A 72,089-nucleotide genomic window follows, 5' to 3' on the forward strand; every position below is an offset into this window, starting at 1 on the left:
GAGTGTTCAGATCTGCTCAATCAAAAGTATGGTTTAACTCTGTTAGCTGAATGCACAGATCAGAAAGAAGTTTCACAGAATGATTCTGTGTAGTTTATATTTGGAGACATTCCTTTTTCCACTATTACCCTCTTAGCGCTCAGAATGTCCACTTGCATTTTCTACAGAAAGAGTGTTCAGAACTGCGCAATCAAAAGTATGGTTTAACTCTGTTAGCTTAATGAACATATCAGAAATAAGTTTCACACAATGCTTCTGTGTAGTTTTTATTTGAAGATATTATTTTTCCCAACAGAGGCCTCTTAGCACTCAGAATGTCCAATTGCAGTTTCTACAGAAAAAGTGTTTCAGAAAGGCTCAATCAAAAGTAAGGTTCAACTCTGTTAGTTGAATGCACAGAACAGAAAGAAGTTTCATACAATGCTTCTGTGTAGTTTATATTTGAACATATTCTTTTTTCCACTATTAGCCACTTAGCGCTACGAATGTCCAGTTGCATTTTCTACAGACAGAGTGTTTCAAAACTGCTCAATCAAAAGTATGGTTTAACTCTGTTAGCTGAATGCTCAGATCAGAAAAAGTTTCACAGAATGCTTCTGTGTAGTTTATATTTGAATATATTCCTTTTTCCACTACTACGCTCATAGAGCTCCAAATGTCCAGTTGCATTTTCTACAGAAAGAGTGTTCAGATCTGCTCAATCAAAAGTATGGTTTAACTCTGTGAGCTGAATGCACAGATCAGAAAGAAGTTTCACCGAATGATTCTGTGTAGTTTATATTTGAAGACATTCCTTTTTCCACTATTACCCTCTTAGCGCTCCGAATCTCCACTTGCATTTTCTACAAAAAGAGTGTTTCATAACTGCTCAATCAAAAATATGTTTTATCTCTGTTAACTGAATTTACAGATCAGAAATAAGTTTCACAGAATGCATCTGTGTAGTTTTTATTTGAAGATATTCTTTTTCCCAATGTAGGCCTCTTAGCGCTTAGCATGTCCAATTGCAGTTTCTACAGAAAGAGTGTTTCAGAACGGCTCAATCAAAAGTAAGGTTCAACTCTGTTATTTGAATGCACAGAACAGAAAGAATTTTCACAGAATGCTACTGTGTAGTTTATATTTGAATATATTCCTTTTTCCACTATTACCCTCTTAGCGCTCCGAATGTCCACTTGCATTTTCTACAGAAAGAGTGTTCAGAACTGCGCAATCAAAAGTATGGTTTAACTCTGTTAGCTTAATGAACATATCAGAAATAAGTTTCACACAATGCTTCTGTGTAGTTTTTATTTGAAGATATTATTTTTCCCAATAGAGGAGTCTTAGCGCTCAGAATGTCCAATTGCAGTTTCTACAGAAAGAGTGTTTCAGAAAGGCTCAATCAAAAGTAAGGTTCAACTCTGTTACTTGAATGCACAGAACAGAAAGAAGTTTCATACAATGCTTCTGTGTAGTTTATATTTGAACATATTCTTTTTTCCACTATTAGCCACTTAGCGCTACGAATGTCCAGTTGCATTTTCTACAGACAGAGTGTTTCAAAACTGCTCAATAAAATGTATGGTTTAACTCTGTTAGCTGAATGCTCAGATCAGAAAGAAGTTTCACAGAATACTTCTGTGTAGTTTATATTTGAATATATTCCTTTTTCCACTACTACTCTCTTAGCGCTCCAAATGTCCAGTTGCATTTTCTACAGAAAGAGTGTTCAGATCTGCTCAATCAAAAGTATGGTTTAACCCTGTTAGCTGAATGCACAGATCAGAAAGAAGTTTCACAGAATTATTCTGTGTAGTTTATATTTGGAGACATTCCTTTTTACACTATTACCCTCTTAGCGCTCAGAATCTCCACTTGCATTTTCTACAGAAAGAGGGTTTCAGAACGGCTCAATCAAAACTAACGTTCAACTCTTTTAGTTGAACAAACAGAACAGAAAGAAGTTTCACACAATTCTTCTGTGTAGTTTTTATTTGTAGACATTCCTTTTCCCAATATAGGCCTCTTAGCGCTCAGAATATCCAATTGCAGTTTCTACAGAAAGAGTGTTTCAAAACGGCTCAATCAAAAGTAAGGTTCAACTCTGTTAGTTGAATGCACAGAACAGAAAGAAGTTTCATACAATGCTTCTGTGTAGTTTATATTTGAACATATTCTTTTTTCCACTATTACCCACTTAGCGCTACGAATGTCCAGTTGCATTTTCTACAGACAGAGTGTTTCAAAACTGCTCAATCAAAAGTATGGTTTAACTCTGTTAGCTGAATGCTCAGATCAGAAAGAAGTTTTACAGAATGCTTCTGTGTAGTTTATATTTGAATATATTCCTTTTTCCACTACTACGCTCTTAGCGCTCCAAATGTCCAGTTGCATTTTCTACAGAAAGAGTGTTCAGATCTGCTCAATCAAAAGTATGGTTTAACTCTGTTAGCTGAATGCACAGATCAGAAAGAAGTTTCACCGAATGATTCTGTGTAGTTTATATTTGAAGACATTCCTTTTTCCACTATTACCCTCTTAGCGCTCCGAATCTCCACTTGCATTTTCTACAAAAAGAGTGTTTCATAACTGCTCAATCAAAAATATGTTTTATCTCTGTTAACTGAATTTACAGATCAGAAATAAGTTTCACAGAATGCATCTGTGTAGTATTTATTTGAAGATATTCTTTTTCCCAATGTAGGCCTCTTAGCGCTTAGCATGTCCAATTGCAGTTTCTACAGAAAGAGTGTTTCAGAACGGCTCAATCAAAAGTAAGGTCCAACTCTGTTAGTTGAATGCACAGAACAGAAAGAATTTTCACAGAATGCTACTGTGTAGTTTATATTTGAATATATTCCTTTTTCCACTATTACCCTCTTAGCGCTCCGAATGTCCACTTGCATTTTCTACAGAAAGAGTGTTCAGAACTGCGCAATCAAAAGTATGGTTTAACTCTGTTAGGTTAATGAACATATCAGAAATAAGTTTTACACAATGCTTCTGTGTAGTTTTTATTTGAAGATACTATTTTTCCCAATAGATGCCTCTTAGCGCTCAGAATGTCCAATTGCAGTTTCTACAGAAAGACTGTTTCAGAAAGGCTCAATCAAAAGTAAGTTTCAACTCTGTTAGTTGAATGCACAGAACAGAAAGAAGTTTCATACAATGCTTCTGTGTAGTTTATATTTGAACGTATTCTTTTTTCCACTATTACCCACTTAGCGCTACGAATGTCCAGTTGCATTTTCTACAGACAGAGTGTTTCAAAACTGCTCAATCAAAAGTATGGATTAACTCTGTTAGCTGAATGCTCAGATCAGAAAGAAGTTTCACAGAATGCTTCTGTGTAGTTTATATTTGAATATATTCCTTTTTCCACTACTACTCTCTTAGCGCTCCAAATGTCCAGTTGCATTTTCTACAGAAAGAGTGTTCAGATCTGCTCAATCAAAAGTATGGTTTAACTCTGTTAGCTGAATGCACAGATCAGAAAGAAGTTTCACAGAATGATTCTGTGTAGTTTATATTTGGAGACATTCCTTTTTCCACTATTACCCTCTTAGCGCTCCGAATCTCCACTTGCATTTTCTACAGAAAGAGTGTTTCAGAACTGCTCAATCAAAACTAAGGTTCAACTCTTTTAGTTGAACAAACAGAACAGAAAGATGATTCACACAATTCTTCTGTGTAGTTTTTATTTGTAGACATTCTTTTTCCCAATATAGGCCTCTTAGCGCTCAGAATGTCCAATTGCAGTTTCTACAGAAAGAGTGTTTCAGAACGGCTCAATCAAAAGTAAGGTTCAACTCTGTTAGTTGAATGCACAGAACAGAAAGAAGTTTCATACAATGCTTCTGTGTAGTTTATATTTGAACATATTCTTTTTTCCACTATTACCCACTTAGCGCTACGAATGTCCAGTTGCATTTTCTACAGACAGAGTGTTTCAAAACTGCTCAATCAAAAGTATGGTTTAAATCTGTTAGCTGAATGCTCAGATCAGAAAGAAGTTTCACAGAATGCTTCTGTGTAGTTTATATTTGAATATATTCCTTTTTCCACTACTACGCTCTTAGCGCTCCAAATGTCCAGTTGCATTTTCAACAGAAAGAGTGTTCAGATCTGCTCAATCAAAAGTATGGTTTAACTCTGTTAGCTGAATGCACAGATCAGAAAGAAGTTTCACCGAATGATTCTGTGTAGTTTATATTTGAAGACATTCCTTTTTCCACTATTACTCTCTTAGCGCTCCGAATCTCCACTTGCATTTTCTACAAAAAGAGAGTTTCATAACTGCTCAATCAAAAATATATTTTATCTCTGTTAACTGAATTTACAGATCAGAAATAAGTTTCACAGAATGCATCTGTGTAGTTTTTATTTGAAGATATTCTTTTTCCCAATGTAGGCCTCTTAGCGCTTAGCATGTCCAATTGCAGTTTCTACAGAAAGAGTGTTTCAGAACGGCTCAATCAAAAGTAAGGTTCAACTATGTTAGTTGAATGCACAGAACAGAAAGAATTTTCACAGAATGCTACTGTGTAGTTTATATTTGAATATATTCCTTTTTCCACTATTACCCTCTTAGCGCTCCGAATGTCCACTTGCATTTTCTACAGAAAGAGTGTTCAGAACTGCGCAATCAAATGTATGGTTTAACTCTGTTAGCTTAATGAACATATCAGAAATAAGTTACACAAAATGCTTCTGTGTAGTTTTTATTTGAAGATATTATTTTTCCCAATAGAGGCCTCTTAGCGCTCAGAATGTCCAATTGCAGTTTCTACAGAAAGAGTGTTTCAGAAAGGCTCAATAAAATGTAAGGTTCAACTCTGTTATTTGAATGCACAGAACAGAAAGAAGTTTCATACAATGCTTCTGTGTAGTTTATATTTGAACATATTCTTTTTTCCACTATTACCCACTGAGCGCTACGAATGTCCAGTTGCATTTTCTACAGACAGAGTGTTTCAAAACTGCTCAATCAAAAGTATGGTTTAACTCTGTTAGCTGAATGCTCAGATCAGAAAGAAGTTTCACAGAATGCTTCTCTGTAGTTTATATTTGAATATATTCCTTTTTCCACTACTACTCTCTTATCGCTCCAAATGTCCAGTTGCATTTTCTACAGAAAGAGAGTTCAGATCTGCTCAATCAAAAGTATGGTTTAACTCTGTTAGCTGAATGCACAGATCAGAAAGAAGTTTCACAGAATGATTCTGTGTAGTTTATATTTGGAGAAATTCCTTTTTCCACTATTACCCTCTTAGCGCTCAGAATCTCCACTTGCATTTTCTACAGAAAGAGTGTTTCAGAACGGCTCAATCAAAACTAAGGTTCAACTCTTTTAGTTGAACAAACAGAACAGAAAGAAGTTTCACACAATTCTTCTGTGTAGTTTTTATTTGTAGACATTCTTTTTCCCAATATAGGCCTCTTAGCGCTCAGAATGTCCAATTGCAGTTTCTACAGAAAGAGTGTTTCAGAACGGCTCAATCAAAAGTAAGGTTCAACTCTGTTAGTTGAATGCACAGAACAGAAAGAAGTTTCATACAATGCTTCTGTGTAGTTTATATTTGAACATATTCTTTTTTCCACTATTACCCACTTAGCGCTACGAATGTCCAGTTGCATTTTCTACAGACAGAGTGTTTCAAAACTGCTCAATCAAAAGTATGGTTTAAATCTGTTAGCTGAATGCTCAGATCAGAAAGAAGTTTCACAGAATGCTTCTGTGTAGTTTATATTTGAATATATTCCTTTTTCCACTACTACTCTCTTAGCGCTCCAAATGTCCAGTTGCATTTTCAACAGAAAGAGTGTTCAGATCTGCTCAATCAAAAGTATGGTTTAACTCTGTTAGCTGAATGCACAGATCAGAAAGAAGTTTCACCGAATATTTCTGTGTAGTTTATATTTGAAGACATTCCTTTTTCCACTATTACCCTCTTAGCGCTCCGAATCTCCACTTGCATTTTCTACAAAAAGAGTGTTTCATAACTGCTCAAGCAAAAATATGTTTTATCTCTGTTAACTGAATTTACAGATCAGAAATAAGTTTCACAGAATGCATCTGTGTAGTTTTTATTTGAAGATATTCTTTTTCCCAATGTAGGCCTCTTAGCGCTTAGCATGTCCAATTGCAGTTTCTACAGAAAGAGTGTTTCAGAACGGCTCAATCAAAAGTAAGGTTCAACTCTGTTAGTTGAATGCACAGAACAGAAAGAATTTTCACAGAATGCTACTGTGTAGTTTATATTTGAATATATTCCTTTTTCCACTATTACCCTATTAGCGCTCGGAATGTCCACTTGCATTTTCTACAGAAAGAGTGTTCAGAACTGCGCAATCAAAAGTATGGTTTAACTCTGTTAGCTTAATGAACATATCAGAAATAAGTTTCACACAATGCTTCTGTGTAGTTTTTATTTGAAGATATTATTTTTCCCAATATAGGCCTCTTAGCGCTCAGAATGTCCAATTGCAGTTTCTACAGAAAGAGTGTTTCAGAAAGGCTCAATCAAAAGTAAGGTTCAACTCTGTTAGTTGAATGCACAGAACAGAAAGAAGTTTCATACAATGCTTCTGTGTAGTTTATATTTGAACATATTCTTTTTTCCACTATTACCCACATAACGCTACGAATGTCCAGTTGCATTTTCTACAGACAGAGTGTTTCAAAACTGCTCAATCAAAAGTATGGTTTAACTCTGTTAGCTGAATGCTCAGATCAGAAAGAAGTTTCACAGAATGCTTCTGTGTAGTTTATATTTGAATATATTCCTTTTTCCACTACTACTCTCTTAGCGCTCCAAATGTCCAGTTGCATTTTCTACAGAAAGAGAGTTCAGATCTGCTCAATCAAAAGTATGGTTTAACTCTGTTAGCTGAATGCACAGATCAGAAAGAAGTTTCACAGAATGATTCTTTGTAGTTTATATGTGGAGACATTCCTTTTTCCACTATTACCCTCTTAGCGCTCCGAATCTCCACTTGCATTTTCTACAGAAAGTGTGTTTCAGAACGGCTCAATCAAAACTAAGGTTCAACTCTTTTAGTTGAACAAACAGAACAGAAAGAAGTTTCACACAATTCTTCTGTGTAGTTTTTATTTGTAGACATTCTTTTTCCCAATATAGGCCTCTTAGCGCTCAGAATGTCCAATTGCAGTTTCTACAGAAAGAGTGTTTCAGAACGGCTCAATCAAAAGTAAGGTTCAACTCTGTTAGTTGAATGCACAGAACAGAAAGAAGTTTCATACAATGCTTCTGTGTTGTTTATATTTGAACATATTCTTTTTTCCACTATTACCCACTTAGCGCTACGAATGTCCAGTTGCATATTCTACAGACAGAGTGTTTCAAAACTGCTCAATCAAAAGTATGGTTTAACTCTGTTAGCTGAATGCTCAGATCAGAAAGAAGTTTTACAGAATGCTTCTGTGTAGTTTATATTTGAATATATTCCTTTTTCCACTACTACGCTCTTAGCGCTCCAAATGTCCAGTTGCATTTTCTACAGAAAGAGTGTTCAGATCTGCTCAATCAAAAGTATGGTTTAACTCTGTTAGCTGAATGCACAGATCAGAAAGAAGTTTCACCGAATGATTCTGTGTAGTTTATATTTGAAGACATTCCTTTTTCCACTATTACCCTCTTAGCGCTCCGAATCTCCACTTGCATTTTCTACAAAAAGAGTGTTTCATAACTGCTCAATCAAAAATACGTTTTATCTCTGTTAACTGAATTTACAGATCAGAAATAAGTTTCACAGAATGCATCTGTGTAGTTTTTATTTGAAGATATTCTTTTTCCCAATGTAGGCCTCTTAGCGCTTAGCATGTCCAATTGCAGTTTCTACAGAAAGAGTGTTTCAGAACGGCTCAATCAAAAGTAAGGTCCAACTCTGTTAGTTGAATGCACAGAACAGAAAGAATTTTCACAGAATGCTACTGTGTAGTTTATATTTGAATATATTCCTTTTTCCACTATTACCCTCTTAGCGCTCCGAATGTCCACTTGCATTTTCTACAGAAAGAGTGTTCAGAACTGCGCAATCAAAAGTATGGTTTAACTCTGTTACCTTAATGAACATATCAGAAATAAGTTTTACACAATGCTTCTGTGTAGTTTTTATTTGAAGATATTATTTTTCCCAATAGATGCCTCTTAGCGCTCAGAATGTCCAATTGCAGTTTCTACAGAAAGAGTGTTTCAGAAAGGCTCAATCAAAAGTAAGTTTCAACTCTGTTAGTTGAATGCACAGAACAGAAAGTAGTTTCATACAATGCTTCTGTGTAGTTTATATTTGAACATATTCTTTTTTCCACTCTTACCCACATAGCGCTACGAATGTCCAGTTGCATTTTCTACAGACAGAGAGTTTCAAAACTGCTCAATCAAAAGTATGGTTTAACTCTGTTAGCTGAATGCTCAGATCAGAAAGAAGTTTCACAGAATGCTTCTGTGTAGTTTATATTTGAATATATTCCTTTTTCCACTACTACTCTCTTAGCGCTCCAAATGTCCAGTTGCATTTACTACAGAAAGAGTGTTCAGATCTGCTCAATCAAAAGTATGGTTTAACTCTGTTAGCTGAATGCACAGATCAGAAAGAAGTTTCACAGAATGATTCTGTGTAGTTTATATTTGGAGACATTCCTTTTTCCACTATTACCCTCTTAGCGCTCCGAATCTCCACTTGCATTTTCTACAGAAAGAGTGTTTCAGAACTGCTCAATCAAAACTAAGGTTCAACTCTTTTAGTTGAACAAACAGAACAGAAAGATGATTCACACAATTCTTCTGTGTAGTTTTTATTTGTAGACATTCTTTTTCCCAATATAGGCCTCTTAGCGCTCAGAATGTCCAATTGCAGTTTCTACAGAAAGAGTGTTTCAGAACGGCTCAATCAAAAGTAAGGTTCAACTCTGTTAGCTGAATGCACAGAACAGAAAGAAGTTTCATACAATGCTTCTGTGTAGTTTATATTTGAACATATTCTTTTTTCCACTATTACCCACTTAGCGCTACGAATGTCCAGTTGCATTTTCTACAGACAGAGTGTTTCAAAACTGCTCAATCAAAAGTATGGTTTAAATCTGTTAGCTGAATGCTCAGATCAGAAAGAAGTTTCACAGAATGCTTCTGTGTAGTTTATATTTGAATATATTCCTTTTTCCACTACTACGCTCTTAGCGCTCCAAATGTCCAGTTGCATTTTCAACAGAAAGAGTGTTCAGATCTGCTCAATCAAAAGTATGGTTTAAATCTGTTAGCTGAATGCACAGATCAGAAAGAAGTTTCACCGAATGATTCTGTGTAGTTTATATTTGAAGACATTCCTTTTTCCACTATTACTCTCTTAGCGCTCCGAATCTCCACTTGCATTTTCTACAAAAAGAGAGTTTCATAACTGCTCAATCAAAAATATGTTTTATCTCTGTTAACTGAATTTACAGATCAGAAATAAGTTTCACAGAATGCATCTGTGTAGTTTTTATTTGAAGATATTGTTTTTCCCAATGTAGGCCTCTTAGCGCTTAGCATGTCCAATTGCAGTTTCTACAGAAAGAGTGTTTCAGAACGGCTCAATCAAAAGTAAGGTTCAACTCTGTTAGTTGAATGCACAGAACAGAAAGTATTTTCACAGAATGCTACTGTGTAGTTTATATTTGAATATATTCCTTTTTCCACTATTACCCTCTTAGCGCTCCGAATGTCCACTTGCATTTTCTACAGAAAGAGTGTTCAGAACTGCGCAATCAAAAGTATGGTTTAACTCTGTTAGCTTAATGAACATATCAGAAATAAGTTTCACACAATGCTTCTGTGTAGTTTTTATTTGAAGATATTATTTTTCCCAATAGAGGCCTCTTAGCGCTCAGAATGTCCAATTGCAGTTTCTACAGAAAGAGTGTTTCAGAAAGGCTCAATCAAAAGTAAGGTTCAACTCTGTTAGTTGAATGCACAGAACAGAAAGAAGTTTCATACAATGCTTCTGTGTAGTTTATATTTGAACATATTCTTTTTTCCACTATTACCCACTGAGCGCTACGAATGTCCAGTTGCATTTTCTACAGACAGAGTGTTTCAAAACTGCTCAATCAAAAGAATGGTTTAACTCTGTTAGCTGAATGCTCAGATCAGAAAGAAGTTTCACAGAATGCTTCTGTGTAGTTTATATTTGAATATATTCCTTTTTCCACTACTACTCTCTTAGCGCTCCAAATGTCCAGTTGCATTTTCTACAGAAAGAGTGTTCAGATCTGCTCAATCAAAAGTATGGTTTAACTCTGTTAGCTGAATGCACAGATCAGAAAGAAGTTTCACAGAATTATTCTGTGTAGTTTATATTTGGAGACATTCCTTTTTCCACTATTACCCTCTTAGCGCTCCGAATGTCCACTTGCATTTTCTACAGAAAGAGTGTTCAGAACTGCGCAATCAAAAGTATGGTTTAACTCTGTTAGCTTAATGAACATATCAGAAATAAGTTTCACACAATTCTTCTGTGTAGTTTTTATTTGAAGATATTATTTTTCCCAACAGAGGCCTCTTAGCGCTCAGAATGTCCAATTGCAGTTTCTACAGAAAAAGTGTTTCAGAAAGGCTCAATCAAAAGTAAGGTTCAACTCTGTTAGTTGAATGCACAGAACAGAAAGAAGTTTCATACAATGCTTCTGTGTAGTTTATATTTGAACATATACTTTTTTCCACTATTAGCCACTTAGCGCTACGAATGTCCAGTTGCATTTTCTACAGACAGAGTGTTTCAAAACTGCTCAATCAAAAGTATGGTTTAACTCTGTTAGCTGAATGCTCAGATCAGAAAGAAGTTTCACAGAATGCTTCTGTGTGGTTTATATTTGAATATATTCCTTTTTCCACTACTACGCTCTTAGCGCTCCAAATGTCCAGTTGCATTTTCTACAGAAATAGTGTTCAGATCTGCTCAATCAAAAGTATGGTTTAACTCTGTGAGCTGAATGCACAGATCAGAAAGAAGTTTCACCGAATGATTCTGTGTAGTTTATATTTGAAGACATTCCTTTTTCCACTATTACCCTCTTAGCGCTCTGAATCTCCACTTGCATTTTCTACAAAAAGAGTGTTTCATAACTGCTCAATCAAAAATATGTTTTATCTCTGTTAACTGAATTTACAGATCAGAAATAAGTTTCACAGAATGCATCTGTGTAGTTTTTATTTGAAGATATTCTTTTTCCCAATGTAGGCCTCTTAGCGCTTAGCATGTCCAATTGCAGTTTCTACAGAAAGAGTGTTTCAGAACGGCTCAATCAAAAGTAAGGTTCAACTCTGTTAGTTGAATGCACAGAACAGAAAGAATTTTCACAGAATGCTACTGTGTAGTTTATATTTGAATATATTGCTTTTTCCACTATTACCCTCTTAGCGCTCCGAATGTCCACTTGCATTTTCTACAGAAAGAGTGTTCAGAACTGCGCAATCAAAAGTATGGTTTAACTCTGTTAGCTTAATGAACATATCAGAAATAAGTTTCACACAATGCTTCTGTGTAGTTTTTATTTGAAGATATTATTTTTCCCAATAGAGGCCTCTTAGCGCTCAGAATGTCCAATTGCAGTTTCTACAGAAAGAGTGTTTCAGAAAGGCTCAATCAAAAGTAAGGTTCAACTCTGTTACTTGAATGCACAGACCAGAAAGAAGTTTCATACAATGCTTCTGTGTAGTTTATATTTGAACATATTCTTTTTTCCACTGTTAGCCACTTAGCGCTACGAATGTCCAGTTGCATTTTCTACAGACAGAGTGTTTCAAAACTGCTCAATCAAAAGTATGGTTTAACTCTGTTAGCTGAATGCTCAGATCAGAAAGAAGTTTCACAGAATGCTTCTGTGTAGTTTATATTTGAATATATTCCTTTTTCCACTACTACGCTCTTAGCGCTCCAAATGTCCAGTTGCATTTTCTACAGAAAGAGTGTTCAGATCTGCTCAATCAAAAGTATGGTTTAACTCTGTTAGCTGAATGCACAGATCAGAAAGAAGTTTCACAGAATGATTCTGTGTAGTTTATATTTGGAGACATTCCTTTTTCCACTATTACCCTCTTAGCGCTCCGAATCTCCGCTTGCATTTTCTACAAAAAGAGTGTTTCATAACTGCTCAATCAAAAATATGTTTTATCTCTGTTAACTGAATTTACAGATCAGAAATAAGTTTCACAGAATGCATCTGTGTAGTTTTTATTTGAAGATATTCTTTTTCCCAACGTAGGCCTCTTATCGCTTAGCATGTCCAATTGCAGTTTCTACAGAAAGAGTGTTTCAGAACGGCTCAATCAAAAGTAAGGTTCAACTCTGTTAGTTGAATGCACAGAACAGAAAGAATTTTCACTGAATGCTACTGTGTAGTTTATATTTGAATATATTCCTTTTTCCACTATTACCCTCTTAGCGCTCCGAATGTCCACTTGCAATTTCTACAGAAAGAGTGTTCAGAACTGCGCAATCAAAAGTATGGTTTAACTCTGTTAGCTTAATGAACATATCAGAAATAAGTTTCACACAATGCTTCTTTGTAGTTTTTATTTGAAGTTATTATTTTTCCCAATAGAGGCCTCTTAGCGCTCAGAATGTCCAATTGCAGTTTCTACAGAAAGAGTATTTCAGAAAGGCTCAATCAAAAGTAAGGTTCAACTCTGTTAGTTGAATGCACAGAACAGAAAGTAGTTTCATACAATGCTTCTGTGTAGTTTATATTTGAACATATTCTTTTTTCCACTATTACCCACTTAGCGCTACGAATGTCCAGTTGCATTTTCTACAGACAGAGTGTTTCAAAACTGCTCAATCAAAAGTATGGTTTAACTCTGTTAGCTGAATGCTCAGATCAGAAAGAAGTTTCACAGAATGCTTCTGTGTAGTTTATATTTGAATATATTCCTTTTTCCACTACTACTCTCTTAGCGCTCCAAATGTCCAGTTGCATTTTCTACAGAAAGAGTGTTCAGATCTGCTCAATCAAAAGTATGGTTTAACTCTGTTAGCTGAATGCACAGATCAGAAAGAAGTTTCACAGAATGATTCTGTGTAGTTTATATTTGGAGACATTCCTTTTTCCACTATTACCCTCTTAGCGCTCCGAATGTCCACTTGCATTTTCTACAGAAAGAGTGTTCAGAACTGCGCAATCAAAAGTATGGTTTAACTCTGTTAGCTTAATGAACATATCAGAAATAAGTTTCACACAATGCTTCTGTGTAGTTTTTATTTGAAGATATTATTTTTCCCAACAGAGGCCTCTTAGCGCTCAGAATGTCCAATTGCAGTTTCTACAGAAAAAGTGTTTCAGAAAGGCTCAATCAAAAGTAAGGTTCAACTCTGTTAGTTGAATGCACAGAACAGAAAGAAGTTTCATACAATGCTTCTGTGTAGTTTATATTTGAACATATACTTTTTTCCACTATTAGCCACTTAGCGCTACGAATGTCCAGTTGCATTTTCTACAGACAGAGTGTTTCAAAACTGCTCAATCAAAAGTATGGTTTAACTCTGTTAGCTGAATGCTCAGATCAGAAAGAAGTTTCACAGAATGCTTCTGTGTAGTTTATAATTGAATATATTCCTTTTTCCACTACTACGCTCTTAGCGCTCCAAATGTCCAGTTGCATTTTCTACAGAAATAGTGTTCAGATCTGCTCAATCAAAAGTATGGTTTAACTCTGTGAGCTGAATGCACAGATCAGAAAGAAGTTTCACCGAATGATTCTGTGTAGTTTATATTTGAAGACATTCCTTTTTCCACTATTACCCTCTTAGCGCTCCGAATCTCCACTTGCATTTTCTACAAAAAGAGTGTTTCATAACTGCTCAATCAAAAATATGTTTTATCTCTGTTAACTGAATTTACAGATCAGAAATAAGTTTCACAGAATGCATCTGTGTAGTTTTTATTTGAAGATATTCTTTTTCCCAATGTAGGCCTCTTAGCGCTTAGCATGTCCAATTGCAGTTTCTACAGAAAGAGTGTTTCAGAACGGCTCAATCAAAAGTAAGGTTCAACTCTGTTAGTTGAATGCACAGAACAGAAAGAATTTTCACAGAATGCTACTGTGTAGTTTATATTTGAATATATTCCTTTTTCCACTATTACCCTCTTAGCGCTCCGAATGTCCACTTGCATTTTCTACAGAAAGAGTGTTCAGAACTGCGCAATCAAAAGTATGGTTTAACTCTGTTAGCTTAATGAACATATCAGAAATAAGTTTCACACAATGCTTCTGTGTAGTTTTTAATTGAAGTTATTATTTTTCCCAATATAGGCCTCTTAGCCCTCAGAATGTCCAATTGCAGTTTCTACAGAAAGAGTGTTTCAGAAAGGCTCAATCAAAAGTAAGGTTCAACTCTGTTAGTTGAATGCACAGAACAGAAAGAAGTTTCATACAATGCTTCTGTGTAGTTTATATTTGAACATATTCTTTTTTCCACTATTACCCACTTAGCGCTACGAATGTCCAGTTGCATTTTCTACAGACAGAGTGTTTCAAAACAGCTCAATCAAAAGTATGGTTTAACTCTGTTAGCTGAATGCTCAGATCAGAAAGAAGTTTCACAGAATGCTTCTGTGTAGTTTATATTTGAATATATTCCTTTTTCCACTACTACTCTCTTAGCGCTCCAAATGTCCAGTTGCATTTTCTACAGAAAGAGTGTTCAGATCTGCTCAATCAAAAGTATGGTTTAACTCTGTTAGCTGAATGCACAGATCAGAAAGAAGTTTCACAGAATTATTCTGTGTAGTTTATATTTGGAGACATTCCTTTTTCAACTATTACCCTGTTAGCGCTCCGAATCTCCACTTGCATTTTCTACAGAAAGAGGGTTTCAGAACGGCTCAATCAAAACTAACGTTCAACTCTTTTAGTTGAACAAACAGAACAGAAAGAAGTTTCACACAATTCTTCTGTGTAGTTTTTATTTGTAGACATTCCTTTTCCCAATATAGGCCTCTTAGCGCTCAGAATATCCAATTGCAGTTTCTACAGAAAGAGTGTTTCAGAACGGCTCAATCAAAAGTAATGTTCAACTCTGTTAGTTGAATGCACAGAACAGAAAGAAGTTTCATACAATGCTTCTGTGTAGTTTATATTTGAACATATTCTTTTTTCCACTATTACCCACTTAGCGCTACGAATGTCCAGTTGCATTTTCTACAGACAGAGTGTTTCAATACTGCTCAATCAAAAGTATGGTTTAACTCTGTTAGCTGAATGCTCAGATCAGAAAGAAGTTTCACAGAATGCTTCTGTGAAGTTTATATTTGAATATATTCCTTTTTCCACTACTACGCTCTTAGCGCTCCAAATGTCCAGTTGCATTTTCTACAGAAAGAGTGTTCAGATCTGCTCAATCAAAAGTATGGTTTAACTCTGTTAGCTGAATGCACAGATCAGAAAGAAGTTTCACCGAATGATTCTGTGTAGTTTATATGTGAAGACATTCCTTTTTCCACTATTACCCTCTTAGCGCTCCGAATCTCCACTTGCATTTTCTACAAAAAGAGTGTTTCATAACTGCTCAATCAAAAATATGTTTTATCTCTGTTAACTGAATTTACAGATCAGAAATAAGTTTCACAGAATGCATCTGTGTAGTTTTTATTTGAAGATATTCTTTTTCCCAATGTAGGCCTCTTAGCGCTTAGCATGTCCAATTGCAGTTTCTACAGAAAGAGTGTTTCAGAACGGCTCAATCAAAAGTAAGGTTCAACTCTGTTACTTGAATGCACAGAACAGAAAGAATTTTCACTGAATGCTACTGTGGAGTTTATATTTGAATATATTCCTTTTTCCACTATTACCCTCTTAGCGCTCCGAATGTCCACTTGCATTTTCTACAGAAAGAGTGTTCAGAACTGCGCAATCAAAAGTATGGTTTAACTCTGTTAGCTTAATGAACATATCAGAAATAAGTTTCACACAATGCTTCTGTGTAGTTTTTATTTGAAGATATTATTTTTCGCAATAGAGGCCTCTTAGCGCTCAGAATGTCCAATTGCAGTTTCTACAGAAAGAGTGTTTCAGAAAGGCTCAATCAAATGTAAGGTTCAACTCTGTTAGTTGAATGCACAGAACAGAAAGAAGTTTCATACAATGCTTCTGTGTAGTTTATATTTGAACATATTCTTTATTCCACTATTACCCACTTAGCGCTACGAATGTCCAGTTCCATTTTCTGCAGACAGAGTGTTTCAAAACTGCTCAATCAAAAGAATGGTTTAACTCTGTTAGCTGAATGCTCAGATCAGAAAGAAGTTTCACAGAATGCTTCTGTGTAGTTTATATTTGAATATATTCCTTTTTCCACTACTACTCTCTTAGCGCTCCAAATGTCCAGTTGCATTTTCTACAGAAAGAGTGTTCAGATCTGCTCAATCAAAAGTATGGTTTAACTCTGTTAGCTGAATGCACAGATCAGAAAGAAGTTTCACAGAATTATTCTGTGTAGTTTATATTTGGAGACATTCCTTTTTCCACTATTACCCTCTTAGCGCTCCGAATGTCCACTTGCATTTTCTACAGAAAGAGTGTTCAGAACTGCGCAATCAAAAGTATGGTTTAACTCTGTTAGCTTAATGAACATATCAGAAATAAGTTTCACACAATTCTTCTGTGTAGTTTTTATTTGAAGATATTATTTTTCCCAACAGAGGCCTCTTAGCGCTCAGAATGTCCAATTGCAGTTTCTACAGAAAAAGTGTTTCAGAAAGGCTCAATCAAAAGTAAGGTTCAACTCTGTTAGTTGAATGCACAGAACAGAAAGAAGTTTCATACAATGCTTCTGTGTAGTTTATATTTGAACATATACTTTTTTCCACTATTAGCCACTTAGCGCTACGAATGTCCAGTTGCATTTTCTACAGACAGAGTGTTTCAAAACTGCTCAATCAAAAGTATGGTTTAACTCTGTTAGCTGAATGCTCAGATCAGAAAGAAGTTTCACAGAATGCTTCTGTGTGGTTTATATTTGAATATATTCCTTTTTCCACTACTACGCTCTTAGCGCTCCAAATGTCCAGTTGCATTTTCTACAGAAATAGTGTTCAGATCTGCTCAATCAAAAGTATGGTTTAACTCTGTGAGCTGAATGCACAGATCAGAAAGAAGTTTCACCGAATGATTCTGTGTAGTTTATATTTGAAGACATTCCTTTTTCCACTATTACCCTCTTAGCGCTCTGAATCTCCACTTGCATTTTCTACAAAAAGAGTGTTTCATAACTGCTCAATCAAAAATATGTTTTATCTCTGTTAACTGAATTTACAGATCAGAAATAAGTTTCACAGAATGCATCTGTGTAGTTTTTATTTGAAGATATTCTTTTTCCCAATGTAGGCCTCTTAGCGCTTAGCATGTCCAATTGCAGTTTCTACAGAAAGAGTGTTTCAGAACGGCTCAATCAAAAGTAAGGTTCAACTCTGTTAGTTGAATGCACAGAACAGAAAGAATTTTCACAGAATGCTACTGTGTAGTTTATATTTGAATATATTGCTTTTTCCACTATTACCCTCTTAGCGCTCCGAATGTCCACTTGCATTTTCTACAGAAAGAGTGTTCAGAACTGCGCAATCAAAAGTATGGTTTAACTCTGTTAGCTTAATGAACATATCAGAAATAAGTTTCACACAATGCTTCTGTGTAGTTTTTATTTGAAGATATTATTTTTCCCAATAGAGGCCTCTTAGCGCTCAGAATGTCCAATTGCAGTTTCTACAGAAAGAGTGTTTCAGAAAGGCTCAATCAAAAGTAAGGTTCAACTCTGTTACTTGAATGCACAGACCAGAAAGAAGTTTCATACAATGCTTCTGTGTAGTTTATATTTGAACATATTCTTTTTTCCACTGTTAGCCACTTAGCGCTACGAATGTCCAGTTGCATTTTCTACAGACAGAGTGTTTCAAAACTGCTCAATCAAAAGTATGGTTTAACTCTGTTAGCTGAATGCTCAGATCAGAAAGAAGTTTCACAGAATGCTTCTGTGTAGTTTATATTTGAATATATTCCTTTTTCCACTACTACGCTCTTAGCGCTCCAAATGTCCAGTTGCATTTTCTACAGAAAGAGTGTTCAGATCTGCTCAATCAAAAGTATGGTTTAACTCTGTTAGCTGAATGCACAGATCAGAAAGAAGTTTCACAGAATGATTCTGTGTAGTTTATATTTGGAGACATTCCTTTTTCCACTATTACCCTCTTAGCGCTCCGAATCTCCGCTTGCATTTTCTACAAAAAGAGTGTTTCATAACTGCTCAATCAAAAATATGTTTTATCTCTGTTAACTGAATTTACAGATCAGAAATAAGTTTCACAGAATGCATCTGTGTAGTTTTTATTTGAAGATATTCTTTTTCCCAACGTAGGCCTCTTATCGCTTAGCATGTCCAATTGCAGTTTCTACAGAAAGAGTGTTTCAGAACGGCTCAATCAAAAGTAAGGTTCAACTCTGTTAGTTGAATGCACAGAACAGAAAGAATTTTCACTGAATGCTACTGTGTAGTTTATATTTGAATATATTCCTTTTTCCACTATTACCCTCTTAGCGCTCCGAATGTCCACTTGCAATTTCTACAGAAAGAGTGTTCAGAACTGCGCAATCAAAAGTATGGTTTAACTCTGTTAGCTTAATGAACATATCAGAAATAAGTTTCACACAATGCTTCTTTGTAGTTTTTATTTGAAGTTATTATTTTTCCCAATAGAGGCCTCTTAGCGCTCAGAATGTCCAATTGCAGTTTCTACAGAAAGAGTATTTCAGAAAGGCTCAATCAAAAGTAAGGTTCAACTCTGTTAGTTGAATGCACAGAACAGAAAGTAGTTTCATACAATGCTTCTGTGTAGTTTATATTTGAACATATTCTTTTTTCCACTATTACCCACTTAGCGCTACGAATGTCCAGTTGCATTTTCTACAGACAGAGTGTTTCAAAACTGCTCAATCAAAAGTATGGTTTAACTCTGTTAGCTGAATGCTCAGATCAGAAAGAAGTTTCACAGAATGCTTCTGTGTAGTTTATATTTGAATATATTCCTTTTTCCACTACTACTCTCTTAGCGCTCCAAATGTCCAGTTGCATTTTCTACAGAAAGAGTGTTCAGATCTGCTCAATCAAAAGTATGGTTTAACTCTGTTAGCTGAATGCACAGATCAGAAAGAAGTTTCACAGAATGATTCTGTGTAGTTTATATTTGGAGACATTCCTTTTTCCACTATTACCCTCTTAGCGCTCCGAATGTCCACTTGCATTTTCTACAGAAAGAGTGTTCAGAACTGCGCAATCAAAAGTATGGTTTAACTCTGTTAGCTTAATGAACATATCAGAAATAAGTTTCACACAATGCTTCTGTGTAGTTTTTATTTGAAGATATTATTTTTCCCAACAGAGGCCTCTTAGCGCTCAGAATGTCCAATTGCAGTTTCTACAGAAAAAGTGTTTCAGAAAGGCTCAATCAAAAGTAAGGTTCAACTCTGTTAGTTGAATGCACAGAACAGAAAGAAGTTTCATACAATGCTTCTGTGTAGTTTATATTTGAACATATACTTTTTTCCACTATTAGCCACTTAGCGCTACGAATGTCCAGTTGCATTTTCTACAGACAGAGTGTTTCAAAACTGCTCAATCAAAAGTATGGTTTAACTCTGTTAGCTGAATGCTCAGATCAGAAAGAAGTTTCACAGAATGCTTCTGTGTAGTTTATAATTGAATATATTCCTTTTTCCACTACTACGCTCTTAGCGCTCCAAATGTCCAGTTGCATTTTCTACAGAAATAGTGTTCAGATCTGCTCAATCAAAAGTATGGTTTAACTCTGTGAGCTGAATGCACAGATCAGAAAGAAGTTTCACCGAATGATTCTGTGTAGTTTATATTTGAAGACATTCCTTTTTCCACTATTACCCTCTTAGCGCTCCGAATCTCCACTTGCATTTTCTACAAAAAGAGTGTTTCATAACTGCTCAATCAAAAATATGTTTTATCTCTGTTAACTGAATTTACAGATCAGAAATAAGTTTCACAGAATGCATCTGTGTAGTTTTTATTTGAAGATATTCTTTTTCCCAATGTAGGCCTCTTAGCGCTTAGCATGTCCAATTGCAGTTTCTACAGAAAGAGTGTTTCAGAACGGCTCAATCAAAAGTAAGGTTCAACTCTGTTAGTTGAATGCACAGAACAGAAAGAATTTTCACAGAATGCTACTGTGTAGTTTATATTTGAATATATTCCTTTTTCCACTATTACCCTCTTAGCGCTCCGAATGTCCACTTGCATTTTCTACAGAAAGAGTGTTCAGAACTGCGCAATCAAAAGTATGGTTTAACTCTGTTAGCTTAATGAACATATCAGAAATAAGTTTCACACAATGCTTCTGTGTAGTTTTTAATTGAAGTTATTATTTTTCCCAATATAGGCCTCTTAGCCCTCAGAATGTCCAATTGCAGTTTCTACAGAAAGAGTGTTTCAGAAAGGCTCAATCAAAAGTAAGGTTCAACTCTGTTAGTTGAATGCACAGAACAGAAAGAAGTTTCATACAATGCTTCTGTGTAGTTTATATTTGAACATATTCTTTTTTCCACTATTACCCACTTAGCGCTACGAATGTCCAGTTGCATTTTCTACAGACAGAGTGTTTCAAAACAGCTCAATCAAAAGTATGGTTTAACTCTGTTAGCTGAATGCTCAGATCAGAAAGAAGTTTCACAGAATGCTTCTGTGTAGTTTATATTTGAATATATTCCTTTTTCCACTACTACTCTCTTAGCGCTCCAAATGTCCAGTTGCATTTTCTACAGAAAGAGTGTTCAGATCTGCTCAATCAAAAGTATGGTTTAACTCTGTTAGCTGAATGCACAGATCAGAAAGAAGTTTCACAGAATTATTCTGTGTAGTTTATATTTGGAGACATTCCTTTTTCAACTATTACCCTGTTAGCGCTCCGAATCTCCACTTGCATTTTCTACAGAAAGAGGGTTTCAGAACGGCTCAATCAAAACTAACGTTCAACTCTTTTAGTTGAACAAACAGAACAGAAAGAAGTTTCACACAATTCTTCTGTGTAGTTTTTATTTGTAGACATTCCTTTTCCCAATATAGGCCTCTTAGCGCTCAGAATATCCAATTGCAGTTTCTACAGAAAGAGTGTTTCAGAACGGCTCAATCAAAAGTAATGTTCAACTCTGTTAGTTGAATGCACAGAACAGAAAGAAGTTTCATACAATGCTTCTGTGTAGTTTATATTTGAACATATTCTTTTTTCCACTATTACCCACTTAGCGCTACGAATGTCCAGTTGCATTTTCTACAGACAGAGTGTTTCAATACTGCTCAATCAAAAGTATGGTTTAACTCTGTTAGCTGAATGCTCAGATCAGAAAGAAGTTTCACAGAATGCTTCTGTGAAGTTTATATTTGAATATATTCCTTTTTCCACTACTACGCTCTTAGCGCTCCAAATGTCCAGTTGCATTTTCTACAGAAAGAGTGTTCAGATCTGCTCAATCAAAAGTATGGTTTAACTCTGTTAGCTGAATGCACAGATCAGAAAGAAGTTTCACCGAATGATTCTGTGTAGTTTATATGTGAAGACATTCCTTTTTCCACTATTACCCTCTTAGCGCTCCGAATCTCCACTTGCATTTTCTACAAAAAGAGTGTTTCATAACTGCTCAATCAAAAATATGTTTTATCTCTGTTAACTGAATTTACAGATCAGAAATAAGTTTCACAGAATGCATCTGTGTAGTTTTTATTTGAAGATATTCTTTTTCCCAATGTAGGCCTCTTAGCGCTTAGCATGTCCAATTGCAGTTTCTACAGAAAGAGTGTTTCAGAATGGCTCAATCAAAAGTAAGGTTCAACTCTGTTACTTGAATGCACAGAACAGAAAGAATTTTCACTGAATGCTACTGTGGAGTTTATATTTGAATATATTCCTTTTTCCACTATTACCCTCTTAGCGCTCCGAATGTCCACTTGCATTTTCTACAGAAAGAGTGTTCAGAACTGCGCAATCAAAAGTATGGTTTAACTCTGTTAGCTTAATGAACATATCAGAAATAAGTTTCACACAATGCTTCTGTGTAGTTTTTATTTGAAGATATTATTTTTCGCAATAGAGGCCTCTTAGCGCTCAGAATGTCCAATTGCAGTTTCTACAGAAAGAGTGTTTCAGAAAGGCTCAATCAAATGTAAGGTTCAACTCTGTTAGTTGAATGCACAGAACAGAAAGAAGTTTCATACAATGCTTCTGTGTAGTTTATATTTGAACATATTCTTTATTCCACTATTACCCACTTAGCGCTACGAATGTCCAGTTCCATTTTCTGCAGACAGAGTGTTTCAAAACTGCTCAATCAAAAGTATGGTTTAACTCTGTTAGCTGAATGCTCAGATCAGAAAGAAGTTTCACAGAATGCTTCTGTGTAGTTTATATTTGAATATATTCCTTTTTCCACTACTACTCTCTTAGCGCTCCAAATGTCCAGTTGCATTTTCTACAGAAAGAGTGTTCAGATCTGCTCAATCAAAAGTATGGTTTAACTCTGTTAGCTGAATGCACAGATCAGAAAAAAGTTTCACAGAATGATTCTGTGTAGTTTATATTTGGAGACATTCCTTTTTCCACTATTACCCTCTTAGCGCTCCGAATGTCCACTTGCATTTTCTACAGAAAGAGTGTTCAGAACTGCGCAATCAAAAGTATGGTTTAACTCTGTTAGCTTAATGAACATATCAGAAATAAGTTTCACACAATGCTTCTGTGTAGTTTTTATTTGAAGATATTATTTTTCCCAACAGAGGCCTCTTAGCACTCAGAATGTCCAATTGCAGTTTCTACAGAAAAAGTGTTTCAGAAAGGCTCAATCAAAAGTAAGGTTCAACTCTGTTAGTTGAATGCACAGAACAGAAAGAAGTTTCATACAATGCTTCTGTGTAGTTTATATTTGAACATATTCTTTTTTCCACTATTAGCCACTTAGCGCTACGAATGTCCAGTTGCATTTTCTACAGACAGAGTGTTTCAAAACTGCTCAATCAAAAGTATGGTTTAACTCTGTTAGCTGAATGCTCAGAAAAGAAAAATTTTCACAGAATGCTTCTGTGTAGTTTATATTTGAATATATTCCTTTTTCCACTACTACGCTCATAGAGCTCCAAAAGTCCAGTTGCATTTTCTACAGAAAGAGTGTTCAGATCTGCTCAATCAAAAGTATGGTTTAACTCTGTGAGCTGAATGCACAGATCAGAAAGAAGTTTCACCGAATGATTCTGTGTAGTTTATATTTGAAGACATTCCTTTTTCCACTATTACCCTCTTAGCGCTCCGAATCTCCACTTGCATTTTCTACAAAAAGAGTGTTTCATAACTGCTCAATCAAAAATATGTTTTATCTCTGTTAACTGAATTTACAGATCAGAAATAAGTTTCACAGAATGCATCTGTGTAGTTTTTATTTGAAGATATTCTTTTTCCCAATGTAGGCCTCTTAGCGCTTAGCATGTCCAATTGCAGTTTCTACAGAAAGAGTGTTTCAGAACGGCTCAATCAAAAGTAAGGTTCAACTCTGTTAGTTGAATGCACAGAACAGAAAGAATTTTCACAGAATGCTACTGTGTAGTTTATATTTGAATATATTCCTTTTTCCACTATTAGCCTCTTAGCGCTCCGAATGTCCACTTGCATTTTCTACAGAAAGAGTGTTCAGAACTGCGCAATCAAAAGTATGGTTTAACTCTGTTAGCTTAATGAACATATCAGAAATAAGTTTCACACAATGCTTCTGTGTAGTTTTTATTTGAAGATATTATTTTTCCCAATAGAGGCCTCTTAGCGCTCAGAATGTCCAATTGCAGTTTCTACAGAAAGAGTGTTTCAGAAAGGCTCAATCAAAAGTAAGGTTCAACTCTGTTACTTGAATGCACAGAACAGAAAGAAGTTTCATACAATGCTTCTGTGTAGTTTATATTTGAACATATTCTTTTTTCCACTATTAGCCACTTAGTGCTACGAATGTCCAGTTGCATTTTCTACAGACAGAGTGTTTCAAAACTGCTCAATCAAAAGTATGGTTTAACTCTGTTAGCTGAATGCTCAGATCAGAAAGAAGTTTCACAGAATACTTCTGTGTAGTTTATATTTGCATATATTCCTTTTTCCACTACTACTCTCTTAGCGCTCCAAATGTCCAGTTGCATTTTCTACAGAAAGAGTGTTCAGATCTGCTCAATCAAAAGTATGGTTTAACTCTGTTAGCTGAATGCACAGATCAGAAAGAAGTTTCACAGAATTATTCTGTGTAGTTTATATTTGGAGACATTCCTTTTTACACTATTACCCTCTTAGCGCTCAGAATCTCCACTTGCATTTTCTACAGAAAGAGGGTTTCAGAACGGCTCAATCAAAACTAACGTTCAACTCTTTTAGTTGAACAAACAGAACAGAAAGAAGTTTCACACAATTCTTCTGTGTAGTTTTTATTTGTAGACATTCCTTTTCCCAATATAGGCCTCTTAGCGCTCAGAATATCCAATTGCAGTTTCTACAGAAAGAGTGTTTCAAAACGGCTCAATCAAAAGTAAGGTTCAACTCTGTTAGTTGAATGCACAGAACAGAAAGAAGTTTCATACAATGCTTCTGTGTAGTTTATATTTGAACATATTCTTTTTTCCACTATTACCCACTTAGCGCTACGAATGTCCAGTTGCATTTTCTACAGACAGAGTGTTTCAAAACTGCTCAATCAAAAGTATGGTTTAACTCTGTTAGCTGAATGCTCAAATCAGAAAGAAGTTTCACAGAATGCTTCTGTGAAGTTTATATTTGAATATATTCCTTTTTCCACTACTACGCTCTTAGCGCTCCATATGTCCAGTTGCATTTTCTACAGAAAGAGTGTTCAGATCTGCTCAATCAAAAGTATGGTTTAACTCTGTGAGCTGAATGCACAGATCAGAAAGAAGTTTCACCGAATGATTCTGTGTAGTTTATATTTGAAGACATTCCTTTTTCCACTATTACCCTCTTAGCGCTCCGAATCTCCACTTGCATTTTCTACAAAAAGAGTGTTTCATAACTGCTCAATCAAAAATATGTTTTATCTCTGTTAACTGAATTTACAGATCAGAAATAAGTTTCACAGAATGCATCTGTGTAGTTTTTATTTGAAGATATTCTTTTTCCCAATGTAGGCCTCTTAGCGCTTAGCATGTCCAATTGCAGTTTCTACAGAAAGAGTGTTTCAGAACGGCTCAATCAAAAGTAAGGTTCAACTCTGTTAGTTGAATGCACAGAACAGAAAGAATTTTCACAGAATGCTACTGTGTAGTTTATATTTGAATATATTCCTTTTTCCACTATTACCCTCTTAGCGCTCCAAATGTCCACTTGCATTTTCTACAGAAAGAGTGTTCAGAACTGCGCAATCAAAAGTATGGTTTAACTCTGTTGGCTTAATGAACATATCAGAAATAAGTTTCACACAATGCTTCTGTGTAGTTTTTATTTGAAGATATTATTTTTCGCAATAGAGGCCTCTTAGCGCTCAGAATGTCCAATTGCAGTTTCTACAGAAAGAGTGTTTCAGAAAGGCTCAATCAAATGTAAGGTTCAACTCTGTTAGTTGAATGCACAGAACAGAAAGAAGTTTCATACAATGCTTCTGTGTAGTTTATATTTGAACATATTCTTTATTCCACTATTACCCACTTAGCGCTACGAATGTCCAGTTGCATTTTCTACAGACAGAGTGTTTCAAAACTGCTCAATCAAAATATGGTTTAACTCTGTTAGCTGAATGCTCAGATCAGAAAGAAGTTTCACAGAATGCTTCTGTGTAGTTTATATTTGAATATATTCCTTTTTCCACTACTACTCTCTTAGCGCTCCAAATGTCCAGTTGCATTTTCTACAGAAAGAGTGTTCAGATCTGCTCAATCAAAAGTATGGTTTAACTCTGTTAGCTGAATGCACAGATCAGAAAAAAGTTTCACAGAATGATTCTGTGTAGTTTATATTTGGAGACATTCCTTTTTCCACTATTACCCTCTTAGCGCTCCGAATGTCCACTTGCATTTTCTACAGAAAGAGTGTTCAGAACTGCGCAATCAAAAGTATGGTTTAACTCTGTTAGCTTAATGAACATATCAGAAATAAGTTTCACACAATGCTTCTGTGTAGTTTTTATTTGAAGATATTATTTTTCCCAACAGAGGCCTCTTAGCACTCAGAATGTCCAATTGCAGTTTCTACAGAAAAAGTGTTTCAGAAAGGCTCAATCAAAAGTAAGGTTCAACTCTGTTAGTTGAATGCACAGAACAGAAAGAAGTTTCATACAATGCTTCTGTGTAGTTTATATTTGAACATATTCTTTTTTCCACTATTAGCCACTTAGCGCTACGAATGTCCAGTTGCATTTTCTACAGACAGAGTGTTTCAAAACTGCTCAATCAAAAGTATGGTTTAACTCTGTTAGCTGAATGCTCAGAAAAGAAAAATTTTCACAGAATGCTTCTGTGTAGTTTATATTTGAATATATTCCTTTTTCCACTACTACGCTCATAGAGCTCCAAAAGTCCAGTTGCATTTTCTACAGAAAGAGTGTTCAGATCTGCTCAATCAAAAGTATGGTTTAACTCTGTGAGCTGAATGCACAGATCAGAAAGAAGTTTCACCGAATGATTCTGTGTAGTTTATATTTGAAGACATTCCTTTTTCCACTATTACCCTCTTAGCGCTCCGAATCTCCACTTGCATTTTCTACAAAAAGAGTGTTTCATAACTGCTCAATCAAAAATATGTTTTATCTCTGTTAACTGAATTTACAGATCAGAAATAAGTTTCACAGAATGCATCTGTGTAGTTTTTATTTGAAGATATTCTTTTTCCCAATGTAGGCCTCTTAGCGCTTAGCATGTCCAATTGCAGTTTCTACAGAAAGAGTGTTTCAGAACGGCTCAATCAAAAGTAAGGTTCAACTCTGTTAGTTGAATGCACAGAACAGAAAGAATTTTCACAGAATGCTACTGTGTAGTTTATATTTGAATATATTCCTTTTTCCACTATTAGCCTCTTAGCGCTCCGAATGTCCACTTGCATTTTCTACAGAAAGAGTGTTCAGAACTGCGCAATCAAAAGTATGGTTTAACTCTGTTAGCTTAATGAACATATCAGAAATAAGTTTCACACAATGCTTCTGTGTAGTTTTTATTTGAAGATATTATTTTTCCCAATAGAGGCCTCTTAGCGCTCAGAATGTCCAATTGCAGTTTCTACAGAAAGAGTGTTTCAGAAAGGCTCAATCAAAAGTAAGGTTCAACTCTGTTACTTGAATGCACAGAACAGAAAGAAGTTTCATACAATGCTTCTGTGTAGTTTATATTTGAACATATTCTTTTTTCCACTATTAGCCACTTAGTGCTACGAATGTCCAGTTGCATTTTCTACAGACAGAGTGTTTCAAAACTGCTCAATCAAAAGTATGGTTTAACTCTGTTAGCTGAATGCTCAGATCAGAAAGAAGTTTCACAGAATACTTCTGTGTAGTTTATATTTGCATATATTCCTTTTTCCACTACTACTCTCTTAGCGCTCCAAATGTCCAGTTGCATTTTCTACAGAAAGAGTGTTCAGATCTGCTCAATCAAAAGTATGGTTTAACTCTGTTAGCTGAATGCACAGATCAGAAAGAAGTTTCACAGAATTATTCTGTGTAGTTTATATTTGGAGACATTCCTTTTTACACTATTACCCTCTTAGCGCTCAGAATCTCCACTTGCATTTTCTACAGAAAGAGGGTTTCAGAACGGCTCAATCAAAACTAACGTTCAACTCTTTTAGTTGAACAAACAGAACAGAAAGAAGTTTCACACAATTCTTCTGTGTAGTTTTTATTTGTAGACATTCCTTTTCCCAATATAGGCCTCTTAGCGCTCAGAATATCCAATTGCAGTTTCTACAGAAAGAGTGTTTCAAAACGGCTCAATCAAAAGTAAGGTTCAACTCTGTTAGTTGAATGCACAGAACAGAAAGAAGTTTCATACAATGCTTCTGTGTAGTTTATATTTGAACATATTCTTTTTTCCACTATTACCCACTTAGCGCTACGAATGTCCAGTTGCATTTTCTACAGACAGAGTGTTTCAAAACTGCTCAATCAAAAGTATGGTTTAACTCTGTTAGCTGAATGCTCAAATCAGAAAGAAGTTTCACAGAATGCTTCTGTGAAGTTTATATTTGAATATATTCCTTTTTCCACTACTACGCTCTTAGCGCTCCATATGTCCAGTTGCATTTTCTACAGAAAGAGTGTTCAGATCTGCTCAATCAAAAGTATGGTTTAACTCTGTGAGCTGAATGCACAGATCAGAAAGAAGTTTCACCGAATGATTCTGTGTAGTTTATATTTGAAGACATTCCTTTTTCCACTATTACCCTCTTAGCGCTCCGAATCTCCACTTGCATTTTCTACAAAAAGAGTGTTTCATAACTGCTCAATCAAAAATATGTTTTATCTCTGTTAACTGAATTTACAGATCAGAAATAAGTTTCACAGAATGCATCTGTGTAGTTTTTATTTGAAGATATTCTTTTTCCCAATGTAGGCCTCTTAGCGCTTAGCATGTCCAATTGCAGTTTCTACAGAAAGAGTGTTTCAGAACGGCTCAATCAAAAGTAAGGTTCAACTCTGTTAGTTGAATGCACAGAACAGAAAGAATTTTCACAGAATGCTACTGTGTAGTTTATATTTGAATATATTCCTTTTTCCACTATTACCCTCTTAGCGCTCCAAATGTCCACTTGCATTTTCTACAGAAAGAGTGTTCAGAACTGCGCAATCAAAAGTATGGTTTAACTCTGTTAGCTTAATGAACATATCAGAAATAAGTTTCACACAATGCTTCTGTGTAGTTTTTATTTGAAGATATTATTTTTCCCAATATAGGCCTCTTAGCGCTCAGAATGTCCAATTGCAGTTTCTACAGAAAGAGTGTTTCAGAAAGGCTCAATCAAAAGTAAGGTTCAACTCTGTTACTTGAATGCACAGAACAGAAAGAAGTTTCATACAATGCTTCTGTGTAGTTTATATTTGAACATATTCTTTTTTCCACTATTAGCCACTTAGTGCTACGAATGTCCAGTTGCATTTTCTACAGACAGAGTGTTTCAAAACTGCTCAATCAAAAGTATGGTTTAACTCTGTTAGCTGAATGCTCAGATCAGAAAGAAGTTTCACAGAATACTTCTGTGTAGTTTATATTTGAATATATTCCTTTTTCCACTACTACTCTCTTAGCGCTCCAAATGTCCAGTTGCATTTTCTACAGAAAGAGTGTTCAGATCTGCTCAATCAAAAGTATGGTTTAACTCTGTTAGCTGAATGCACAGATCAGAAAGAAGTTTCACAGAATTATTCTGTGTAGTTTATATTTGGAGACATTCCTTTTTCCACTATTACCCTCTTAGCGCTCAGAATCTCCACTTGCATTTTCTACAGAAAGAGGGTTTCAGAACGGCTCAATCAAAACTAACGTTCAACTCTTTTAGTTGAACAAACAGAACAGAAAGAAGTTTCACACAATTCTTCTGTGTAGTTTTTATTTGTAGACATTCCTTTTCCCAATATAGGCCTCTTAGCGCTCAGAATATCCAATTGCAGTTTCTACAGAAAGAGTGTTTCAAAACGGCTCAATCAAAAGTAAGGTTCAACTCTGTTAGTTGAATGCACAGAACAGAAAGAAGTTTCATACAATGCTTCTGTGTAGTTTATATTTGAACATATTCTTTTTTCCACTATTAGCCACTTAGCGCTACGAATGTCCAGTTGCATTTTCTACAGACAGAGTGTTTCAAAACTGCTCAATCAAAAGTATGGTTTAACTCTGTTAGCTGAATGCTCAGATCAGAAAGAAGTTTCACAGAATGCTTCTGGGAAGTTTATATTTGAATATATTACTTTTTCCACTACTACGCTCTTAGCGCTCCATATGTCCAGTTGCATTTTCTACAGAAAGAGTGTTCAGATCTGCTCAATCAAAAGTATGGTTTAACTCTGTGAGCTGAATGCACAGATCAGAAAGAAGTTTCACCGAATGATTCTGTGTAGTTTATATTTGAAGACATTCCTTTTTCCACTATTACCCTCTTAGCGCTCCGAATCTCCACTTGCATTTTCTACAAAAAGAGTGTTTCATAACTGCTCAATCAAAAATATGTTTTATCTCTGTTAACTGAATTTACAGATCAGAAATAAGTTTCACAGAATGCATCTGTGTAGTTTTTATTTGAAGATATTCTTTTTCCCAATGTAGGCCTCTTAGCGCTTAGCATGTCCAATTGCAGTTTCTACAGAAAGAGTGTTTCAGAACGGCTCAATCAAAAGTAAGGTTCAACTCTGTTAGTTGAATGCACAGAACAGAAAGAATTTTCACAGAATGCTACTGTGTAGTTTATATTTGAATATATTCCTTTTTTAACTATTACCCTCTTAGCGCTCCGAATGTCCACTTGCATTTTCTACAGAAAGAGTGTTCAGAACTGCGCAATCAAAAGTATGGTTTAACTCTGTTAGCTTAATGAACATATCAGAAATAAGTTTCACACAATGCTTCTGTGTAGTTTTTATTTGAAGATATTATTTTTCCCAACAGAGGCCTCTTAGCGCTCAGAATGTCCAATTGCAGTTTCTACAGAAAAAGTGTTTCAGAAAGGCTCAATCAAAAGTAAGGTTCAACTCTGTTAGTTGAATGCACAGAACAGAAAGAAGTTTCATACAATGCTTCTGTGTAGTTTATATTTGAACATATTCTTTTTTCCACTATTAGCCACTTAGCGCTACGAATGTCCAGTTGCATTTTCTACAGACAGAGTGTTTCAAAACTGCTCAATCGAAAGTATGGTTTAACTCAATTAGCTGAATGCTCAGATCAGAAAGAAGTTTCACAGAATGCTTCTGTGTAGTTTATATTTGAATATATTCCTTTTTCCACTACTACTCTCTTAGCGCTCCAAATGTCCAGTTGCATTTTCTACAGAAAGAGTGTTCAGATCTGCTCAATCAAAAGTATGGTTTAACTCTGTTAGCTGAATGCACAGATCAGAAAGAAGTTTCACAGAATGATTCTGTGTAGTTTATATTTGGAGCCATTCCTTTTTCCACTATTACCCTCTTAGCGCACCGAATCTCCACTTGCATTTTCTACAGAAATAGTGTTTCAGAACGGCTCAATCAAAACTAAGGTTCAACTCTTTTAGTTGAACAAACAGAACAGAAAAATTTTCACACAATTCTTCTGTGTAGTTTTTATTTATAGACATTCCTTTTCCCAATATAGGCCTCTTAGCGCTCAGAATGTCCAATTGCAGTTTCTACAGAAAGAGTGTTTCAGAACGGCTCAATCAAAAGTAAGGTTCAACTCCGTTAGTTGAATGCACAGAACAGAAAGAAGTTTCATACAATGCCTCTGTGTAGTTTATATTTGAACATATTCTTTTTTCCACTATTACCCACTTAGCGCTACGAATGTCCAGTTGCATTTTCTACAGACAGAGTGTTTCAAAACTGCTCAATCAAAAGTATGGTTTAACTCTGTTAGCTGAATGCTCAGATCAGAAAGAAGTTTCACAGAATGCTTCTGTGTAGTTTATATTTGAATATATTCCTTTTTCCACTACTACGCTCTTAGCTCTCCAAATGTCCAGTTGCATTTTCTACAGAAAGAGTGTTCAGATCTGGTCAATCAAAAGTATGGTTTAACGCTGTTAGCTGAATGCACAGATCAGAAAGAAGTTTCACCGAATGATTCTGTGTAGTTTATATTTGACGACATTCCTTTTTCCACTATTACCCTCTTAGCGCTCCGAATCTCCACTTGCATTTTCTATAAAAAGAGTGTTTCATAACTGCTCAATCAAAAATATATTTTATCTCTGTTAACTGAATTTACAGATCAGAAATAAGTTTCACAGAATGCATCTGTGTAGTTTTTATTTGAAGATATTCTTTTTCCCAATGTAGGCCTCTTAGCGCTTAGCATGTCCAATTGCAGTTTCTACAGAAAGAGTGTTTTTGAACGGATCAATCAAAAGTAAGGATCAACTCTGTTAGTTGAATGCACAGAACAGAAAGAATTTTCACAGAGTGCTACTGTGTAGTTTATATTTCAATATATTCCTTTTTCCACTATTACCCTCTTAGCGCTCCGAATGTCCACTTGCATTTTCTACAGAAAGAGTGTTCAGAACTGCGCAATCAAAAGTATGGTTTAACTCTGTTAGCTTAATGAACATATCAGAAATAAGTTTCACACAATGCTTCTGTGTAGTTTTTATTTGAAGATATTATTTTTGCCAATAGAGGCCTCTTAGCGCTCAGAATGTCCAATTGCAGTTTCTACAGAAAGAGTGTTTCAGAAAGGCTCAATCAAAAGTAAGGTTCAACTCTGTTAGTTGAATGCACAGAACAGAAAGAAGTTTCATACAATGCTTCTGTGTAGTTTATATTTGAACATATTCTTTTTTCCACTATTACCCACTTAGCGATACGAATGTCCAGTTGCATTTTCTACAGACAGAGTGTTTCAAAACTGCTCAATCAAAAGTATGGTTTAACTCTGTTAGCTGAATGCTCAGATCAGAAAGAAGTTTCACAGAATGCTTCTGTGTAGTTTATATTTGAATATATTCCTTTTTCCACTACTACTCTCTTAGCGCTCCAAATGTCCAGTTGCATTTTCTACAGAAAGAGTGTTCAGATCTGCTCAATCAAAAGTATGGTTTAACTCTGTTAGCTGAATGCACAGATCAGAAAGAAGTTTCACAGAATGATTCTGTGTAGTTTATATTTAGAGACATTTCTTTTTCCACTATTAACCTCTTAGCGCTCCGAATCTCCACTTGCATTTTCTGCAGAAAGAGTGTTTCAGAACGGCTCAATCAAAACTAAGGTTCAACTCTTTTAGTTGAACAAACAGAACAGAAAGAAGTTTCACACAATTCTTCTGTGTAGTTTTTATTTGTAGACATTCCTTTTCCCAATATAGGCCTCTTAGCGCTCAGAATGTCCAATTGCAGTTTCTACAGAAAGAGTGTTTCAGAACGGCTCAATCAAAAGTAAGGTTCAACTCTGTTAGTTGAATGCACAGAACAGAAAGAAGTTTCATACAATGCTTCTGTGTAGTTTATATTTGAACATATTCTTTTTTCCACTATTACCCACTTAGCGCTACGAATGTCCAGTTGCATTTTCTACAGACAGAGTGTTTCAAAACTGCTCAATCAAAAGTATGGTTTAACTCTGTTAGCTGAATGCTCAGATCAGAAAGAAGTTTCACAGAATGCTTCTGTGTAGTTTATATATGAATATATTGCTTTTTCCACTACTACGCTCTTAGCGCTCCAAATGTCCAGTTGCATTTTCTACAGAAAGAGTGTTCAGATCTGCTCAATCAAAAGTATGGTTTAACTCTGTTAGCTGAATGCACAGATCAGAAAGAAGTTTCACCGAATGATTCTGTGTAGTTTATATTTGAAGACATTCCTTTTTCCACTATTACCCTCTTAGCGCTCCGAATCTCCACTTGCATTTTCTACAAAAAGAGTGTTTCATAACTGCTCAATCAAAAATATGTTTTATCTCTGTTAACTGAATTTACAGATCAGAAATAAGTTTCACAGAATGCATCTGTGTAGTTTTTATTTGAAGATATTCTTTTTCCCAATGTAGGCCTCTTAGCGCTTAGCATGTCCAATTGCAGTTTCTACAGAAAGAGTGTTTCAGAACGGCTCAATCAAAAGTAAGGTTCAACTCTGTTAGTTGAATGCACAGAACAGAAAGAATTTTCACAGAATGCTACTGTGTAGTTTATATTTGAATATATTCCTTTTTCCACTATTACCCTCTTAGCGCTCCGAATGTCCACTTGCATTTTCTACAGAAAGAGTGTTCAGAACTGCGCAATCAAAAGTATGGTTTAACTCTGTTAGCTTAATGAACATATCAGAAATAAGTTTCACACAATGCTTCTGTGTAGTTTTTATTTGAAGATATTATTTTTCGCAATAGAGGCCTCTTAGCGCTCAGAATGTCCAATTGCAGTTTCTACAGAAAGAGTGTTTCAGAAAGGCTCAATCAAATGTAAGGTTCAACTCTGTTAGTTGAATGCACAGAACAGAAAGAAGTTTCATACAATGCTTCTGTGTAGTTTATATTTGAACATATTCTTTATTCCACTATTACCCACTTAGCGCTACGAATGTCCAGTTGCATTTTCTACAGACAGAGTGTTTCAAAACTGCTCAATCAAAAGTATGGTTTAACTCTGTTAGCTGAATGCTCGGATCAGAAAGAAGTTTCACAGAATGCTTCTGTGTAGTTTATATTTGAATATATTCCTTTTTCCACTACTACTCTCTTAGCGCTCCAAATGTCCAGTTGCATTTTCTACAGAAAGAGTGTTCAGATCTGCTCAATCAAAAGTATGGTTTAACTCTGTTAGCTGAATGCACAGATCAGAAAGAAGTTTCACAGAATGATTCTGTGTAGTTTATATTTGGAGACATTCCTTTTTCCACTATTACCCTCTTAGCGCTCCGAATGTCCACTTGCATTTTCTACAGAAAGAGTGTTCAGAACTGCGCAATCAAAAGTATGGTTTAACTCTGTTAGCTTAATGAACATATCAGAAATAAGTTTCACACAATGCTTCTGTGTAGTTTTTATTTGAAGATATTATTTTTCCCAACAGAGGCCTCTTAGCGCTCAGAATGTCCAATTGCAGTTTCTACAGAAAAAGTGTTTCAGAAAGGCTCAATCAAAAGTAAGGTTCAACTCTGTTAGTTGAATGCACAGAACAGAAAGAAGTTTCATACAATGCTTCTGTGTAGTTTATATTTGAACATATTTTTTTTTCCACTATTAGCCACTTAGCGCTACGAATGTCCAGTTGCATTTTCTACAGACAGAGTGTTTCAAAACTGCTCAATCGAAAGTATGGTATAACTCTGTTAGCTGAATGCTCAGATCAGAAAGAAGTTTCACAGAATGCTTCTGTGTAGTTTATATTTGAATATATTCCTTTTTCCACTACTACTCTCTTAGCGCTCCAAATGTCCAGTTGCATTTTCTACAGAGAGAGTGTTCAGATCTGCTCAATCAAAAGTATGGTTTAACTCTGTTAGCTGAATGCACAGATCAGAAAGAAGTTTCACAGAATGATTCTGTGTAGTTTATATTTGGAGACATTCCTTTTTCCACTATTACCCTCTTAGCGCTCCGAATCTCCACTTGCATTTTCTACAGAAAGAGTGTTTCAGAACGGCTCAATCAAAACTAAGGTTCAAATCTTTTAGTTGAACAAACAGAACACAAAGAAGTTTCACACAATTCTTCTGTGTAGTTTTTATTTGTAGACATTCCTTTTCCCAATATAGGCCTCTTAGCGCTCAGAATGTCCAATTGCAGTTTCTACAGAAAGAGTGTTTCAGAACGGCTCAATCAAAAGTAAGGTTCAACTCCGTTAGTTGAATGCACAGAACAGAAAGGAGTTTCATACAATGCCTCTGTGTAGTTTATATTTGAACATATTCTTTTTTCCACTAATACCCACTTAGCGCTACGAATATCCAGTTGCATTTTCTACAGACAGAGTGTTTCAAAACTGCTCAATCAAAAGTATGGTTTAACTCTGTTAGCTGAATGCTCAGATCAGAAAGAAGTTTCACAGAATGCTTCTGTGTAGTTTATATTTGAATATATTCCTTTTTCCACTACTACGCTCTTAGCGCTCCAAATGTCCAGTTGCATTTTCTACAGAAAGAGTGTTCAGATCTGCTCAATCAAAAGTATGGTTTAACTCTGTTAGCTGAATGCACAGATCAGAAAGAAGTTTCACCGAATGATTCTGTGTAGTTTATATTTGAAGACATTCCTTTTTCCACTATTACCCTCTTAGCGCTCCGAATCTCCACTTGCATTTTCTACAAAAAGATTGTTTCATAACTGCTCAATCAAAAATATGTTTTATCTCTGTTAACTGAATTTACAGATCAGAAATAAGTTTCACAGAATGCATCTGTGTAGTTTTTATTTGAAGATATTCTTTTTCCCAATGTAGGCCTCTTAGCGCTTAGCATGTCCAATTGCAGTTTCTACAGAAAGAGTGTTTCAGAACGGCTCAATCAAAAGTAAGGTTCAACTCTGTTAGTTGAATGCACAGAACAGAAAGAAGTTTCACTGAATGCTACTGTGTAGTTTATATTTGAATATTTTCCTTTTTCCACTATTACCCTCTTAGCGCTCCGAATGTCCACTTGCATTTTCTACAGAAAGAGTGTTCAGAACTGCGCAATCAAAAGTATGGTTTAACTCTGTTAGCTTAATGAACATATCAGAAATAAGTTTCACACAATGCTTCTGTGTAGTTTTTATTTGAAGATATTATTTTTCCCAACAGATGCCTCTTAGCGCTCAGAATGTCCAATTGCAGTTTCTACATAAAGAGTGTTTCAGAAAGGCTCAATCAAAAGTAAGGTTCAACTCTGTTAGTTGAATGCACAGAACAGAAAGAAGTTTCATACAATGCTTCTGTGTAGTTTATATTTGAACATATTTTTTTTTCCACTATTAGCCACTTAGCGCTACGAATGTCCAGTTGCATTTTCTACAGACAGAGTGCTTCAAAACTGCTCAATCGAAAGTATGGTTTAACTCTGTTAGCTGAATGCTCAGATCAGAAAGAAGTTTCACAGAATGCTTCTGTGTAGTTTATATTTGAATATATTCCTTTTTCCACTACTACTCTCTTAGCGCTCCAAATGTCCAGTTGCATTTTCTACAGAAAGAGTGTTCAGATCTGCTCAATCAAAAGTATGCTTTAACTCTGTTAGCTGAATGCACAGATCAGAAAGAAGTTTCACAGAATGATTCTGTGTAGTTTATATTTGGAGACATTCCTTTTTCCACTATTACCCTCTTAGCGCTCCGAATCTCCACTTGCATTTTCTACAGAAAGAGTGTTTCAGAACGGCTCAATCAAAACTAAGGTTCAAATCTTTTAGTTGAACAAACAGAACACAAAGAAGTTTCACACAATTCTTCTGTGTAGTTTTTATTTGTAGACATTCCTTTTCCCAATATAGGCCTCTTAGCGCTCAGAATGTCCAATTGCAGTTTCTACAGAAAGAGTGTTTCAGAACGGCTCAATCAAAAGTAAGGTTCAACTCCGTTAGTTGAATGCACAGAACAGAAAGGAGTTTCATACAATGCCTCTGTGTAGTTTATATTTGAACATATTCTTTTTTCCACTATTACCCACTTAGCGCTACGAATATCCAGCTGCATTTTCTACAGACAGAGTGTTTCAAAACTGCTCAATCAAAAGTATGGTTTAACTCTGTTAGCTGAATGCTCAGATCAGAAAGAAGTTTCACAGAATGCTTCTGTGTATTTTATATTTGAATATATTCCTTTTTCCACTACTACGCTCTTAGCGCTCCAAATGTCCAGTTGCATTTTCTACAGAAAGGGTGTTCAGATCTACTCAATCAAAAGTATGGTTTAACTCTGTTAGCTGAATGCACAGATCAGAAAGAAGTTTCACCGAATGATTCTGTGTAGTTTATATTTGAAGACATTCCTTTTTCCACTATTACCCTCTTAGCGCTCCAAATCTCCACTTGCATTTTCTACAAAAAGAGTGTTTCATAACTGCTCAATCAAAAATATGTTTTATCTCTGTTAACTGAATTTACAGATCAGAAATAAGTTTCACAGAATGCATTTGTGTAGTTTTTATTTGAAGATATTCTTTTTCCCAATGTAGGCCTCTTAGCGCTTAGCATGTCCAATTGCAGTTTATACAGAAAGAGTGTTTCAGAACGGCTCAATCAAAAGTAAGGTTCAACTCTGTTAGTTGAATGCACAGAACAGAAAGAATTTTCACAGAATGCTACTGTGTAGTTTATATTTGAATATATTCTTTTTTCCACTATTACCCTCTCAGCGCTCCGAATGTCCACTTGCATTTTCTACAGAAAGAGTGTTCAGAACTGCGCAATCAAAAGTATGGTTTAACTCTGTTGGCTTAATGAACATATCAGAAATAAGTTTCACACAATGCTTCTGTGTAGTTTTTATTTGAAGATATTATTTTTCCCAATAGAGGCCTCTTAGCGCTCAGAATGTCCAATTGCAGTTTCTACAGAAAGAGTGTTTCAGAAAGGCTCAATCAAAAGTAAGGTTCAACTCTGTTAGTTGAATGCACAGAACAGAAAGAAGTTTCATACAATGCTTCTGTGTAGTTTATATTTGAACATATTCTTTTTTCCACTATTACCCACTTAGCGCTACGAATGTCCAGTTGCATTTTCTACAGACAGAGTGTTTCAAAACTGCTCAATCAAAAGTATGGTTTAACTCTGTTAGCTGAATGCTCAGATCAGAAAGAAGTTTCACAGAATGCTTCTGTGTAGTTTATATTTGAATATATTCCTTTTTCCACTACTACTCTCTTAGCGCTCCAAATGTCCAGTTGCATTTTCTACAGAAAGAGTGTTCAGATCTGCTCAATCAAAAGTATGGTTTAACTCTGTTAGCTGAATGCACAGATCAGAAAGAAGTTTCACAGAATGATTCTGTGTAGTTTATATTTGGAGACATTCCTTTTTCCACTATTACCCTCTTAGCGCTCCGAATGTCCACTTGCATTTTCTACAGAAAGAGTGTTCAGAACTGCGCAATCAAAAGTATGGTTTAACTCTGTTAGCTTAATGAACATATCAGAAATAAGTTTCACAAAATGCTTCTGTGTAGTTTTTATTTGAAGATATTATTTTTCCCAACAGAGGCCTCTTAGCGCTCAGAATGTCCAATTGCAGTTTCTACAGAAAAAGTGTTTCAGAAAGGCTCAATCAAAAGTAAGGTTCAACTCTGTTAGTTGAATGCACAGAACAGAAAGAAGTTTCATACAATGCTTCTGTGTAGTTTATATTTGAACATATACTTTTTTCCACTATTAGCCACTTAGCGCTACGAATGTCCAGTTGCATTTTCTACAGACAGAGTGTTTCAAAACTGCTCAATCAAAAGTATGGTTTAACTCTGTTAGCTGAATGCTCAGATCAGAAAGAAGTTTCACAGAATGCTTCTGTGTAGTTTATAATTGAATATATTCCTTTTTCCACTACTACGCTCTTAGCGCTCCAAATGTCCAGTTGCATTTTCTACAGAAATAGTGTTCAGATCTGCTCAATCAAAAGTATGGTTTAACTCTGTTAGCTGAATGCACAGATCAGAAAGAAGTTTCACCGAATGATTCTGTGTAGTTTATATTTGAAGACATTCCTTTTTCCACTATTACCCTCTTAGCGCTCCGAATCTCCACTTGCATTTTCTACAAAAAGAGTGTTTCATAACTGCTCAATCAAAAATATGTTTTATCTCTGTTAACTGAATTTACAGATCAGAAATAAGTTTCACAGAATGCATCTGTGTAGTTTTTATTTGAAGATATTCTTTTTCCCAATGTAGGCCTCTTAGCGCTTAGCATGTCCAATTGCAGTTTCTACAGAAAGAGTGTTTCAGAACGGCTCAATCAAAAGTAAGGTTCAACTCTGTTAGTTGAATGCACAGAACAGAAAGAATTTTCACAGAATGCTACTGTGTAGTTTATATTTGAATATATTCCTTTTTCCACTATTACCCTCTTAGCGCTCCGAATGTCCACTTGCATTTTCTACAGAAAGAGTGTTCAGAACTGCGCAATCAAAAGTATGGTTTAACTCTGTTAGCTTAATGAACATATCAGAAATAAGTTTCACACAATGCTTCTGTGTAGTTTTTAATTGAAGTTATTATTTTTCCCAATATAGGCCTCTTAGCGCTCAGAATGTCCAATTGCAGTTTCTACAGAAAGAGTGTTTCAGAAAGGCTCAATCAAAAGTAAGGTTCAACTCTGTTAGTTGAATGCACAGAACAGAAAGAAGTTTCATACAATGCTTCTGTGTAGTTTATATTTGAACATATTCTTTTTTCCACTATTACCCACTTAGCGCTACGAATGTCCAGTTGCATTTTCTACAGACAGAGTGTTTCAAAACTGCTCAATCAAAAGTATGGTTTAACTCTGTTAGCTGAATGCTCAGATCAGAAAGAAGTTTCACAGAATGCTTCTGTGTAGTTTATATTTGAATATATTCCTTTTTCCACTACTACTCTCTTAGCGCTCCAAATGTCCAGTTGCATTTTCTACAGAAAGAGTGTTCAGATCTGCTCAATCAAAAGTATGGTTTAACTCTGTTAGCTGAATGCACAGATCAGAAAGAAGTTTCACAGAATGATTCTGTGTAGTTTATATTTGGAGACATTCCTTTTTCAACTATTACCCTCTTAGCGCTCCGAATCTCCACTTGCATTTTCTACAGAAAGAGGGTTTCAGAACGGCTCAATCAAAACTAACGTTCAACTCTTTTAGTTGAACAAACAGAACAGAAAGAAGTTTCACACAATTCTTCTGTGTAGTTTTTATTTGTAGACATTCCTTTTCCCAATATAGGCCTCTTAGCGCTCAGAATATCCAATTGCAGTTTCTACAGAAAGAGTGTTTCAGAACGGCTCAATCAAAAGTAATGTTCAACTCTGTTAGTTGAATGCACAGAACAGAAAGAAGTTTCATACAATGCTTCTGTGTAGTTTATATTTGAACATATTCTTTTTTCCACTATTACCCACTTAGCGCTACGAATGTCCAGTTGCATTTTCTACAGACAGAGTGTTTCAAAACTGCTCAATCAAAAGTATGGTTTAACTCTGTTAGCTGAATGCTCAGATCAGAAAGAAGTTTCACAGAATGCTTCTGTGAAGTTTATATTTGAATATATTCCTTTTTCCACTACTACGCTCTTAGCGCTCCAAATGTCCAGTTGCATTTTCTACAGAAAGAGTGTTCAGATCTGCTCAATCAAAAGTATGGTTTAACTCTGTTAGCTGAATGCACAGATCAGAAAGAAGTTTCACCGAATGATTCTGTGTAGTTTATATTTGAAGACATTCCTTTTTCCACTATTACCCTCTTAGCGCTCCGAATCTCCACTTGCATTTTCTACAAAAAGAGTGTTTCATAACTGCTCAATCAAAAATATGTTTTATCTCTGTTAACTGAATTTACAGATCAGAAATAAGTTTCACAGAATGCATCTGTGTAGTTTTTATTTGAAGATATTCTTTTTCCCAATGTAGGCCTCTTAGCGCTTAGCATGTCCAATTGCAGTTTCTACAGAAAGAGTGTTTCAGAACGGCTCAATCAAAAGTAAGGTTCAACTCTGTTAGTTGAATGCACAGAACAGAAAGAATTTTCACTGAATGCTACTGTGTAGTTTATATTTGAATATATTCCTTTTTCCACTATTACCCTCTTAGCGCTCCGAATGTCCACTTGCATTTTCTACAGAAAGAGTGTTCAGAACTGCGCAATCAAAAGTATGGTTTAACTCTGTTAGCTTAATGAACATATCAGAAATAAGTTTCACACAATGCTTCTGTGTAGTTTTTATTTGAAGATATTATTTTTCGCAATAGAGGCCTCTTAGCGCTCAGAATGTCCAATTGCAGTTTCTACAGAAAGAGTGTTTCAGAAAGGCTCAATCAAATGTAAGGTTCAACTCTGTTAGTTGAATGCACAGAACAGAAAGAAGTTTCATACAATGCTTCTGTGTAGTTTATATTTGAACATATTCTTTATTCCACTATTACCCACTTAGCGCTACGAATGTCCAGTTGCATTTTCTACAGACAGAGTGTTTCAAAACTGCTCAATCAAAAGTATGGTTTAACTCTGTTAGCTGAATGCTCGGATCAGAAAGAAGTTTCACAGAATGCTTCTGTGTAGTTTATATTTGAATATATTCCTTTTTCCACTACTACTCTCTTAGCGCTCCAAATGTCCAGTTGCATTTTCTACAGAAAGAGTGTTCAGATCTGCTCAATCAAAAGTATGGTTTAACTCTGTTAGCTGAATGCACAGATCAGAAAGAAGTTTCACAGAATGATTCTGTGTAGTTTATATTTGGAGACATTCCTTTTTCCACTATTACCCTCTTAGCGCTCCGAATGTCCACTTGCATTTTCTACAGAAAGAGTGTTCAGAACTGCGCAATCAAAAGTATGGTTTAACTCTGTTAGCTTAATGAACATATCAGAAATAAGTTTCACACAATGCTTCTGTGTAGTTTTTATTTGAAGATATTATTTTTCCCAATAGAGGCCTCTTAGCGCTCAGAATGTCCAATTGCAGTTTCTACAGAAAGAGTGTTTCAGAACGGCTCAATCAAAAGTAAGGTTCAACTCTGTTAGTTGAATGCACAGAACAGAAAGAATTTTCACAGAATGCTACTGTGTAGTTTATATTTGAATATATTCCTTTTTCCACTATTACCCTCTTAGCGCTCCGAATGTCCACTTGCATTTTCTACAGAAAGAGTGTTCAGAACTGCGCAATCAAAAGTATGGTTTAACTCTGTTAGCTTAATGAACATATCAGAAATAAGTTTCACACAATGCTTCTGTGTAGTTTTTATTTGAAGATATTATTTTTCCCAATAGAGGCCTCTTAGCGCTCAGAATGTCCAATTGCAGTTTCTACAGAAAGAGTGTTTCAGAAAGGCTCAATCAAAAGTAAGGTTCAACTCTGTTACTTGAATGCACAGAACAGAAAGAAGTTTCATACAATGCTTCTGTGTAGTTTATATTTGAACATATTCTTTTTTCCACTATTAGCCACTTAGCGCTACGAATGTCCAGTTGCATTTTCTACAGACAGAGTGTTTCAAAACTGCTCAATCAAAAGTATGGTTTAACTCTGTTAGCTGAATGCTCAGATCAGAAAGAAGTTTCACAGAATACTTCTGTGTAGTTTATATTTGAATATATTCCTTTTTCCACTACTACTCTCTTAGCGCTCCAAATGTCCAGTTGCATTTTCTACAGAAAGAGTGTTCAGATCTGCTCAATCAAAAGTATGGTTTAACTCTGTTAGCTGAATGCACAGATCAGAAAGAAGTTTCACAGAATTATTCTGTGTAGTTTATATTTGGAGACATTCCTTTTTACACTATTACCCTCTTAGCGCTCAGAATCTCCACTTGCATTTTCTACAGAAAGAGGGTTTCAGAACGGCTCAATCAAAACTAACGTTCAACTCTTTTAGTTGAACAAACAGAACAGAAAGAAGTTTCACACAATTCTTCTGTGTAGTTTTTATTTGTAGACATTCCTTTTCCCAATATAGGCCTCTTAGCGCTCAGAATATCCAATTGCAGTTTCTACAGAAAGAGTGTTTCAAAACGGCTCAATCAAAAGTAAGGTTCAACTCTGTTAGTTGAATGCACAGAACAGAAAGAAGTTTCATACAATGCTTCTGTGTAGTTTATATTTGAACATATTCTTTTTTCCACTATTACCCACTTAGCGCTACGAATGTCCAGTTGCATTTTCTACAGACAGAGTGTTTCAAAACTGCTCAATCAAAAGTATGGTTTAACTCTGTTAGCTGAATGCTCAGATCAGAAAGAAGTTTCACAGAATGCTTCTGTGAAGTTTATATTTGAATATATTCCTTTTTCCACTACTACGCTCTTAGCGCTCCATATGTCCAGTTGCATTTTCTACAGAAAGAGTGTTCAGATCTGCTCAATCAAAAGTATGGTTTAACTCTGTTAGCTGAATGCACAGATCAGAAAGAAGTTTCACCAAATGATTCTGTGTAGTTTATATTTGAAGACATTCCTTTTTCCACTATTACCCTCTTAGCGCTCCGAATCTCCACTTGCATTTTCTACAAAAAGAGTGTTTCATAACTGCTCAATCAAAAATATGTTGTATCTCTGTTAACTGAATTTACAGATCAGAAATAAGTTTCACAGAATGCATCTGTGTAGTTTTTATTTGAAGATATTCTTTTTCCCAATGTAGGCCTCTTAGCGCTTAGCATGTCCAATTGCAGTTTCTACAGAAAGAGTGTTTCAGAACGGCTCAATCAAAAGTAAGGTTCAACTCTGTTAGTTGAATGCACAGAACAGAAAGAATTTTCACAGAATGCTACTGTGTAGTTTATATTTGAATATATTCCTTTTTCCACTATTACCCTCTTAGCGCTCCGAATGTCCACTTGCATTTTCTACAGAAAGAGTGTTCAGAACTGCGCAATCAAAAGTATGGTTTAACTCTGTTAGCTTAATGAACATATCAGAAATAAGTTTCACACAATGCTTCTGTGTAGTTTTTAATTGAAGTTATTTTTTTTCCCAATATAGGCCTCTTAGCGCTCAGAATGTCCAATTGCAGTTTCTACAGAAAGAGTGTTTCAGAAAGGCTCAATCAAAAGTAAGGTTCAACTCTGTTAGTTGAATGCACAGAACAGAAAGAAGTTTCATACAATGCTTCTGTGTAGTTTATATTTGAACATATTCTTTTTTCCACTATTACCCACTTAGCGCTACGAATGTCCAGTTGCATTTTCTACAGACAGAGTGTTTCAAAACTGCTCAATCAAAAGTATGGTTTAACTCTGTTAGCTGAATGCTCAGATCAGAAAGAAGTTTCACAGAATGCTTCTGTGTAGTTTATATTTGAATATATTCCTTTTTCCACTACTACTCTCTTAGCGCTCCAAATGTCCAGTTGCATTTTCTACAGAAAGAGTGTTCAGATCTGCTCAATCAAACGTATGGTTTAACTCTGTTAGCTGAATGCACAGATCAGAAAGAAGTTTCACAGAATTATTCTGTGTAGTTTATATTTGGAGACATTCCTTTTTCAACTATTACCCTCTTAGCGCTCCGAATCTCCACTTGCATTTTCTACAGAAAGAGGGTTTCAGAACGGCTCAATCAAAACTAACGTTCAACTCTTTTAGTTGAACAAACAGAACAGAAAGAAGTTTCACACAATTCTTCTGTGTAGTTTTTATTTGTAGACATTCCTTTTCCCAATATAGGCCTCTTAGCGCTCAGAATATCCAATTGCAGTTTCTACAGAAAGAGTGTTTCAGAACGGCTCAATCAAAAGTAATGTTCAACTCTGTTAGTTGAATGCACAGAACAGAAAGAAGTTTCATACAATGCTTCTGTGTAGTTTATATTTGAACATATTCTTTTTTCCACTATTACCCACTTAGCGCTACGAATGTCCAGTTGCATTTTCTACAGACAGAGTGTTTCAAAACTGCTCAATCAAAAGTATGGTTTAACTCTGTTAGCTGAATGCTCAGATCAGAAAGAAGTTTCACAGAATGCTTCTGTGAAGTTTATATTTGAATATATTCCTTTTTCCACTACTACGCTCTTAGCGCTCCAAATGTCCAGTTGCATTTTCTACAGAAAGAGTGTTCAGATCTGCTCAATCAAAAGTATGGTTTAACTCTGTTAGCTGAATGCACAGATCAGAAAGAAGTTTCACCGAATGATTCTGTGTAGTTTATATTTGAAGACATTCCTTTTTCCACTATTACCCTCTTAGCGCTCCGAATCTCCACTTGCATTTTCTACAAAAAGAGTGTTTCATAACTGCTCAATCAAAAATATGTTTTATCCCTGTTAACTGAATTTACAGATCAGAAATAAGTTTCACAGAATGCATCTGTGTAGTTTTTATTTGAAGATATTCTTTTTCCCAATGTAGGCCTCTTAGCGCTTAGCATGTCCAATTGCAGTTTCTACAGAAAGAGTGTTTCAGAACGGCTCAATCAAAAGTAAGGTTCAACTCTGTTAGTTGAATGCACAGAACAGAAAGAATTTTCACTGAATGCTACTGTGTAGTTTATATTTGAATATATTCCTTTTTCCACTATTACCCTCTTAGCGCTCCGAATGTCCACTTGCATTTTCTACAGAAAGAGTGTTCAGAACTGCGCAATCAAAAGTATGGTTTAACTCTGTTAGCTTAATGAACATATCAGAAATAAGTTTCACACAATGCTTCTGTGTAGTTTTTATTTGAAGATATTATTTTTCGCAATAGAGGCCTCTTAGCGCTCAGAATGTCCAATTGCAGTTTCTACAGAAAGAGTGTTTCAGAAAGGCTCAATCAAATGTAAGGTTCAACTCTGTTAGTTGAATGCACAGAACAGAAAGAAGTTTCATACAATGCTTCTGTGTAGTTTATATTTGAACATATTCTTTATTCCACTATTACCCACTTAGCGCTACGAATGTCCAGTTGCATTTTCTACAGACAGAGTGTTTCAAAACTGCTCAATCAAAAGTATGGTTTAACTCTGTTAGCTGAATGCTCGGATCAGAAAGAAGTTTCACAGAATGCTTCTGTGTAGTTTATATTTGAATATATTCCTTTTTCCACTACTACTCTCTTAGCGCTCCAAATGTCCAGTTGCATTTTCTACAGAAAGAGTGTTCAGATCTGCTCAATCAAAAGTATGGTTTAACTCTGTTAGCTGAATGCACAGATCAGAAAGAAGTTTCACAGAATGATTCTGTGTAGTTTATATTTGGAGACATTCCTTTTTCCACTATTACCCTCTTAGCGCTCCGAATGTCCACTTGCATTTTCTACAGAAAGAGTGTTCAGAACTGCGCAATCAAAAGTATGGTTTAACTCTGTTAGCTTAATGAACATATCAGAAATAAGTTTCACACAATGCTTCTGTGTAGTTTTTATTTGAAGATATTATTTTTCCCAATAGAGGCCTCTTAGCGCTCAGAATGTCCAATTGCAGTTTCTACAGAAAGAGTGTTTCAGAACGGCTCAATCAAAAGTAAGGTTCAACTCTGTTAGTTGAATGCACAGAACAGAAAGAATTTTCACAGAATGCTACTGTGTAGTTTATATTTGAATATATTCCTTTTTCCACTATTACCCTCTTAGCGCTCCGAATGTCCACTTGCATTTTCTACAGAAAGAGTGTTCAGAACTGCGCAATCAAAAGTATGGTTTAACTCTGTTAGCTTAATGAACATATCAGAAATAAGTTTCACACAATGCTTCTGTGTAGTTTTTATTTGAAGATATTATTTTTCCCAATAGAGGCCTCTTAGCGCTCAGAATGTCCAATTGCAGTTTCTACAGAAAGAGTGTTTCAGAAAGGCTCAATCAAAAGTAAGGTTCAACTCTGTTACTTGAATGCACAGAACAGAAAGAAGTTTCATACAATGCTTCTGTGTAGTTTATATTTGAACATATTCTTTTTTCCACTATTAGCCACTTAGCGCTACGAATGTCCAGTTGCATTTTCTACAGACAGAGTGTTTCAAAACTGCTCAATCAAAAGTATGGTTTAACTCTGTTAGCTGAATGCTCAGATCAGAAAGAAGTTTCACAGAATACTTCTGTGTAGTTTATATTTGAATATATTCCTTTTTCCACTACTACTCTCTTAGCGCTCCAAATGTCCAGTTGCATTTTCTACAGAAAGAGTGTTCAGATCTGCTCAATCAAAAGTATGGTTTAACTCTGTTAGCTGAATGCACAGATCAGAAAGAAGTTTCACAGAATTATTCTGTGTAGTTTATATTTGGAGACATTCCTTTTTACACTATTACCCTCTTAGCGCTCAGAATCTCCACTTGCATTTTCTACAGAAAGAGGGTTTCAGAACGGCTCAATCAAAACTAACGTTCAACTCTTTTAGTTGAACAAACAGAACAGAAAGAAGTTTCACACAATTCTTCTGTGTAGTTTTTATTTGTAGACATTCCTTTTCCCAATATAGGCCTCTTAGCGCTCAGAATATCCAATTGCAGTTTCTACAGAAAGAGTGTTTCAAAACGGCTCAATCAAAAGTAAGGTTCAACTCTGTTAGTTGAATGCACAGAACAGAAAGAAGTTTCATACAATGCTTCTGTGTAGTTTATATTTGAACATATTCTTTTTTCCACTATTACCCACTTAGCGCTACGAATGTCCAGTTGCATTTTCTACAGACAGAGTGTTTCAAAACTGCTCAATCAAAAGTATGGTTTAACTCTGTTAGCTGAATGCTCAGATCAGAAAGAAGTTTCACAGAATGCTTCTGTGAAGTTTATATTTGAATATATTCCTTTTTCCACTACTACGCTCTTAGCGCTCCATATGTCCAGTTGCATTTTCTACAGAAAGAGTGTTCAGATCTGCTCAATCAAAAGTATGGTTTAACTCTGTTAGCTGAATGCACAGATCAGAAAGAAGTTTCACCAAATGATTCTGTGTAGTTTATATTTGAAGACATTCCTTTTTCCACTATTACCCTCTTAGCGCTCCGAATCTCCACTTGCATTTTCTACAAAAAGAGTGTTTCATAACTGCTCAATCAAAAATATGTTGTATCTCTGTTAACTGAATTTACAGATCAGAAATAAGTTTCACAGAATGCATCTGTGTAGTTTTTATTTGAAGATATTCTTTTTCCCAATGTAGGCCTCTTAGCGCTTAGCATGTCCAATTGCAGTTTCTACAGAAAGAGTGTTTCAGAACGGCTCAATCAAAAGTAAGGTTCAACTCTGTTAGTTGAATGCACAGAACAGAAAGAATTTTCACAGAATGCTACTGTGTAGTTTATATTTGAATATATTCCTTTTTCCACTATTACCCTCTTAGCGCTCCGAATGTCCACTTGCATTTTCTACAGAAAGAGTGTTCAGAACTGCGCAATCAAAAGTATGGTTTAACTCTGTTAGCTTAATGAACATATCAGAAATAAGTTTCACACAATGCTTCTGTGTAGTTTTTAATTGAAGTTATTATTTTTCCCAATATAGGCCTCTTAGCGCTCAGAATGTCCAATTGCAGTTTCTACAGAAAGAGTGTTTCAGAAAGGCTCAATCAAAAGTAAGGTTCAACTCTGTTAGTTGAATGCACAGAACAGAAAGAAGTTTCATACAATGCTTCTGTGTAGTTTATATTTGAACATATTCTTTTTTCCACTATTACCCACTTAGCGCTACGAATGTCCAGTTGCATTTTCTACAGACAGAGTGTTTCAAAACTGCTCAATCAAAAGTATGGTTTAACTCTGTTAGCTGAATGCTCAGATCAGAAAGAAGTTTCACAGAATGCTTCTGTGTAGTTTATATTTGAATATATTCCTTTTTCCACTACTACTCTCTTAGCGCTCCAAATGTCCAGTTGCATTTTCTACAGAAAGAGTGTTCAGATCTGCTCAATCAAAAGTATGGTTTAACTCTGTTAGCTGAATGCACAGATCAGAAAGAAGTTTCACAGAATTATTCTGTGTAGTTTATATTTGGAGACATTCCTTTTTCAACTATTACCCTCTTAGCGCTCCGAATCTCCACTTGCATTTTCTACAGAAAGAGGGTTTCAGAACGGCTCAATCAAAACTAACGTTCAACTCTTTTAGTTGAACAAACAGAACAGAAAGAAGTTTCACACAATTCTTCTGTGTAGTTTTTATTTGTAGACATTCCTTTTCCCAATATAGGCCTCTTAGCGCTCAGAATATCCAATTGCAGTTTCTACAGAAAGAGTGTTTCAGAACGGCTCAATCAAAAGTAATGTTCAACTCTGTTAGTTGAATGCACAGAACAGAAAGAAGTTTCATACAATGCTTCTGTGTAGTTTATATTTGAACATATTCTTTTTTCCACTATTACCCACTTAGCGCTACGAATGTCCAGTTGCATTTTCTACAGACAGAGTGTTTCAAAACTGCTCAATCAAAAGTATGGTTTAACTCTGTTAGCTGAATGCTCAGATCAGAAAGAAGTTTCACAGAATGCTTCTGTGAAGTTTATATTTGAATATATTCCTTTTTCCACTACTACGCTCTTAGCGCTCCAAATGTCCAGTTGCATTTTCTACAGAAAGAGTGTTCAGATCTGCTCAATCAAAAGTATGGTTTAACTCTGTTAGCTGAATGCACAGATCAGAAAGAAGTTTCACCGAATGATTCTGTGTAGTTTATATTTGAAGACATTCCTTTTTCCACTATTACCCTCTTAGCGCTCCGAATCTCCACTTGCATTTTCTACAAAAAGAGTGTTTCATAACTGCTCAATCAAAAATATGTTTTATCCCTGTTAACTGAATTTACAGATCAGAAATAAGTTTCACAGAATGCATCTGTGTAGTTTTTATTTGAAGATATTCTTTTTCCCAATGTAGGCCTCTTAGCGCTTAGCATGTCCAATTGCAGTTTCTACAGAAAGAGTGTTTCAGAACGGCTCAATCAAAAGTAAGGTTCAACTCTGTTAGTTGAATGCACAGAACAGAAAGAATTTTCACTGAATGCTACTGTGTAGTTTATATTTGAATATATTCCTTTTTCCACTATTACCCTCTTAGCGCTCCGAATGTCCACTTGCATTTTCTACAGAAAGAGTGTTCAGAACTGCGCAATCAAAAGTATGGTTTAACTCTGTTAGCTTAATGAACATATCAGAAATAAGTTTCACACAATGCTTCTGTGTAGTTTTTATTTGAAGATATTATTTTTCGCAATAGAGGCCTCTTAGCGCTCAGAATGTCCAATTGCAGTTTCTACAGAAAGAGTGTTTCAGAAAGGCTCAATCAAATGTAAGGTTCAACTCTGTTAGTTGAATGCACAGAACAGAAAGAAGTTTCATACAATGCTTCTGTGTAGTTTATATTTGAACATATTCTTTATTCCACTATTACCCACTTAGCGCTACGAATGTCCAGTTGCATTTTCTACAGACAGAGTGTTTCAAAACTGCTCAATCAAAAGTATGGTTTAACTCTGTTAGCTGAATGCTCGGATCAGAAAGAAGTTTCACAGAATGCTTCTGTGTAGTTTATATTTGAATATATTCCTTTTTCCACTACTACTCTCTTAGCGCTCCAAATGTCCAGTTGCATTTTCTACAGAAAGAGTGTTCAGATCTGCTCAATCAAAAGTATGGTTTAACTCTGTTAGCTGAATGCACAGATCAGAAAGAAGTTTCACAGAATGATTCTGTGTAGTTTATATTTGGAGACATTCCTTTTTCCACTATTACCCTCTTAGCGCTCCGAATGTCCACTTGCATTTTCTACAGAAAGAGTGTTCAGAACTGCGCAATCAAAAGTATGGTTTAACTCTGTTAGCTTAATGAACATATCAGAAATAAGTTTCACACAATGCTTCTGTGTAGTTTTTATTTGAAGATATTATTTTTCCCAATAGAGGCCTCTTAGCGCTCAGAATGTCCAATTGCAGTTTCTACAGAAAGAGTGTTTCAGAACGGCTCAATCAAAAGTAAGGTTCAACTCTGTTAGTTGAATGCACAGAACAGAAAGAATTTTCACAGAATGCTACTGTGTAGTTTATATTTGAATATATTCCTTTTTCCACTATTACCCTCTTAGCGCTCCGAATGTCCACTTGCATTTTCTACAGAAAGAGTGTTCAGAACTGCGCAATCAAAAGTATGGTTTAACTCTGTTAGCTTAATGAACATATCAGAAATAAGTTTCACACAATGCTTCTGTGTAGTTTTTATTTGAAGATATTATTTTTCCCAATAGAGGCCTCTTAGCGCTCAGAATGTCCAATTGCAGTTTCTACAGAAAGAGTGTTTCAGAAAGGCTCAATCAAAAGTAAGGTTCAACTCTGTTACTTGAATGCACAGAACAGAAAGAAGTTTCATACAATGCTTCTGTGTAGTTTATATTTGAACATATTCTTTTTTCCACTATTAGCCACTTAGCGCTACGAATGTCCAGTTGCATTTTCTACAGACAGAGTGTTTCAAAACTGCTCAATCAAAAGTATGGTTTAACTCTGTTAGCTGAATGCTCAGATCAGAAAGAAGTTTCACAGAATACTTCTGTGTAGTTTATATTTGAATATATTCCTTTTTCCACTACTACTCTCTTAGCGCTCCAAATGTCCAGTTGCATTTTCTACAGAAAGAGTGTTCAGATCTGCTCAATCAAAAGTATGGTTTAACTCTGTTAGCTGAATGCACAGATCAGAAAGAAGTTTCACAGAATTATTCTGTGTAGTTTATATTTGGAGACATTCCTTTTTACACTATTACCCTCTTAGCGCTCAGAATCTCCACTTGCATTTTCTACAGAAAGAGGGTTTCAGAACGGCTCAATCAAAACTAACGTTCAACTCTTTTAGTTGAACAAACAGAACAGAAAGAAGTTTCACACAATTCTTCTGTGTAGTTTTTATTTGTAGACATTCCTTTTCCCAATATAGGCCTCTTAGCGCTCAGAATATCCAATTGCAGTTTCTACAGAAAGAGTGTTTCAAAACGGCTCAATCAAAAGTAAGGTTCAACTCTGTTAGTTGAATGCACAGAACAGAAAGAAGTTTCATACAATGCTTCTGTGTAGTTTATATTTGAACATATTCTTTTTTCCACTATTACCCACTTAGCGCTACGAATGTCCAGTTGCATTTTCTACAGACAGAGTGTTTCAAAACTGCTCAATCAAAAGTATGGTTTAACTCTGTTAGCTGAATGCTCAGATCAGAAAGAAGTTTCACAGAATGCTTCTGTGAAGTTTATATTTGAATATATTCCTTTTTCCACTACTACGCTCTTAGCGCTCCATATGTCCAGTTGCATTTTCTACAGAAAGAGTGTTCAGATCTGCTCAATCAAAAGTATGGTTTAACTCTGTTAGCTGAATGCACAGATCAGAAAGAAGTTTCACCAAATGATTCTGTGTAGTTTATATTTGAAGACATTCCTTTTTCCACTATTACCCTCTTAGCGCTCCGAATCTCCACTTGCATTTTCTACAAAAAGAGTGTTTCATAACTGCTCAATCAAAAATATGTTGTATCTCTGTTAACTGAATTTACAGATCAGAAATAAGTTTCACAGAATGCATCTGTGTAGTTTTTATTTGAAGATATTCTTTTTCCCAATGTAGGCCTCTTAGCGCTTAGCATGTCCAATTGCAGTTTCTACAGAAAGAGTGTTTCAGAACGGCTCAATCAAAAGTAAGGTTCAACTCTGTTAGTTGAATGCACAGAACAGAAAGAATTTTCACAGAATGCTACTGTGTAGTTTATATTTGAATATATTCCTTTTTCCACTATTACCCTCTTAGCGCTCCGAATGTCCACTTGCATTTTCTACAGAAAGAGTGTTCAGAACTGCGCAATCAAAAGTATGGTTTAACTCTGTTAGCTTAATGAACATATCAGAAATAAGTTTCACACAATGCTTCTGTGTAGTTTTTAATTGAAGTTATTATTTTTCCCAATATAGGCCTCTTAGCGCTCAGAATGTCCAATTGCAGTTTCTACAGAAAGAGTGTTTCAGAAAGGCTCAATCAAAAGTAAGGTTCAACTCTGTTAGTTGAATGCACAGAACAGAAAGAAGTTTCATACAATGCTTCTGTGTAGTTTATATTTGAACATATTCTTTTTTCCACTATTACCCACTTAGCGCTACGAATGTCCAGTTGCATTTTCTACAGACAGAATGTTTCAAAACTGCTCAATCGAAAGTATGGTTTAACTCTATTAGCTGAATGCTCAGATCAGAAAGAAGTTTCACAGAATGCTTCTGTGTAGTTTATATTTGAATATATTCCTTTTTCCACTACTACTCTCTTAGCGCTCCAAATGTCCAGTTGCATTTTCTACAGAAAGAGTGTTCAGATCTGCTCAATCAAAAGTATGGTTTAACTCTGTTAGCTGAATGCACAGATCAGAAAGAAGTTTCACAGAATTATTCTGTGTAGTTTATATTTGGAGACATTCCTTTTTCAACTATTACCCTCTTAGCGCTCCGAATCTCCACTTGCATTTTCTACAGAAAGAGGGTTTCAGAACGGCTCAATCAAAACTAACGTTCAACTCTTTTAGTTGAACAAACAGAACAGAAAGAAGTTTCACACAATTCTTCTGTGTAGTTTTTATTTGTAGACATTCCTTTTCCCAATATAGGCCTCTTAGCGCTCAGAATGTCCAATTGCAGTTTCTACAGAAAGAGTGTTTCAGAACGGCTCAATCAAAAGTAATGTTCAACTCTGTTAGTTGAATGCACAGAACAGAAAGAAGTTTCATACAATGCCTCTGTGTAGTTTATATTTGAACATATTCTTTTTTCCACTATTACCCACTTAGCGCTACGAATGTCCAGTTGCATTTTCTACAGACAGAGTGTTTCAAAACTGCTCAATCAAAAGTATGGTTTAACTCTGTTAGCTAAATGCTCAGATCAGAAAGAAGTTTCACAGAATGCTTCTGTGAAGTTTATATTTGAATATATTCCTTTTTCCACTACTACGCTCTTAGCGCTCCAAATGTCCAGTTGCATTTTCTACAGAAAGAGTGTTCAGATCTGGTCAATCAAAAGTATGGTTTAACTCTGTTAGCTGAATGCACAGATCAGAAAGAAGTTTCACCGAATGATTCTGTGTAGTTTATATTTGACGACATTCCTTTTTCCACTATTACCCTCTTAGCGCTCCGAATCTCCACTTGCATTTTCTATAAAAAGAGTGTTTCATAACTGCTCAATCAAAAATATATTTTATCTCTGTTAACTGAATTTACAGATCAGAAATAAGTTTCACAGAATGCATCTGTGTAGTTTTTATTTGAAGATATTCTTTTTCCCAATGTAGGCCTCTTAGCGCTTAGCATGTCCAATTGCAGTTTCTACAGAAAGAGTGTTTTAGAACGGATCAATCAAAAGTAAGGATCAACTCTGTTAGTTGAATGCACAGAACAGAAAGAATTTTCACAGAGTGCTGCTGTGTAGTTTATATTTCAATATATTCCTTTTTCCACTATTACCCACTTAGCGCTCCGAATGTCCACTTGCATTTTCTACAGAAAGAGTGTTCAGAACTGCGCAATCAAAAGTATGGTTTAACTCTGTTAGCTTAATGAACATATCAGAAATAAGTTTCACACAATGCTTCTGTGTAGTTTTTATTTGAAGATATTATTTTTCGCAATAGAGGCCTCTTAGCGCTCAGAATGTCCAATTGCAGTTTCTACAGAAAGAGTGTTTCAGAAAGGCTCAATCAAATGTAAGGTTCAACTCTGTTAGTTGAATGCACAGAACAGAAAGAAGTTTCATACAATGCTTCTGTGTAGTTTATATTTGAACATATTCTTTATTCCACTATTACCCACTTAGCGCTACGAATGTCCAGTTGCATTTTCTACAGACAGAGTGTTTCAAAACTGCTCAATCAAAAGTATGGTTTAACTCTGTTAGCTGAATGCTCGGATCAGAAAGAAGTTTCACAGAATGCTTCTGTGTAGTTTATATTTGAATATATTCCTTTTTCCACTACTACTCTCTTAGCGCTCCAAATGTCCAGTTGCATTTTCTACAGAAAGAGTGTTCAGATCTGCTCAATCAAAAGTATGGTTTAACTCTGTTAGCTGAATGCACAGATCAGAAAGAAGTTTCACAGAATGATTCTGTGTAGTTTATATTTGGAGACATTCCTTTTTCCACTATTACCCTCTTAGCGCTCCGAATGTCCACTTGCATTTTCTACAGAAAGAGTGTTCAGAGCTGCGCAATCAAAAGTATGGTTTAACTCTGTTAGCTTAATGAACATATCAGAAATAAGTTTCACACAATGCTTCTGTGTAGTTTTTATTTGAAGATATTATTTTTCCCAATAGAGGCCTCTTAGCGCTCAGAATGTCCAATTGCAGTTTCTACAGAAAGAGTGTTTCAGAACGGCTCAATCAAAAGTAAGGTTCAACTCTGTTAGTTGAATGCACAGAACAGAAAGAATTTTCACAGAATGCTACTGTGTAGTTTATATTTGAATATATTCCTTTTTCCACTATTACCCTCTTAGCGCTCCGAATGTCCACTTGCATTTTCTACAGAAAGAGTGTTCAGAACTGCGCAATCAAAAGTATGGTTTAACTCTGTTAGCTTAATGAACATATCAGAAATAAGTTTCACACAATGCTTCTGTGTAGTTTTTATTTGAAGATATTATTTTTCCCAATAGAGGCCTCTTAGCGCTCAGAATGTCCAATTGCAGTTTCTACAGAAAGAGTGTTTCAGAAAGGCTCAATCAAAAGTAAGGTTCAACTCTGTTACTTGAATGCACAGAACAGAAAGAAGTTTCATACAATGCTTCTGTGTAGTTTATATTTGAACATATTCTTTTTTCCACTATTAGCCACTTAGCGCTACGAATGTCCAGTTGCATTTTCTACAGACAGAGTGTTTCAAAACTGCTCAATCAAAAGTATGGTTTAACTCTGTTAGCTGAATGCTCAGATCAGAAAGAAGTTTCACAGAATACTTCTGTGTAGTTTATATTTGAATATATTCCTTTTTCCACTACTACTCTCTTAGCGCTCCAAATGTCCAGTTGCATTTTCTACAGAAAGAGTGTTCAGATCTGCTCAATCAAAAGTATGGTTTAACTCTGTTAGCTGAATGCACAGATCAGAAAGAAGTTTCACAGAATTATTCTGTGTAGTTTATATTTGGAGACATTCCTTTTTACACTATTACCCTCTTAGCGCTCAGAATCTCCACTTGCATTTTCTACAGAAAGAGGGTTTCAGAACGGCTCAATCAAAACTAACGTTCAACTCTTTTAGTTGAACAAACAGAACAGAAAGAAGTTTCACACAATTCTTCTGTGTAGTTTTTATATGTAGACATTCCTTTTCCCAATATAGGCCTCTTAGCGCTCAGAATATCCAATTGCAGTTTCTACAGAAAGAGTGTTTCAAAACGGCTCAATCAAAAGTAAGGTTCAACTCTGTTAGTTGAATGCACAGAACAGAAAGAAGTTTCATACAATGCTTCTGTGTAGTTTATATTTGAACATATTCTTTTTTCCACTATTACCCACTTAGCGCTACGAATGTCCAGTTGCATTTTCTACAGACAGAGTGTTTCAAAACTGCTCAATCAAAAGTATGGTTTAACTCTGTTAGCTGAATGCTCAGATCAGAAAGAAGTTTCACAGAATGCTTCTGTGAAGTTTATATTTGAATATATTCCTTTTTCCACTACTACGCTCTTAGCGCTCCATATGTCCAGTTGCATTTTCTACAGAAAGAGTGTTCAGATCTGCTCAATCAAAAGTATGGTTTAACTCTGTTAGCTGAATGCACAGATCAGAAAGAAGTTTCACCAAATGATTCTGTGTAGTTTATATTTGAAGACATTCCTTTTTCCACTATTACCCTCTTAGCGCTCCGAATCTCCACTTGCATTTTCTACAAAAAGAGTGTTTCATAACTGCTCAATCAAAAATATGTTGTATCTCTGTTAACTGAATTTACAGATCAGAAATAAGTTTCACAGAATGCATCTGTGTAGTTTTTATTTGAAGATATTCTTTTTCCCAATGTAGGCCTCTTAGCGCTTAGCATGTCCAATTGCAGTTTCTACAGAAAGAGTGTTTCAGAACGGCTCAATCAAAAGTAAGGTTCAACTCTGTTAGTTGAATGCACAGAACAGAAAGAATTTTCACAGAATGCTACTGTGTAGTTTATATTTGAATATATTCCTTTTTCCACTATTACCCTCTTAGCGCTCCGAATGTCCACTTGCATTTTCTACAGAAAGAGTGTTCAGAACTGCGCAATCAAAAGTATGGTTTAACTCTGTTAGCTTAATGAACATATCAGAAATAAGTTTCACACAATGCTTCTGTGTAGTTTTTAATTGAAGTTATTATTTTTCCCAATATAGGCCTCTTAGCGCTCAGAATGTCCAATTGCAGTTTCTACAGAAAGAGTGTTTCAGAAAGGCTCAATCAAAAGTAAGGTTCAACTCTGTTAGTTGAATGCACAGAACAGAAAGAAGTTTCATACAATGCTTCTGTGTAGTTTATATTTGAACATATTCTTTTTTCCACTATTACCCACTTAGCGCTACGAATGTCCAGTTGCATTTTCTACAGACAGAGTGTTTCAAAACTGCTCAATCAAAAGTATGGTTTAACTCTGTTAGCTGAATGCTCAGATCAGAAAGAAGTTTCACAGAATGCTTCTGTGTAGTTTATATTTGAATATATTCCTTTTTCCACTACTACTCTCTTAGCGCTCCAAATGTCCAGTTGCATTTTCTACAGAAAGAGTGTTCAGATCTGCTCAATCAAAAGTATGGTTTAACTCTGTTAGCTGAATGCACAGATCAGAAAGAAGTTTCACAGAATTATTCTGTGTAGTTTATATTTGGAGACATTCCTTTTTCAACTATTACCCTCTTAGCGCTCCGAATCTCCACTTGCATTTTCTACAGAAAGAGGGTTTCAGAACGGCTCAATCAAAACTAACGTTCAACTCTTTTAGTTGAACAAACAGAACAGAAAGAAGTTTCACACAATTCTTCTGTGTAGTTTTTATTTGTAGACATTCCTTTTCCCAATATAGGCCTCTTAGCGCTCAGAATATCCAATTGCAGTTTCTACAGAAAGAGTGTTTCAGAACGGCTCAATCAAAAGTAATGTTCAACTCTGTTAGTTGAATGCACAGAACAGAAAGAAGTTTCATACAATGCTTCTGTGTAGTTTATATTTGAACATATTCTTTTTTCCACTATTACCCACTTAGCGCTACGAATGTCCAGTTGCATTTTCTACAGACAGAGTGTTTCAAAACTGCTCAATCAAAAGTATGGTTTAACTCTGTTAGCTGAATGCTCAGATCAGAAAGAAGTTTCACAGAATGCTTCTGTGAAGTTTATATTTGAATATATTCCTTTTTCCACTACTACGCTCTTAGCGCTCCAAATGTCCAGTTGCATTTTCTACAGAAAGAGTGTTCAGATCTGCTCAATCAAAAGTATGGTTTAACTCTGTTAGCTGAATGCACAGATCAGAAAGAAGTTTCACCGAATTATTCTGTGTAGTTTATATTTGAAGACATTCCTTTTTCCACTATTACCCTCTTAGCGCTCCGAATCTCCACTTGCATTTTCTACAAAAAGAGTGTTTCATAACTGCTCAATCAAAAATATGTTTTATCCCTGTTAACTGAATTTACAGATCAGAAATAAGTTTCACAGAATGCATCTGTGTAGTTTTTATTTGAAGATATTCTTTTTCCCAATGTAGGCCTCTTAGCGCTTAGCATGTCCAATTGCAGTTTCTACAGAAAGAGTGTTTCAGAACGGCTCAATCAAAAGTAAGGTTCAACTCTGTTAGTTGAATGCACAGAACAGAAAGAATTTTCACTGAATGCTACTGTGTAGTTTATATTTGAATATATTCCTTTTTCCACTATTACCCTCTTAGCGCTCCGAATGTCCACTTGCATTTTCTACAGAAAGAGTGTTCAGAACTGCGCAATCAAAAGTATGGTTTAACTCTGTTAGCTTAATGAACATATCAGAAATAAGTTTCACACAATGCTTCTGTGTAGTTTTTATTTGAAGATATTATTTTTCGCAATAGAGGCCTCTTAGCGCTCAGAATGTCCAATTGCAGTTTCTACAGAAAGAGTGTTTCAGAAAGGCTCAATCAAATGTAAGGTTCAACTCTGTTAGTTGAATGCACAGAACAGAAAGAAGTTTCATACAATGCTTCTGTGTAGTTTATATTTGAACATATTCTTTATTCCACTATTACCCACTTAGCGCTACGAATGTCCAGTTGCATTTTCTACAGACAGAGTGTTTCAAAACTGCTCAATCAAAAGTATGGTTTAACTCTGTTAGCTGAATGCTCGGATCAGAAAGAAGTTTCACAGAATGCTTCTGTGTAGTTTATATTTGAATATATTCCTTTTTCCACTACTACTCTCTTAGCGCTCCAAATGTCCAGTTGCATTTTCTACAGAAAGAGTGTTCAGATCTGCTCAATCAAAAGTATGGTTTAACTCTGTTAGCTGAATGCACAGATCAGAAAGAAGTTTCACAGAATGATTCTGTGTAGTTTATATTTGGAGACATTCCTTTTTCCACTATTACCCTCTTAGCGCTCCGAATGTCCACTTGCATTTTCTACAGAAAGAGTGTTCAGAACTGCGCAATCAAAAGTATGGTTTAACTCTGTTAGCTTAATGAACATATCAGAAATAAGTTTCACACAATGCTTCTGTGTAGTTTTTATTTGAAGATATTATTTTTCCCAATAGAGGCCTCTTAGCGCTCAGAATGTCCAATTGCAGTTTCTACAGAAAGAGTGTTTCAGAACGGCTCAATCAAAAGTAAGGTTCAACTCTGTTAGTTGAATGCACAGAACAGAAAGTATTTTCACAGAATGCTACTGTGTAGTTTATATTTGAATATATTCCTTTTTCCACTATTACCCTCTTAGCGCTCCGAATGTCCACTTGCATTTTCTACAGAAAGAGTGTTCAGAACTGCGCAATCAAAAGTATGGTTTAACTCTGTTAGCTTAATGAACATATCAGAAATAAGTTTCACACAATGCTTCTGTGTAGTTTTTATTTGAAGATATTATTTTTCCCAATAGAGGCCTCTTAGCGCTCAGAATGTCCAATTGCAGTTTCTACAGAAAGAGTGTTTCAGAAAGGCTCAATCAAAAGTAAGGTTCAACTCTGTTACTTGAATGCACAGAACAGAAAGAAGTTTCATACAATGCTTCTGTGTAGTTTATATTTGAACATATTCTTTTTTCCACTATTAGCCACTTAGTGCTACGAATGTCCAGTTGCATTTTCTACAGACAGAGTGTTTCAAAACTGCTCAATCAAAAGTATGGTTTAACTCTGTTAGCTGAATGCTCAGATCAGAAAGAAGTTTCACAGAATACTTCTGTGTAGTTTATATTTGAATATATTCCTTTTTCCACTACTACTCTCTTAGCGCTCCAAATGTCCAGTTGCATTTTCTACAGAAAGAGTGTTCAGATCTGCTCAATCAAAAGTATGGTTTAACTCTGTTAGCTGAATGCACAGATCAGAAAGAAGTTTCACAGAATTATTCTGTGTAGTTTATATTTGGAGACATTCCTTTTTACACTATTACCCTCTTAGCGCTCAGAATCTCCACTTGCATTTTCTACAGAAAGAGGGTTTCAGAACGGCTCAATCAAAACTAACGTTCAACTCTTTTAGTTGAACAAACAGAACAGAAAGAAGTTTCACACAATTCTTCTGTGTAGTTTTTATTTGTAGACATTCCTTTTCCCAATATAGGCCTCTTAGCGCTCAGAATATCCAATTGCAGTTTCTACAGAAAGAGTGTTTCAAAACGGCTCAATCAAAAGTAAGGTTCAACTCTGTTAGTTGAATGCACAGAACAGAAAGAAGTTTCATACAATGCTTCTGTGTAGTTTATATTTGAACATATTCTTTTTTCCACTATTACCCACTTAGCGCTACGAATGTCCAGTTGCATTTTCTACAGACAGAGTGTTTCAAAACTGCTCAATCAAAAGTATGGTTTAACTCTGTTAGCTGAATGCTCAGATCAGAAAGAAGTTTCACAGAATGCTTCTGTGAAGTTTATATTTGAATATATTCCTTTTTCCACTACTACGCTCTTAGCGCTCCATATGTCCAGTTGCATTTTCTACAGAAAGAGTGTTCAGATCTGCTCAATCAAAAGTATGGTTTAACTCTGTTAGCTGAATGCACAGATCAGAAAGAAGTTTCACCAAATGATTCTGTGTAGTTTATATTTGAAGACATTCCTTTTTCCACTATTACCCTCTTAGCGCTCCGAATCTCCACTTGCATTTTCTACAAAAAGAGTGTTTCATAACTGCTCAATCAAAAATATGTTGTATCTCTGTTAACTGAATTTACAGATCAGAAATAAGTTTCACAGAATGCATCTGTGTAGTTTTTATTTGAAGATATTCTTTTTCCCAATGTAGGCCTCTTAGCGCTTAGCATGTCCAATTGCAGTTTCTACAGAAAGAGTGTTTCAGAACGGCTCAATCAAAAGTAAGGTTCAACTCTGTTAGTTGAATGCACAGAACAGAAAGAATTTTCACTGAATGCTACTGTGTAGTTTATATTTGAATATATTCCTTTTTTAACTATTACCCTCTTAGCGCTCCGAATGTCCACTTGCATTTTCTACAGAAAGAGTGTTCAGAACTGCGCAATCAAAAGTATGGTTTAACTCTGTTAGCTTAATGAACATATCAGAAATAAGTTTCACACAATGCTTCTGTGTAGTTTTTATTTGAAGATATTATTTTTCCCAACAGAGGCCTCTTAGCGCTCAGAATGTCCAATTGCAGTTTCTACAGAAAAAGTGTTTCAGAAAGGCTCAATCAAAAGTAAGGTTCAACTCTGTTAGTTGAATGCACAGAACAGAAAGAAGTTTCATACAATGCTTCTGTGTAGTTTATATTTGAACATATTCTTTTTTCCACTATTAGCCACTTAGCGCTACGAATGTCCAGTTGCATTTTCTACAGACAGAATGTTTCAAAACTGCTCAATCGAAAGTATGGTTTAACTCTATTAGCTGAATGCTCAGATCAGAAAGAAGTTTCACAGAATGCTTCTGTGTAGTTTATATTTGAATATATTCCTTTTTCCACTACTACTCTCTTAGCGCTCCAAATGTCCAGTTGCATTTTCTACAGAAAGAGTGTTCAGATCTGCTCAATCAAAAGTATGGTTTAACTCTGTTAGCTGAATGCACAGATCAGAAAGAAGTTTCACAGAATGATTCTGTGTAGTTTATATTTGGAGCCATTCCTTTTTCCACTATTACCCTCTTAGCGCACCGAATCTCCACTTGCATTTTCTACAGAAATAGTGTTTCAGAACGGCTCAATCAAAACTAAGGTTCAACTCTTTTAGTTGAACAAACAGAACAGAAAAAGTTTCACACAATTCTTCTGTGTAGTTTTTATTTGTAGACATTCCTTTTCCCAATATAGGCCTCTTAGCGCTCAGAATGTCCAATTGCAGTTTCTACAGAAAGAGTGTTTCAGAACGGCTCAATCAAAAGTAAGGTTCAACTCCGTTAGTTGAATGCACAGAACAGAAAGAAGTTTCATACAATGCCTCTGTGTAGTTTATATTTGAACATATTCTTTTTTCCACTATTACCCACTTAGCGCTACGAATGTCCAGTTGCATTTTCTACAGACAGAGTGTTTCAAAACTGCTCAATCAAAAGTATGGTTTAACTCTGTTAGCTGAATGCTCAGATCAGAAAGAAGTTTCACAGAATGCTTCTGTGTAGTTTATATTTGAATATATTCCTTTTTCCACTACTACGCTCTTAGCGCTCCAAATGTCCAGTTGCATTTTCTACAGAAAGAGTGTTCAGATCTGGTCAATCAAAAGTATGGTTTAACTCTGTTAGCTGAATGCACAGATCAGAAAGAAGTTTCACCGAATGATTCTGTGTAGTTTATATTTGACGACATTCCTTTTTCCACTATTACCCTCTTAGCGCTCCGAATCTCCACTTGCATTTTCTATAAAAAGAGTGTTTCATAACTGCTCAATCAAAAATATATTTTATCTCTGTTAACTGAATTTACAGATCAGAAATAAGTTTCACAGAATGCATCTGTGTAGTTTTTATTTGAAGATATTCTTTTTCCCAATGTAGGCCTCTTAGCGCTTAGCATGTCCAATTGCAGTTTCTACAGAAAGAGTGTTTTAGAACGGATCAATCAAAAGTAAGGATCAACTCTGTTAGTTGAATGCACAGAACAGAAAGAATTTTCACAGAGTGCTGCTGTGTAGTTTATATTTCAATATATTCCTTTTTCCACTATTACCCACTTAGCGCTCCGAATGTCCACTTGCATTTTCTACAGAAAGAGTGTTCAGAACTGCGCAATCAAAAGTATGGTTTAACTCTGTTAGCTTAATGAACATATCAGAAATAAGTTTCACACAATGCTTCTGTGTAGTTTTTATTTTAAGATATTATTTTTGCCAATAGAGGCCTCTTAGCGCTCAGAATGTCCAATTGCAGTTTCTACAGAAAGAGTGTTTCAGAAAGGCTCAATCAAAAGTAAGGTTCAACTGTGTTAGTTGAATGCACAGAACAGAAAGAAGTTTCATACAATGCTTCTGTGTAGTTTATATTTGAACATATTCTTTTTTCCACTATTACCCACTTAGCGATACGAATGTCCAGTTGCATTTTCTACAGACAGAGTGTTTCAAAACTGCTCAATCAAAAGTATGGTTTAACTCTGTTAGCTGAATGCACAGATCAGAAAGAAGTTTCACAGAATGATTCTGTGTAGTTTATATTTGGAGACATTTCTTTTTCCACTATTACCCTCTTAGCGCTCCGAATCTCCACTTGCATTTTCTACAGAAAGAGTGTTTCAGAACGGCTCAATCAAAACTAAGGTTCAACTCTTTTAGTTGAACAAACAGAACAGAAAGAAGTTTCACACAATTCTTCTGTGTAGTTTTTAATTGTAGACATTCCTTTTCCCAATATAGGCCTCTTAGCGCTCAGAATGTCCAATTGCAGTTTCTACAGAAAGAGTGTTTCAGCACGGCTCAATCAAAAGTAAGGTTCAACTCTGTTAGTTGAATGCACAGAACAGAAAGAAGTTTCATACAATGCTTCTGTGTAGTTTATATTTGAACATATTCTTTTTTCCACTATTACCCACTTAGCGCTACGAATGTCCAGTTGCATTTTCTACAGACAGAGTGTTTCAAAACTGCTCAATCAAAAGTATGGTTTAACTCTGTTAGCTGAATGCTCAGATCAGAAAGAAGTTTCACAGAATGCTTCTGTGTAGTTTATATTTGAATATATTGCTTTTTCCACTACTACGCTCTTAGCGCTCCAAATGTCCAGTTGCATTTTCTACAGAAAGAGTGTTCAGATCTGCTCAATCAAAAGTATGGTTTAACTCTGTTAGCTGAATGCACAGATCAGAAAGAAGTTTCACCGAATGATTCTGTGTAGTTTATATTTGCAGACATTCCTTTTTCCACTATTACCCTCTTAGCGCTCCGAATCTCCACTTGCATTTTCTACAAAAAGAGTGTTTCATAACTGCTCAATCAAAAATATGTTTTATCTCTGTTAACTGAATTTACAGATCAGAAATAAGTTTCACAGAATGCATCTGTGTAGTTTTTATTTGAAGATATTATTTTTCCCAATGTAGGCCTCTTAGCGCTTAGCATGTCCAATTGCAGTTTCTACAGAAAGAATGTTTCAGAACGGCTCAATCAAAAGTAAGGTTCAACTCTGTTAGTTGAATGCACGGAACAGAAAGAAGTTTCACTGAATGCTACTGTGTAGTTTATATTTGAATATTTTCCTTTTTCCACTATTACCCTCTTAGCGCTCCGAATGTCCACTTGCATTTTCTACAGAAAGAGTGTTCAGAACTGCGCAATCAAAAGTATGGTTTAACTCTGTTAGCTTAATGAACATATCAGAAATAAGTTTCACACAATGCTTCTGTGTAGTTTTTATTTGAAGATATTATTTTTCCCAACAGATGCCTCTTAGCGCTCAGAATGTCCAATTGCAGTTTCTACATAAAGAGTGTTTCAGAAAGGCTCAATCAAAAGTAAGGTTCAACTCTGTTAGTTGAATGCACAGAACAGAAAGAAGTTTCATACAATGCTTCTGTGTAGTTTATATTTGAACATATTTTTTTTTCCACTATTAGCCACTTAGCGCTACGAATGTCCAGTTGCATTTTCTACAGACAGAGTGTTTCAAAACTGCTCAATCGAAAGTATGGTTCAACTCTGTTAGCTGAATGCTCAGATCAGAAAGAAGTTTCACAGAATGCTTCTGTGTAGTTTATATTTGAATATATTCCTTTTTCCACTACTACTCTCTTAGCGCTCCAAATGTCCAGTTGCATTTTCTACAGAAAGAGTGTTCAGATCTGCTCAATCAAAAGTATGGTTTAACTCTGTTAGCTGAATGCACAGATCAGAAAGAAGTTTCACAGAATGATTCTGTGTAGTTTATATTTGGAGACATTCCTTTTTCCACTATTACCCTCTTAGCGCTCCGAATCTCCACTTGCATTTTCTACAGAAAGAGTGTTTCAGAACGGCTCAATCAAAACTAAGGTTCAAATCTTTTAGTTGAACAAACAGAACACAAAGAAGTTTCACACAATTCTTCTGTGTAGTTTTTATTTGTAGACATTCCTTTTCCCAATATAGGCCTCTTAGCGCTCAGAATGTCCAATTGCAGTTTCTACAGAAAGAGTGTTTCTGAACGGCTCAATCAAAAGTAAGGTTCAACTCCGTTAGTTGAATGCACAGAACAGAAAGGAGTTTCATACAATGCCTCTGTGTAGTTTATATTTGAACATATTCTTTTTTCCACTATTACCCACTTAGCGCTACGAATATCCAGTTGCATTTTCTACAGACAGAGTGTTTCAAAACTGCTCAATCAAAAGTATGGTTTAACTCTGTTAGCTGAATGCTCAGATCATAAAGAAGTTTCACAGAATGCTTCTGTGTAGTTTATATTTGAATATATTCCTTTTTCCACTACTACGCTCTTAGCGCTCCAAATGTCCAGTTGCATTTTCTACAGAAAGAGTGTTCAGATCTGCTCAATCAAAAGTATGGTTTAACTCTGTTAGCTGAATGCACAGATCAGAAAGAAGTTTCACCGAATGATTCTGTGTAGTTTATATTTGAAGACATTCCTTTTTCCACTATTACCCTCTTAGCGCTCCGAATCTCCACTTGCATTTTCTACAAAAAGAGTTTTTCATAACTGCTCAATCAAAAATATGTTTTATCTCTGTTAACTGAATTTACAGATCAGAAAGAAGTTTCACAGAATGCATCTGTGTAGTTTTTATTTGAAGATATTCTTTTTCCCAATGTAGGCCTCTTAGCGCTTAGCATGTCCAATTGCAGTTTCTACAGAAAGAGTGTTTCAGAACGGCTCAATCAAAAGTAAGGTTCAACTCTGTTAGTTGAATGCACAGAACAGAAAGAAGTTTCACTGAATGCTACTGTGTAGTTTATATTTGAATATTTTCCTTTTTCCACTATTACCCTCTTAGCGCTCCGAATGTCCACTTGTATTTTCTACAGAAAGAGTGTTCAGAACTGCGCAATCAAAAGTATGGTTTAACTCTGTTAGCTTAATGAACATATCAGAAATAAGTTTCACACAATGCTTCTGTGTAGTTTTTATTTGAAGATATTATTTTTCCCAACAGATGCCTCTTAGCGCTCAGAATGTCCAATTGCAGTTTCTACATAAAAAGTGTTTCAGAAAGGCTCAATCAAAAGTAAGGTTCAACTCTGTTAGTTGAATGCACAGAACAGAAAGAAGTTTCATACAATGCTTCTGTGTAGTTTATATTTGAACATATTTTTTTTTCCACTATTAGCCACTTAGCGCTACGAATGTCCAGTTGCATTTTCTACAGACAGAGTGTTTCAAAACTGCTCAATCGAAAGTATGGTTTAACTCTGTTAGCTGAATGCTCAGATCAGAAAGAAGTTTCACAGAATGCTTCTGTGTAGTTTATATTTGAATATATTCCTTTTTCCACTACTACTCTCTTAGCGCTCCAAATGTCCAGTTGCATTTTCTACAGAGAGAGTGTTCAGATCTGCTCAATCAAAAGTATGGTTTAACTCTGTTAGCTGAATGCACAGATCAGAAAGAAGTTTCACAGAATGATTCTGTGTAGTTTATATTTGGAGACATTCCTTTTTCCACTATTACCCTCTTAGCGCTCCGAATCTCCACTTGCATTTTCTACAGAAAGAGTGTTTCAGAACGGCTCAATCAAAACTAAGGTTCAAATCTTTTAGTTGAACAAACAGAACACAAAGAAGTTTCACACAATTCTTCTGTGTAGTTTTTATTTGTAGACATTCCTTTTCCCAATATAGGCCTCTTAGCGCTCAGAATGTCCAATTGCAGTTTCTACAGAAAGAGTGTTTCAGAACGGCTCAATCAAAAGTAAGGTTCAACTCCGTTAGTTGAATGCACAGAACAGAAAGGAGTTTCATACAATGCCTCTGTGTAGTTTATATTTGAACATATTCTTTTTTCCACTATTACCCACTTAGCGCTACGAATATCCAGTTGCATTTTCTACAGACAGAGTGTTTCAAAACTGCTCAATCAAAAGTATGGTTTAACTCTGTTAGCTGAATGCTCAGATCAGAAAGAAGTTTCACAGAATGCTTCTGTGTAGTTTATATTTGAATATATTCCTTTTTCCACTACTACGCTCTTAGCGCTCCAAATGTCCAGTTGCATTTTCTACAGAAAGAGTGTTCAGATCTGCTCAATCAAAAGTATGGTTTAACTCTGTTAGCTGAATGCACAGATCAGAAAGAAGTTTCACCGAATGATTCTGTGTAGTTTATATTTGAAGACATTCCTTTTTCCACTATTACCCTCTTAGCGCTCCGAATCTCCACTTGCATTTTCTACAAAAAGATTGTTTCATAACTGCTCAATCAAAAATATGTTTTATCTCTGTTAACTGAATTTACAGATCAGAAATAAGTTTCACAGAATGCATCTGTGTAGTTTTTATTTGAAGATATTCTTTTTCCCAATGTAGGCCTCTTAGCGCTTAGCATGTCCAATTGCAGTTTCTACAGAAAGAGTGTTTCAGAACGGCTCAATCAAAAGTAAGGTTCAACTCTGTTAGTTGAATGCACAGAACAGAAAGAAGTTTCACTGAATGCTACTGTGTAGTTTATATTTGAATATATTCCTTTTTCCACTATTACCCTCTTAGCGCTCCAAATGTCCACTTGCATTTTCTACAGAAAGAGTGTTCAGAACTGCGCAATCAAAAGTATGGTTTAACTCTGTTAGCTTAATGAACATATCAGAAATAAGTTTCACACAATGCTTCTGTGTAGTTTTTATTTGAAGATATTATTTTTCCCAACAGATGCCTCTTAGCGCTCAGAATGTCCAATTGCAGTTTCTACATAAAGAGTGTTTCAGAAAGGCTCAATCAAAAGTAAGGTTCAACTCTGTTAGTTGAATGCACAGAACAGAAAGAAGTTTCATACAATGCTTCTGTGTAGTTTATATTTGAACATATTTTTTTTTCCACTATTAGCCACTTAGCGCTACGAATGTCCAGTTGCATTTTCTACAGACAGAGTGTTTCAAAACTGCTCAATCGAAAGTATGGTTTAACTCTGTTAGCTGAATGCTCAGATCAGAAAGAAGTTTCACAGAATGCTTCTGTGTAGTTTATATTTGAATATATTCCTTTTTCCACTACTACTCTCTTAGCGCTCCAAATGTCCAGTTGCATTTTCTACAGAGAGAGTGTTCAGATCTGCTCAATCAAAAGTATGGTTTAACTCTGTTAGCTGAATGCACAGATCAGAAAGAAGTTTCACAGAATGATTCTGTGTAGTTTATATTTGGAGACATTCCTTTTTCCACTATTACCCTCTTAGCGCTCCGAATCTCCACTTGCATTTTCTACAGAAAGGGTGTTTCAGAACGGCTCAATCAAAACTAAGGTTCAAATCTTTTAGTTGAACAAACAGAACACAAAGAAGTTTCACACAATTCTTCTGTGTAGTTTTTATTTGTAGACATTCCTTTTCCCAATATAGGCCTCTTAGCGCTCAGAATGTCCAATTGCAGTTTCTACAGAAAGAGTGTTTCAGAACGGCTCAATCAAAAGTAAGGTTCAACTCCGTTAGTTGAATGCACAGAACAGAAAGGAGTTTCATACAATGCCTCTGTGTAGTTTATATTTGAACATATTCTTTTTTCCACTATTACCCACTTAGCGCTACGAATATCCAGTTGCATTTTCTACAGACAGAGTGTTTCAAAACTGCTCAATCAAAAGTATGGTTTAACTCTGTTAGCTGAATGCTCAGATCAGAAAGAAGTTTCACAGAATGCTTCTGTGTAGTTTATATTTGAATATATTCCTTTTTCCACTACTACGCTCTTAGCGCTCCAAATGTCCAGTTGCATTTTCTACAGAAAGAGTGTTCAGATCTGCTCAATCAAAAGTATGGTTTAACTCTGTTAGCTGAATGCACAGATCAGAAAGAAGTTTCACCGAATGTTTCTGTGTAGTTTATATTTGAAGACATTCCTTTTTCCACTATTACCCTCTTAGCGCTCCGAATCTCCACTTGCATTTTCTACAAAAAGATTGTTTCATAACTGCTCAATCAAAAATATGTTTTATCTCTGTTAACTGAATTTACAGATCAGAAATAAGTTTCACAGAATGCATCTATGTAGTTTTTATTTGAAGATATTCTTTTTCCCAATGTAGGCCTCTTAGCGCTTAGCATGTCCAATTGCAGTTTCTACAGAAAGAGTGTTTCAGAACGGCTCAATCAATAGTAAGGTTCAACTCTGTTAGTTGAATGCACAGAACAGAAAGAAGTTTCACTGAATGCTACTGTGTAGTTTATATTTGAATATTTTCCTTTTTCCACTATTACCCTCTTAGCGCTCCGAATGTCCACTTGCATTTTCTACAGAAAGAGTGTTCAGAACTGCGCAATCAAAAGTATGGATTAACTCTGATAGCTTAATGAACATATCAGAAATAAGTTTCACACAATGCTTCTGTGTAGTTTTTATTTGAAGATATTATTTTTCCCAATAGAGGCCTCTTAGCGCTCAGAATGTCCAATTGCAGTTTCTACAGAAAGAGTCTTTCAGAAAGGCTCAATCAAAAGTAAGGTTCAACTCTGTTATTTGAATGCACAGAACAGAAAGAAGTTTCATACAATGCTTCTGTGTAGTTTATATTTGAACATATTCTTTTTTCCACTATTAGCCACTTAGCGCTACGAATGTCCAGTTGCATTTTCTACAGACAGAATGTTTCAAAACTGCTCAATCAAAAGTATGGTTTAACTCTGTTAGCTGAATGCTCAAATCAGAAAGAAGTTTCACAGAATGCTTCTGTGTAGTTTATATTTGAATATATTCCTTTTTCCACTACTACTCTCTTAGCGCTCCAAATGTCCAGTTGCATTTTCTACAGAAAGAGTGTTCAGATCTGCTCAATCAAAAGTATGGTTTAACTCTGTTAGCTGAATTCACAGATCACAAAGAAGTTTCACAGAATGATTCTGTGTAGTTTATATTTGGAGACATTCCTTTTTCCACTATTACCCTCTTAGCGCTCCGAATCTCCACTTGCATTTTCTACAGAAAGAGTGTTTCAGAATGGCTCAATCAAAACTAAGGTTCAACTCTTTTAGTTGAACAAACAGAACAGAAAGAAGTTTCACACAATTCTTCTGTGTAGTTTTTATTTGTAGACATTCCTTTTCCCAATATAGGCCTCTTAGCGCTCAGAATGTCCAATTGCAGTTTCTACAGAAAGAGTGTTTCAGAACGGCTCAATCAAAAGTAAGGTTCAACTCTGTTAGTTGAATGCACAGAACAGAAAGAAGTTTCATACAATGCTTCTGTGTAGTTTATATTTGAACATATTCTTTTTTCCACTATTACCCACTTAGCGCTACGAATGTCCAGTTGCATTTTCTACAGACAGAGTGTTTCAAAACTGCTCAATCAAAAGTATGGTTTAACTCTGTTAGCTGAATGCTCAGATCAGAAAGAAGTTTCACAGAATGCTTCTGTGTAGTTTATATTTGAATATATTCATTTTTCCACTACTACGCTCTTAGCGCTCCAAATGTCCAGTTGCATTTTCTACAGAAAGAGTGTTCAGATCTGCTCAATCAAAAGTATGGTTTAACTCTGTTAGCTGAATGCACAGATCAGAAAGAAGTTTCACCGAATGATTCTGTGTAGTTTGTATTTGAAGACATTCCTTTTTCCACTATTACCCTCTTAGCGCTCCGAATCTCCACTTGCATTTTCTACAAAAAGAGTGTTTCATAACCGCTCAATCAAAAATATGTTTTATCTCTGTTAACTGAATTTACAGATCAGAAATAAGTTTCACAGAATGCATCTGTGTAGTTTTTATTTGAAGATGTTCTTTTTCCCAATGTAGGCCTCTTAGCGCTTAGCATGTCCAATTGCAGTTTCTACAGAAAGAGTGTTTCAGAACGGCTCAATCAAAAGTAAGGTTCAACTCTGTTAGTTGAATGCACAGAAAAGAAAGAAGTTTCACAGAATGCTACTGTGTAGTTTATATTTGCATATATTCCTTTTTCCACTATTACCCTCTTAGCGCTCCGAATGTCCACTTGCATTTTCTACAGAAAGAGTGTTCAGAACTGCGCTATCAAAAGTATGGTTTAACTCTGTTAGCTTAATGAACATGTCAGAAATAAGTTTC

This window comes from Symphalangus syndactylus, chromosome 2 (genome assembly GCF_028878055.3).
Source record: "Symphalangus syndactylus isolate Jambi chromosome 2, NHGRI_mSymSyn1-v2.1_pri, whole genome shotgun sequence".
Classification (NCBI taxonomy): Eukaryota; Metazoa; Chordata; class Mammalia; order Primates; family Hylobatidae; genus Symphalangus; species Symphalangus syndactylus.